General features: G+C 32.3%; 1 protein-coding gene, 1 long non-coding RNA gene and 1 other non-coding gene across 5 annotated transcripts; 1 reads left to right on the forward strand and 2 right to left on the reverse strand.

The window, feature by feature from the left end:
* Positions 1 to 10,663: 10,663 nt before the first annotated feature.
* Positions 10,664 to 12,459, reverse strand: LOC110673084 (uncharacterized). Of its 3 annotated transcripts, XR_009148435.1 has the most exons (6): positions 12,422 to 12,459; positions 12,167 to 12,332; positions 12,019 to 12,086; positions 11,460 to 11,919; positions 11,227 to 11,352; positions 10,664 to 11,022 (listed from the first exon to the last, which is right to left on the reverse strand). It is a non-coding gene; the product is annotated as an uncharacterized LOC110673084 (long non-coding RNA). The 3 variants fall into 3 exon arrangements; XR_009148433.1 differs by having other exon boundaries at positions 11,227 to 11,919; XR_009148434.1 differs by having other exon boundaries at positions 11,227 to 11,946.
* Positions 12,460 to 20,827: 8,368 nt separating this feature from the next.
* Positions 20,828 to 20,934, forward strand: LOC131179587 (small nucleolar RNA R71). Its single transcript, XR_009148477.1, has one exon. It is a non-coding gene; the product is annotated as a small nucleolar RNA R71 (small nucleolar RNA).
* Positions 20,935 to 43,455: 22,521 nt separating this feature from the next.
* Positions 43,456 to 47,473, reverse strand: LOC110645151 (alpha-copaene synthase). The gene is given in 8 exon segments (XM_058145397.1): positions 43,456 to 43,924; positions 44,030 to 44,175; positions 44,178 to 44,268; positions 44,691 to 44,829; positions 44,932 to 45,150; positions 46,395 to 46,767; positions 46,857 to 47,121; positions 47,265 to 47,473. Coding segments are annotated over 8 exon segments (1,635 nt in total). The 5' UTR covers positions 47,379 to 47,473; the 3' UTR covers positions 43,456 to 43,636.
* Positions 47,474 to 72,089: the final 24,616 nt, after the last annotated feature.

Consider the following 72,089-nt stretch of genomic DNA (forward strand, 5'->3'; position numbering starts at 1 on the left):
AAAATATATTATTGTAAAATATATCTAAAAGCTTATTTTATTATTAAAATTTTAATATCTATTATTTATTTATTTTAATTATATTAATATAATTTATTATTTGGTATGTGTCATTGCAAGTGTATGAATTATATTAAATGATATAGTGATGAGTAGAGTATCATTTTCATGGAAGAATTGTGTTAAATACTAAATTATAATTGTTTTAATTATTTAAATTAATGATAATTTATATGAGAGCAAAAGTAATTTAAATGCAATAATTTTAAATGGATGCAAATAAAATTGACAATGGGTAAGGTAAATACAGACTCAAACTAAGTAAATTTAACTAACCAGCTGTGATAATATATAAGAATAAAGATTGATTGATGTTAAAAAAATTTAATTTCAAAGTTAAAAAAATTTAATTTCAGAGTTGAAATTTATACTTTAAACTAATTGAGATTTCGCTGGATTCATCTAATTTTCAAGAAAATATATTATTTGAAAGTGGTTAATTTTAATCTCTTTTTTTTTCTCAAGTAAATCAAATAGTGTTTTAATTAAATATACCCTACTCTTGTGTCATTTAATTTAATCAAAACCCATTAAACTTTTTAATTAACCATCAAATCACTTTATTCCCTAATTTTTTCTAAATCTAAGTGATTAAATTTAAAATATTGATTTATCTATCTGTAACACCCCTAATTTTTAAATTTATTATTTTTGGGTAAATATTGATATTTTATTTTATTTGAATTTTAGGAAATTATTTGAAATTTTTCGGATTTTAAAAATCGGGTTCGATTTTTTGAAAATATAAACTTTGATGATTTTTAAAAATTAATTTAAAGACCACGTGGCAAAACTAAAAATATATTTAGAATCTAAAAATTTTTCTGATTTTTCTGGAATTTTTTTCCGAATTTTTGGTGTAACACCCCGTTTGCATAGCCTGGTAAATTTTACTGTTCCGGTGACCGGTGTCGGTCCGGACAATTAAGGGGATTAGAACCACACTTAAGACAATTAGAGAAGCCATAAACACAAATAATTAGTAACGTTCAATTAGTTAACTATAAATAAGAAAAACAGAACATAAGAAGTTAAACGAGCCGAGAGTCACAGCGATGAGTGTCCTCCTCGGGAACGACTGCGAAGTCGTTTTAAACTCAAATTTTGAACCGTAAAATGTGACACTGCGGTCCTTAGGACCATTATAAACACAGTGGAAAAGAGAAAATCACGAAAAAGAACTGTTAAGTCAGTCAAATAATTAGGTCAGGGAGCCAGAAGAAATATGGAATTAATTGCAAACCGGGATGAACCGGCGAGGGGAAATTTGGTCAATTGACCCCGAGTGCTGACTCCTGACCTAACTGTCAAATAAAATCGGAGAAAAGAAAATTTCGGAATCGAGAATTAAATTAAAGAACTAATAGAAAAAAATAAATAGAAAAAAAAAAAAGAAAGAAGATGGAAAAGTCAAAGGTGATGACATCATGAATGATGTCATAAAGAAATTAATTAAGTTACTTATTAAATTGGAATTTTTGGTCTTCTTTAAGCCAACATTAGATAAAAGAAAATAAAGAAAAAAAAAATTCATTTTAGTCTTCTCCCTTCCCAACTTGCCGCCCCACTTCCTTCCCTAAATCCCCCATGGAAGCTCTTTCTTTAAGCTTACTTTTAAGCTTAATTTGCTTCACCCAATCAACATAACTTCCCTAAAAACTTCACTAAAGCTTGTTATTACAACTTGAGAAGAAGAATTACAAGAAGAAAGAAGAGTTAAAGATAGGGTTTGAAGGTTTAAGTTAAGGTTAGTATGTTAACTCCTTATTTTTCCATTTAAATGCATAATTAGTGTTTGAAATGAGCCTAGAACTTGATTAAATGAAACAAATATGGGAAATGACCATTACTGAAATTTTGGCCTGGTTGAAGGGAGTATGAATTGCATGAATTTAAGGGTTTGAATGAGTTTAGAAACCTTCCTTAGTTGAATGATTAGTATTAAAACCATTAAGTGTGATTAATTGCAACAAAGTAGTGAAATTAGGGTTTGGAGGCCTAGGGTTAGAGGCAAATTTTGGAGAAATGCATAAATGATATCTTTGACCAATTGTGGACTGAAAAATAGTCAATAATGACCAAAGGAAATGTGTGGGAATTATTAGAATGGGAGTCAAATTCGTAGGTCAAATGGTCATGTTGCTGGCAGCATGACCAAACCTACTTTGAAGGACCAAAATGGGAATTTTACAAGCCCAGTTGATATGCCACCAATTGGGGATGAAAATAGACATAAAATGGCACAATTTTCATTAAGGAACCATGGCCAAAAACTGACTAAAACTTAGTGAACCAATTGACCAAAGTGAAATGAGAGCAGGCTGCCACTGCACCAAACTGACCAAATGAACAGTAACTGTTCATTTGGTCATAATTCGAGCTAAACAGGTCAAATTGACCTGAAATTTTTCCAGCAATTAGATGAGATATAGACCTAAAACTTTCATGAAGAACATCACCCCAAATTGTGCCATTAACCTAGTCAAATTATTGAGCAAAGTTGAGTTATTGAACCTGCAACTCTGCAGAATTGCCATTGAGCAGTAAAGTTCCAATGGCTATAACTCTTTCTAGAAAACTCCGATTTAGGCGATTCTTGAACCGATGGAAACATAAGGCATAGTAGAACATTTCATATGAAGAAAGTTAGACCAAATTATGAACTTAACTTGACCAAATTACTGAACGAAGTTGGATCAAAATCTGCCAGAACCCAAAATCTCAGCATGAACAGTGCACGTGAAGAGTAATAGTATTTTGGCCATAACTTGAGCTACAAACTCCGATTGAGGTGATCCAAAAATGAGAATACACTTAAGACAATAAGGAACATTTTCTATGAAGGAAGTTTTGTCAAATTCCAACAGTAGATCGACCAATGGAACAGTGCAACTTCGGAGCACCAAAACCGAAAATTGACAAATTTGCCAAAATGACCTAAGCTTTGAAAAAATGACCAAAACCAACAAGTTTGGTGACCAAAATGTGGTATGTGGGTGAAGTTGGAGTTCCCATACCTATTAAGCCTTAGAAAGTCAATAATTTGACTTGAATAGTGCAGTGAATAGTAACCCGAAACACAAAAACTTCGAGAACGTCGAATTTAACGCAATAGAGCTAGTTAAAATGAAGTGAAATTTATTTTTGGATTTATTTTAAGTTCTAGTACTGAAACATTGTAAAATTGCGTGTTTCAGTGGAAAAGAATACCGGGACAGAACCCGAGGAGTCGAGTCAAGGCCAACAGGCGACTCGTTTGAGGTTTGTGCACAACGTATACTTTTTAATAATCATCTTTTGTATACTGTTTTGAATAATGTGAAATATTGGATTATGGCATTCTTATGATGTTTGATCTAAATTGTTGAAATTTATTATGTATATTTGAAATGACAATGTTTTGAATAATGTGAAATATTGGATTATGGCATTCTTATGATGTTTGATCTAAATTGTTGAAATTTATTATGTATATTTGAAATGACAATGTTTAGCAAATTGTTAAGATAAGTTTTGAAACCACAGTATCATGACCATATATTTGAACACCTCACTAGCACGACTAGTAGGGGTAATTAGTTTCGAATTTTGATTCCTTCTCTGGAGAAGTGTTGAGGTGTGCCAGTAGAAGAGGATGTGAATGGATATCCATATATTTGAGCTAGCTAGCCTTGTGATGTGATTTCTCTTTAGCCTCTGGCTATTGAGATTCTATTTGTTTCGAATGGCGTGATCTAGCTGTGGGTTTTATGAAATGTGTTTTGATACTTTGAAATGAACTTAGTTTGCATTAAAACTTCATAATTCATGTTTTGTGTTTAATGCTCATGTTTAGTCAAATTTTTGAATAAATGTGATTATGTTCTGCATAAAGATTATTTTAGTATGTTGTGCACCACTGAGTCCTAGTACTCAGCGATAGCTTCTATTGCTGTCGCAGATACAGAGACTAGAGGAGCAGCAGACTGAGCTGCTGAGGTGTGAGGAGCTATCAGTTTAAAGTCTTCGGGTATAATTTATACCCTAACTGTAAATACTTCTTTTGATGTATATATTGCACATAAATGTATGGACATGTAAAAATGGGTCTTGAGCAGTTTGTATAAAATTTGTATAAAGTTGTAATATATATATTGCAGTTTGGAATTCTCTTAATGTAAATGCTGTAATGATGTATCTAAATTGTTTTGTTTCAAATGAAATATGAATGAAATGGATTGCGAGTATTTTGATAGTGGATTTGAAATTTGAAAGTTGATAAATGTGTTGAGAAATTGATTGAGATTGAGTATGAAATTGAAGCAGCTGTTGAGAAAATTTTTTGAAGTGCCTTGATTGAGTTGATTTGAGAATTATTGGTGGTTGGGAGTTGTGAAATATTTTTGGAAGTGCTTTTTACAGGTCTTTAAAGAACTGGTTTCTCAAAATACAGAGGAAACTCTGTCAAAATTTTTATAAAAATTGCGGCAAAATTTAAATGGACAAAATTTTTACTAGTATTTAAACTTTGAATAAATGGTTTTTAATTTCTACCAAAATGCTCACCACTTCCAAAATGTAAGAAAATTGTTTTAAAATCCCTTGTAGGGTACTTAATGAGTTATCGGTAGGCGAAGTTCGGTAGTTCATTAAGTATTCCATGGGATCATGTTATGCCTTACGGAGGGGTAAGGTGTTACATTTGGACCTCGTTTTTGGTTCCAAGGCAGAGTAAAAAATTTAAAATTTTGTCTCCTAAATTGAACCGGCCGAATCAAACCGGACCGGATCGGACCGGTCGAATCGGATCAGCCTTTCTTCTTCCTTTTTCTTCCTCTCCCGCGCGCATTCTCCTTCTTCTCTCTCTCCCCCGTTTTCTCTCCCCCGTCACCCCAGCCCGCAGGCGCACCTCCCCAGCCGCCCCAGTTCGCCGGCCGCCGCCTGGAGCACCGGCAATCGTCGCACAAAGCGACGCAACGCGCAAGCGCACCGCTTCATCTTCCCGACTGAAATCCGGCCGATCCAGCCACCAATCAGGCGGGGTATTGTGTCTAAACCCATCTACTCGTCGAGAGCTTTCCATAGACACCAAAAACACCGAAATTTATCGAGCGGTTTGTCCAATTTTTGCCCGGGAATTTTTAGCCAATTTTGACTTTTGGGCTAGATTTCTAGCAAACCGTGAACCCCACGAGAAAACCGAGAGTACCAAAACGCTCCACTTGTCGAGAGCTTCGCGGAAATATAAATTTTGAAATTTTCTGACACCATTTTTCGGTGGGTCCCACGAAACTTCGCAGTGTTTTTCCGAGCATTTAATGAGCTTAGAAAATTTCGTAAAATTTATGTACTAACCCTCGTATTGTGGGCTTCGTGTAGGTATTTTCAATTCGACAGTTGTCCGGATCTGTGAATTTCCGGCCAGACAGACCGGCTACCGAAAAAGTCTCCGAATTAGATCGAGGTTTTGGCTACCCCACAATTGTCAGACGTCCCGAGCGCATCCCCGAAGTCAGAATCGGCATAGGTAAACCCGAACATTACTTTTTCGTAATTTTTTAAGTGCTTAAATGAGATTAAAAATTCGTGAAATATTCGTGGTAGCTCAGAAAATTATGATTCTTTTTGCATTAGCCTAGTAATATTGCTAAGGACTGCGGGGCAAAGTTTTAGAATTTTTAGAGTTCATTTGGGTAGTTTTTGCAAAAAGAGTCAATTATAAGGACTAAATTGAAATTTTACATATTGTGATGGATGACTGTTTGGATGGGCCCAGGAGGGGCTGTGTGATGTGATTGAGTTGTGGATACATGGATTGTGAATATAGAAGTGTATTTTGAGCCCTTTTGCAGGTTGGGTAGGTCCTAGGTATAAGGGAGACTCTGCCGGATTTTCGGCACGACTTAGGACGTATTTGGTATTTTTCTTAATCGTATTGAGTCAAATTTATTAAATGATTGTAATAAAAAATTGTCAGGTGAGCCGGGACAGCCTTCTTCCTTTGCCCAGCGCCCACAGTGATTGCTGTCAAGTCTGTGAGTAAAATATTAATTTTAATTGTAATTTCACTATTATTATATGTTTAAGCATGCCCATGCATCACTTATATGTATGTATCTAAGTAGTTAAACTCTAGGCACGTTTTATGCTGCATTCATAACTGTTAAAGTGCCATGGATGTTGTTGTGGTAATTTGAAGCAGTGTTCGTGCGTTGGTATGCGTGTGATATGGTGTTGACTATGGATAAGAAGGGTAGACACTGCTTGAGATCTTCGCTGGGACTCGGTCCTTCGGGGTAGACACGGCTTGAGTTTTTCGCTGGGACCCCGATTTGGTTATTAAGTGGAAGTCAGAGCTGAGTTCTTTGCTGGCACAGGTTGGATTTAAGAGAGCTGTATAGGGGATCAGCTCCCATATATTATGATTGATATTACTGGGTGTGTGAGTGCTCCAAATTACCTTTTTGCTGTTATGATGTGAAAATATTGCTGATGTTCTATTCCACTCTACAGGGTGCATTAGTTTTAGATAGTTATAGAGATTATAGTTAAAATTGATATTTTACTCTTTGAGTCGAACGCTCACTCCTGTTCAATATTTTTCTAGGCCACAGGAGAATATTTTTGATGTTAACCTGCTTTTCTCCCTCGCAGGTCATCTATTCATATTTGTGTAATTCAATAAACTTCTAGAATTTCGCATGTGTTAGAAATATTTATTTGAATTGGGTCTGTAATATAAATTGTCAATGTGGACCTGTAAACTTATTATTTTATGCATGTGTGTTGGGATGGATGAGGGAGCTGAGCTCCCATTTATTTTATGTTGTTATGAGTTGTGGAGGGTGAGCTGAGCTCCCCAATTGATATATATTGTGTTTACAGGTTGGGTGAGTCAAAAAACTCCCCGTTGAAAGGTCCATTTTATGATCGGACTCTGTCCGGTTGAATTCTTGAAATTGAGCCCAAATGGGCCTTAGAGTTGGGTTAAGGAATAGTTAGGTTTACTACGGTCCTCGGGGGCTTTAAGCTGGCCCAGGTCCTAGTGTCGGTCCGGCCTATAGGTTGGGTCGTGACACTATCAATTATTTTCATTTCTTGACCCTTCAATTAAAGATTAAGAACAAAATATGATGGGTACCAACATTGAGTATATCAATAAAGCACACAAAGGTTGAATTAAAACTCATTTTCTACATAGTTTCCTTTTGCAAATACAACTGTGTGAGTGAATAATTTCTTTTAAATTTCAAAGTTAGGTGTAATGTTTTATATTTATTTTTGGATTTGAACTGAATTTTATCCAAATTATATATATATATATATAATTTGGATAAAATTCAGTTCAAATCCAAAAATAAATATAAAACATTACACCTAACTTTGAAATTTAAAAGAAATTATTCACTCACACAGTTGTATTTGCAAAAGGAAACTATGTAGAAAATGGCTATAAATATAAAAATAAGAATAAGAATTGAAGAACCCAAATGGAGAATTAATCTAGACACTGAAATCTAGACTGAATCCACTTGATGCAGAATAACATAGTGGTTCCATTGTTGTCGTTCTTTTTTTCTTATAAAAATTTAATTGTAAATCTAATTTTTTATTCTCTACTTACTACTAGTTGTAGGAAAAATTATGGAAGAGAAACTTACATATTGCCATTTTTCTAGCTCTAGAAGGTTAAAAAATTAGTATAAAAAGAATTTAGAAGAGTCAATTTTGTTTAGCCCATGCCAGCTATCATAGTTAATTTACACACGGGTCATGTAAATATTTACATACTGTGTAAATACATGCTTCAGTTAGTCTTCAGGTTCTGGCAAAGCATAAGGCTTATAAGTTGTGCAAAAGAGTAGTGTAGTTGCATAATGTGTCTTTACAGAAGAAAAACACCACTTATACTTTCCTTGTGTTTTGACATGGCTCCTGCAGTTCTTGCATGTAATGGAAGCACTATTCATGTAATGACAATCTCTAATTTACACGACCAAAAGCATGATCGCATAAACGTTTGTGTAATTTTTCACTTCCCCAAAAATTGAAATGTGTAAATATGAGTTCTAAATTATTATAGAAGGCATCATCATTGTAAAAAATATATATATTTTAAAATAATTATTTAATTTTAAATATAAAGTATAATTTAATTTTATTTATAAAAAAGTAATTGTTTTCCATTTAGAAAATCGTTGAAAAATAGAATTTTTATTATAAAGGTAAATTGTGAAAAATAACTTAAGTCATTTTATAAAATTTTAGTTAAATTTTAGAAAATTGACATTTAAAAAATTGACACATATAAACACGAAATTTTATTTTTCAATTTTGTTTTCAAAAATTTTTACAAGTAGATTTTGAGCCCACTTTTCCTCATATGATCCTCCTTTTCTTTATTTTTTAATAAAAGCATATGTTTACACCGAATTATAATTATAGTTAATTCTTTTAATTTTGTTTTGTAACAAAATCTTTATCACTTGCGTATGAAGCTAAATTAAATTTAGGAAAGTTAAAGATAAATTATAAAATAGTTTTTAAGGTTTTATTTGATTAATAAAATAGTTTATTAATTTAAAATTTATATTTAAAAAGAAAAAATTATTTTGATTTATTGTATATAATAAATATATTTGTTTATTATAAAATATTTTTTATATTTATTTTTAATCAAGATTTTATATCAAAAAATATTTTTATCAATTAAAATTATCTTTTGAAATAAATTAATGTACCTAAAAATAAAATATAAAAATAAATTCATACTATTTTAGAAAGCAAATTTGAAAAAATATATCATTGAAAAGAATGTATCTCATATGAATTGTGACACCTATTAAATAAAATACACATTAGTTAGAGTAAACTATATATTACATGCATGATCAATAAATTTTCAATTATAGTAATTTTTTTAATTTTAATTAGAGAACAAATTAATAGAAAAATTAAAATCTTAATAAAGCAACAAATATACTAATTAATAATAAACCATAAAATCATAAACATCCAAAAATTTATGTCGTAATTTCACTTAGATCAATTAAAAAAAAAAATTAGAAGTTATATCACAATTGTAGTAGAAACCTCTAATTTTGTGTGTTATAGTCGTTTCCTTTTATTTTTACAAACTTTTGGTTTTCTTTTTTCGTTAGCCCTAAAAATTTTTCTTTAGGATTCCCATATTATATGCATACTAGAAGTTAGCCCCCGCATTGCTTTGGATGAGATTTTTTTTTTTTTAAATTACAATAATATTTTCATATTTATTTATAAATTAAGATTGATGGTACATTTTACAAACTTCTCTTACTATTTTAGTTTTGGTTAAGAAAATTTTTGAATGTTGATATACCAAAATTTGCATAGTCTTGTAGCGCCACACTTGCTTCATAATTTTTTGTATGTCGTAATACATTAAATTATTGATGGGACATTTACAAATGGTTGAATTTACTGATTTTAGCTAATAACTTTTTCCTAAGAGTCGACTAAACCGAGAAATCAAGAGAAGGTTCCAGTTAAAATCCAATTTTAAATAGAACGTTAGTGTAAGGGTTCTTAGAAGTTATTAATTTTTACCTGTGCTTCCAGTTCATAAACAAATCATGTCTAGAAGTTGGACATTCACTGAATTAAGCATCGGAGGATATAGTTTGCCTTAAATAAAAATTATTTGGTGTTTCAACTGTTGGATATGATTTTCGTGTTTGTGCATGTAAGCAATACTTATTACAAATATCGAAGTTTTTATCTCTAATTCACGTCAAATCCTTCCCAATGACACATCAAACTAGTTAAAGGCTTCCAATATTAGTGGTCAAATTGCTCAGCTTTCAATATCTATCAATCAAGAATATAACCTCGAATCTTGCAAGAACCAAACAAAACAAGAAACAATAATCCACACGTCAAAAAGAAGGAGAAGGCGCAAGGGTCACATGTCATTCCTTCAACCATATTAAAGTTTAAACTCTTATCTACCAAAGTGCTAATCCTGTAAATTACACCAAATCCTACGGCTAAATAAAAAATATACAGGAATAAAGAATACAAAGAAATCAAATCATACCTGCTACATCACAATTTCATTCGAGCCACTAAACTTCACATTACTCTTCCTAGCGAGCGAGAAAAAAAAAATCAAGTTTTTATCACTCTATTGTTAAAAAAAAAAATTTGCAAAAAGGCAAGTCCTCAAGCTGAAGCTTACACTGATAATCGAGCAAAAGTAAAAGGCGTGGTTTATCTTTATGTTCACGGGTAAGATACGAAAAAAAATTTTATTATTGTGAAAAAAGTAAGATATAATCATTTATAAATTTTAAACTCTAATTTTAATATGTTTTTTAAATACCTCACAATTCTATTATAAAATGTATAATATTATAATATTTATACCGGTTCATACACCCGACATCCACAACGAAATCAGTGGTAGACTTTGGGTCTGGACCTATCGGCCCGTGCCTTCCATTACTACCGTACACTTCATCTTTTATCCCAATTAGATTGCAATAAGAAAATTTTTAAGTCGGGTCACAATTCGGATCCATGAAAATATATCTAAAATTTAAACCACATAAAAAAAAATAGCAAAAACCATATATGCAACATTACCGATAAACATAGATACAAGTAAATAACATCTAATCTAAGCCTAGATCTAAGTATTCCATGCTTTAATTATAGAAATAGCATCAGCTATCCGGCAAATAATGAATCCAATTAGTAACGAAAAATACAAATCCTTGCACATGTCAACACTTCAATGCCCAAAAAAAAAATGGCAACACATAGCTTCAAATTTGAGAAAATTAAAATAAATGCCCCAAAAAAGGAAATAGTGTTGAAATGCGATTACCAAAATCCTGACCAGCCAAGTAATGCCAAATGGGTCCATGCCTCCTATTGAATTCCTTCTTTATGTGCTCAGCTAAAGCCTTCTCTACAGTCTACATTGAGCTTCTCGAACACCTGAATCAAAAAATATCCAAATTTAAATAAAAAAAAAACCAAAAAATTTTGAAAAAATAATCAAGTTAAATTTTTGAAATGGAAACAAATTTAAGAAATGCATATACAACCCAACAATCAGGATTTAACAATGAGCAGGAATGAAAAGGAATAAAGTAAAAATGTAGGGCACAACAAACACAATATTTTACATTTTACACTAACCAGACATTTTATTGAGGCCGACCGGGTCACCAGCACAATCTCTTATGCCTTTTCTGGCACCGTGGGTCACTCGATTCTCAGCCAATCAGTTAGAAGTTAACAATTTAGAATTAAGAACCAAAATTGCTACAATAGAAAATAAGCTAGTTCAGAAAAAAAAAAATAATAATAATAATAATAACTTAAATGAAGAAACAAAGTCTGCATAAGAGTATTATGAAGATCATATGTACCATCAGGATCTGAAGCAGATTTCCCCTCGAAAACCAATCATTACATACCGAGGATTCAATCAAAGCAAAGCAATAAAATAAAAGAATTGATTTCGTTTTGAAATCTGTGTGCCATTTTTCCAACAACCAATTTATTGCTGTAGCCAAGTAATGATCCTCGAGAACAAAGTTGAAATCAAGTAACAGCAATGTGGAGTTTAGCCTTACAATCACTACAACCAATATGTTTTCTGCCAATAAACACGTTAGGTACAGTACTCCTTAACCCAGTCCACCCTGCTAAAGCTGATTGAATTTCAGCTCCATCACCTTTAAAAAAGAGAAATTTTGTTAAAAATGTTGAATTTTTTAGCTCAAAAAATAGTTTTAGATTAGGCAAAGAGATCTTATTCTTTTACTTTACTCCTCCAGTTCAATGAACTTGTAACTTGCTCCAAACTGTGTTAGCAGGTGCTTGACCCTATTGTAAAAACCACAACATGTTTTGCTATAAGCAAAAACACGAAGACATTAAAAAAAACTATAAAAAAAAATTAAGAGAGATTAGGAAATGAAAAACCTGAAAACAACGACTGGAGCAAAAGTGGAGATCTCCTGGGCTTTATTAAGTGCCATTTCAATTTCTCACTAAGAAAAGACAACATTTGGCTAATTATCAAATTTCAAAATAGAAAGAGAAAGGGCATTTCTGATTAGCATTAACATACCTCAGTCATGTATAAGATCAGAGATTCGACGGAGATGACTTTGATTTAATTGCAATAGAGTTGAGAAATTAACTATTCAATTTCAGATTTTGATGATTAAAACCAGGAACTAACTTTCCTAGGGAATGTGGTTTTCCATTTTCAGATTTATATTTAATACCATTATCTGCAAAAGAGATCCTAGATTCAGTAATCCATATGGAAAGAGGGGAAAAAAAAACACATTAAAAACACAAGAAAACATGATTTGCAAACCTGATTTCCCAACATGTTAGTGACCCAACTATCTGCAGTCAATGGATGTCATCTTGAGCTGACTATGCTTTAGTGAGGAACAAAAGATGGAAGTTGCAGTTGATTAGTCCGTGATGATCGATCCGAGCGTATCTTTGGCAGCGGGCCACCCCAGCGGCTATTTTATTATTTTTACAATGATTCCTAATTTTAATGGAATTCTTTATTTTAATATATTTTATTTATAGTTTATAGTTTATTTAGGATTCTAAAATATTACTTTTATTCAATTTAGGTATTTAAATATGTTTTCTATTTATACTAGGACTCTCTCATTCATTCTTACCTAGATTAGGATTTAAAATTCTATAAATATCCATTTTATTTTCATTATGAAAAAGTTTTCAGATTCATTTAATGAAATTTTCTTCTTCATTAAATTTTCTTTGTTTTATTTATACTTAGACTTTGGATATAATCTTATTTATTTTAAGATTTTAGATTAGATTTTATTTATTTTTAAGGGTTTGATTGTGTATCAATCTTTTTCTGCATTACATGCTGCGTCAAGTGGTATCAGAGTAGGGATTTCACCCTTATTAAGATGACCAATATTGGTGGTAGTGGTGATGATTAACCTCATGACGGTGATCAGGGGTTGCACGCTGTTTGTCAAGCAATCAAAGAGCAGATGAATACAATAAAGCAATTAAATATGTATATAAACCGTCAATTTCAAGAGATTTGCCGCTTATTAGGAGTTCGTAATATTGAGAAGAGAAACCATAAATTGAATCAAGCCAAGGGAGTTATCCACGATAGAATCAATTATGATTATGTTTTCTTTAATTCTTAAAAAAGGTTTATTGCTAATGATGAATATTGGAGAAATCGTGTTCAAGAATTGTGTACTTCAATAGAAGTAAAGAATGTGAAGGTGAAAATAAATCTTATTGAGACATGAAAAGTTATCGAAAATTTGGAGCAAGAACTAAAAGATCAACTTGTATTAGAAAAACAACTTGAATTTGAAGACCTTAAGCTTAAAGGATTTGAAATTGAAGAACCTAAAACTTTGATTTTATTTCCTTTTGCTATGGTGAATGACGAAGAGTTTGAAGAAAGTGTCCTAGGGAATGAAAAACAACAAACCATGGAGATTTCAATGGTAATTGAAGACAAACAATCCAAGAAGACAATGGAAATTGAAAAAACTCAAATTATGGAGTTTATGGATATTGAAGATTTGTCTAACCTTTTAATTCTTGTTGTTTTCATTAATTTTATTTCTCTAGATATTCAGATGGATACAAAGGACAACGTGAAACTATTCAATTCAATTTTCTTCAAGTAAATCTTGTTCATACCATTCAAAGAGATATGATGTGATCTTTCAATGGAGTTTTTTTATTATTTAACACCTTAAAATTTGAGGTCGAATTTTCTAAAAAATGTGGGTGAATAGCACAATGTGCAAATCCATACTAAATTTAAAATTTTGTGTTTTCCTATTTTCACAAGGATTTCTAATTCTAATAGGATTCTTTATTTTACTAAAAATATTTTATTTATATTTTATAGTTTATTTAGGACTCTAAAATATTACTTCTATTTAATTTAGATTTTTAAATATGTTTTCTATTTAGATTAGGACTTTCTAATTCATTCCCACCTAAATTAGGATTTAAAATTCTATAAATACCCATTGCATTTTTATTATGAAAAAGTTTTTATATTTATTTAATGAAGTTTTCTTCTTCGTAAAGCTGTCTTTGCTTTATTTATTCTTAGACTTTCGATTAAGTCTTTTTTTATCGTAAGATCTTGAATTAGATCTTATTTATTTTCAAGGGTTTGATAGTATGTCAATCATTTTCCATATTACACGCGGTGTTAGGTGCCACTCGATTCTCTGGAAGCTTATGAAGGAAGCGATGGTTATGGAATGGTGGCCTGATGCTCTAAGGGCAGTGTGACGATGCTAGGTCTGTTTATATTTTTCTCAAGATCTACCGAAATCTAATGATATCCATCAATATCTTTTAGAAGATTAGGGTAAGAATCTAAAGGAAAACACAATAACAGGTTCAAAAGGACAGCAGAGCTACAGGAAGAAAGGCTTTTGAACAGTGTTGTTTCAGGTAGGGGGTATGGGCAAGAAAGTCAAGAAAGCATAGGTAAAATGGTCAAACAGCAACATAGAATAAAAATAACATAGAATAAAAAGACAATGGCTAATTATTAGATGCACCAGGAGTACTAAAAAATAGGGCTCTCTCTCTCTCACAGAAAAGTGCGACCTTTCTACAATATAGAGAGTGGGTCTCACATGATTGTGAGAGATGGTGCATGTGCATCGGGTGTACCTAATAATTTCTCAAAGGGCTAATTATTAGATGCACAGGGTGTACTAAAAAATAATGCTCTCTCTTTCACAGAAAAGTGGGCCCTTCCTATAATATAGAGAATGGATCCCACATGATTGTGAGAGATGGTGCATGTGCACCAGGTGCACTTTACAATAAGCCCAAAACTTGAAAAGGCAAAGAATATGGAGCAAAGGACAGAATTATAAATGAAGTTCCTCGTAATTATTTGCAAAATCACTGTTCACGGCACTATGAATGTACAATAATAGATGTTTCACTGAAACAATAAAATGAGATCCTCTTTTAATGTGTAGTAATAGATAGATAATAGGTATATATTTTAAATTATTTTGGCTTTTTTTTTTATAATCACTAGAATTTTATTAAGATGGTGAAAATAAGAGAGGTTGTGGAAGGGTTACTGCCAATATGCAATCCCCCTTACATGCAACCTAAGGAACATCAACCACAACCAAAACAAGATAAAACACCAGAACAGTAGGAAAACACCAAAACAAAAGAGTAGAAAGAAAAAACAAAACTCCAAGACTAGAAACTACAAGAGTGCAATGAAGTCTAAGGTTCTACTAAGACGCTGTTTTGCCTATGTATCTGCACACGAATTTGCCTCTCTCAACACATGACCAAATGAGATATTTCTTAAAAGGCATAGGTGATTGGTGACAGAGTTGATAGTGGATGTTAAATGCCAGGGAACCAGGTTTGAATTTTGAGCCCAAGCAACTGCATTTTGGGAATTAGATCGATTCCACAATAACAGAGTCAATGCCAGTGAGTGGGTTTGGGAATAAAATCAACAGCTCTAAAGCTTTACTGATTGCTTTTAATTCAACATCGTTTGAATCATCGCAGCCTGCTTGACATGAGAAAATACACAAGAATTGTCCTGAGTGATCTCTGAGCACCCCTCCAATTGCACTCACCTCTTGCTTTCCCAATGCAGAACCATCAATATTCCATTTTAGACACATTGGAGGTGTTGAGGTCCAAATAGCATGTAGGCGAGTTCTCAAAGGGTTATTCCAAGATTTAATGGACTCAGGAGAAACAAGAAGGTCAATTCCAAAAAAAGGGAATCGAGGTTCAACAGCTTTCATCCATACTGAGACTCAGAATAACATCAAAATGCATAAGGAAATAGTATCAGTCACTATTTTATTAAAGATCTAATCATTCTGAGATAGCCAAAGGGACCAACAATTCCAAAAAAAAAAAAAAGTAGTACCAAACCTTTAACTGAAACTTCCTGGAACTAAGGTGTTTCCATTCAACAAAAGGAGAAGAAATTGATCATTGATGGTTATCAAATCCACCAGAAATTTAATTAACTGAAATTACCAGTTGTGAAATATTTTTCTACAATACGTGGTAAGTTCAGGTCGAACCCTAGAGACTAAATTATTAAATTTCGTGCACTTGAAAAAAGAAACAAAGGTTTCGAGGGGGGGGGGAGGTAATTCGCAATCCAAAGAAGAAATAAAAAATAAAAAATTAAGATCTAAAATTAAATAAGAAACTCTCAAATTAAACAAACTTTAGTCCAAGGTAATTCTCATTCCAATGTATTGATTCAATCATAGACAAAAGAAATATAATTATATCTTATTGAATACTTAACGTAGATTTACCAAACAGCAAGGTAAACCCCTGACTTCCCTATACTCATCAATTCGAGCCTAGCACTCTTATTGACTCTAATTATTAACTGACTTGGTATTAAGCAATCCTCATCAAATTAATAACTACTTTAAGAAAAGGAAGTAGTTAAGTTGAATAACAATTTATGAAGCATAAATCATTTAATCCACCCTATTATTTCCTTAGGTTATTATCGAAAACTTAAATCATAATCAATAAAATCTAATTGCTACTCATGTTCAATCTTACACAACAATTACGGATTATGAAGATGAACTAGCAATTGATCAAATCAAATAATTAACTAATATGCCTTTTTAGCAAATCATTCAACAGATCACAGACAAAAAAATAAAAAAATAATAGATATTAAAAAAGACATAAATTAAATTAAGAACCTGGTCTCACAAATCACATATAGGAACTTGAATCCCTTGAACTGAATTAAAAACTTAGCCACTCATGTTCATGGCCTACAGAAAAATAAAGAAAAATAAAGAAGAAATCTAAAAAGAGAATGGAGAATGAAGGTCTGAATTGGGATGCTTTTAGCAGCTGCCCAAAGACGTATTTATAGTAAAAAACCTAACCCCAAAGATAAGAATCAAACTAGGAAAAGTTTTGAAATTCCAAAGACAGATTTTCAGCCTGTATTCAAGTCTCTGAAATCAAGGCCAATTTTCAGTGACTTCCTTTCCGAATCTGCCTCTGCCCTCTTCAGGAAAGTTGTAGCCCTATTTCTTAGCTTTCCAATGGGTACTCATTTGCCCAAATCTGAGGTCTACAACCCAAGTTATGGCCCAAAAACTAGGACTGGTTCAGACAAACGGTCCAGCCTATAGTGACAACTTCATTGCTGTTTTTGACAATTAAAATGGCCTCATCTCTCGTCCAGCCCTTCATAGAAGTTGTAAAGGTGGCTTTTAAGGTTCAATTGGGCTTGGGCTTGCTTCATTTAGACATCTGAAACTCCAAATATAAAATAAATACTAAAACTGGTTGTGACACATCAAGTCTGAGCGTTTGCAATAGATCCATAGCTTATTTTGTCAATCTTGGAGACTGATTTGGGCTTTGGTCCCTCTTTATTATTTGAAGTGCTCTATCTTAGCTTTTCAATGGATTAAACAGCACTTAATTTGGAGACCCACAACTTTAGAAACACCTGAAAAATACAGCAAATGTCAAATGCTGAAAATTTCTCCATTTAACACAATTATTCCACAACTATCTAAAAATATGCCTAAATGATAAATATATTTTAACCAACTGAATCAAACATAAAAACACACTAAAAAAACTAAATATGATGAGAGTAAAATTAATAAATTATGCACTTATCAAATTCCCCCACACTTATTCCATGCTTGTCCTCAAGCATGACTTAAACTCTTAATCAACTCCACTTAAAAGTTCCTTAACTTCACCCTATCACAATATTCTCTAACAAAAGATTAAAATTTTTAAAGAAGAGGCAAGTAAGGTAATAACCATCACAACAAATTCCATCAACACCATATCAATAATTTTTCAACACAAAACAAAAGGCTTGAAATCAATTAAGCTCACACAATTAAAGTTTCATAAAATTTTTAAGTCAATACACACCAAAACACAAGGTTAATTTATCAAGGCACAACAATTATAGCTCTTTGCAAATCTTAGGGGAGATAGAAATGCCCCCCTTTTTTTTTTTTTGAAATTGCGCTTCTCTCCTGTCATAGTTATCACATTTTTTTTTTATTTCAACCGTCACCTTCAGAAAAGTACCTTGCTTATATCCTAGCTAGCTTTTGGCCTGAGAATCGACATGGGGTTCATGAAGACCCCTGGTTAGTTTGCTTAACTAAAATAGCGGAGCAATTTTCAAGTTCAACCTTTTATTTCCCCCAATTTATGCATCTACATATTATAAAGTGTCCTGATAGATTAAACAAAGTTCTGAAATATGCATGACATTAGTTTAAAGCACACATAACTAATCATTTCACCATTAAATCAAGCTTAAATGATTTATGCAGAAAATATTGCTATATGGTATGGAGAAGAGAGAAAATCCATCATTAAAGTTACTATTACCTTGCCTAAAATCTCAAAAATTCAATCTAAAATAGAAAAGTTATTTCAAGGACAAAGCACTTCTCTCCGAGAGTTAATAAAGAAGCACGAATTAAGCTTATGAGAACAAATTTTATTTTATTATTTTTATTTTATTTTATTTTATTTTACTTTTTTTTTTAACAATTAAAAAGATTGCAGCAACAAATTTCTCCTCCTCCACTCTTAAAACTCACATTGTACCCATTGTAAAGCCTAAATGCAAAAGAAAAGAAAAAAAAGGCTAGAAAATAAAATAAAGTAAGGGAAAGAAAACAAATCTAATTATGGCTAACAAGCCACCCATGGGTTGCCTTCCAAGAAGCACTTTTATTTATCGTCGTTAGCTCGACATGACAAAGCTCCTTAATCCACTGGATTCTCGTGAAACCCCTCATAAAATGGCTTAAGTTCATGACCGTTGACCTTGAACACCTTATTAGTTCCTAAACTTTGAATTTCAACCGCACCATAAGGAAACACATTCGTAACAACAAAAGGTCCAATCCAACGAGAACGCAACTTACCAATCATCAGCTTCAATCTGGAATTATACAATAAAACTTTTTGCCCAGTCACAAACTGCTTCCTTAGTTTATCATGGAATGCCTTTGTCTTTTCTTTATAGATCCTAGAATTCTCATAAGCCTTAAGGCGAATTTCCTCTAATTCATGCAATTGTGATTTTCTTTCTAACTCATCCTCAAAGACATCCTGCACAAATGTATCAACAACATTAATAGAAAAGATAGAATTATTATTAGCAGGATACTTCACAACATTAAAGATATTAAATTTGATAGTCTCTCCATCAAACTCCATAGTTAAGGTACCCTCATCTACATCAATTTTTGTCTTGGCAGTTTTTAGGAAAGGTCTTCCAAACAAAATCAAAATTGAATTTGATGAGAGAGCACTATCATCCTCCATATCCAGAATGTAAAAATCTGCAGGAAAAATCAATCCTCCAACCTGCACCAACACATCCTCAACTACTCCCAATGGGTAAGCATTAGAACGATCAACTAACTGAATAATGACACTGGTTTCTTTCAAAGGACCCAAATTTAAAGTTTGAAAAACTGAATTTGACATAACATTAATAGATGCTCCTAAATCTGCCCTTGCACTTTCAAATTTAGAATCACCTATTCTACAGGGAATAGAAAATGAACCTAGATCCTTACACTTAGGGGGTAATTTTTGCTGAATTAATGCTGACACATTTTCCCCCACATTGATCTTCTCATTATTCCTCAACTTGCACTTTGTAGTGCATAACTCCTTAAGGAATTTGGCATATCTGGGTACTTGTTTGATCGCATCCAGTAAAGGTATATTGACCTCTACCTTCCTGAAAGTCTCCAAAATTTCTTTCTCTTGTTCTTCTTTCTTCGTCTTGGCCAACCTGCAAGGGAATGGAGGAAGAACAGAATTATTAACCTTATTTAGTTTAAGTTTAGTATTTACCTTAATTTCAGGAACTTCAAACTCTTTTTCTCCTGGCTTCTTCTTTTTTATTGGCTCATGTGGAGTCTGATTATCAACTTCTTTCCCACTCCGCAACAGTATCGTACTTGCATTTTCTCTGGGGTTCATAACTGTTTGTGACGGAAGCTTTCCAAAACCTTGAGCTTCCAGCTTACTCACAGATGAGGTTAACTGACCAATCTGCCTCTCTATGTTTTGAATGCTATTTCTGGTCTCTTGTTGAAACTGTTGTGTATTGTTAGCCAAAGCCTTAACAATTTCATCAATTGACATACCTTGATTTGAGAGAGGCGGAGGTAGTTGATTCACTTGTGGTCTTTGCTGCTGGTATCGATTTTGCATCTTTTGATTCCCATAACTCAAATTGGGATGATCTCGCCATCCTGGATTATAAGTATTAGAAAAGGGATCATACCTGTGTTGTGGCTGTCCATAATTTCCTACTGTATTAACATGTTGCATTGATTCATCCTCTTGTAACGCAGGACACATGTTAATAGCATGACCCGAACCTGAACAAATTCCACATACCTTAACAGTTTGCATTTTTCCTACAGCTAATTGCCTCACCAAAGAAGTTAAATAAGAAATCTGTTTCTCAAGGTTGGATGTACTTACCTCATTAACCTTCATGGGTGTGTGATCCATTCTCATTCCAAACTGCTGAGAGTTTGCTGCCATGTTAGCAATCAGCCTCCTTGCCTCTTCTGGTGTCTTATCAACCAAAGCTCCTCCACTAGCAGCATCTATCATACTGCGGTCCATTGGTAGAAGTCTCTCATAGAAATATTGAATCAATAGCTGCTCACTTATTTGATGATGGGGACAGCTTGCACACAACTTCTTAAATCTCTCCCAATACTCATACAAACTCTCTCCATTGTACTGCCGGATGTCACAAATTTCTTTTCTTATGTTGGCAGCGTGGGAAGCAGGAAAATACTTCTCCAGAAATATCTGTTTCATTCCATTCCATGAGTTGATAGATCCAGAAGGAAGGTAATACAACCAATCCTTAGCTGTGCCCTCCAGTGAGAAAGGAAAGCTCGAAGCTTGATCTGATCCTCTGAAACTCCTTGAGGTTTCATGCTGGAACACACAACATGAAATTCCTTTAGATGCTTATGTGGATCCTCACCTGCAAGACCATGAAATTTAGGCAATAAATGGATTAGTCCAGATTTTAACTCAAAAGCAACATTTAAAGCAGGGTATTGGATACACAAAAGCTATTGGTTTAGATTAGGAGCAACCAACTCTTTTTAAGTCCTAGCAGCCATGGTCTTGTTTTCGGAACTTGACTCTGAATCCGAATCTGAACTTAGCTCCTTTGGAGATTGGACTCCTTCAGATGTACTCGAAATCTGCCTAGCTTGCTTAGCTAATTTTCTCAACCGTTTAGCTATTTTTTCTACTTCTGGATCAAAGATCAACTCACCAGATTGAGAAGTTCTTGTCATAAACAAAAACAAATCAAAGTAAAAACAGAGAAATGCCTCAAAATCCTAGAAAAAAATGGAATTTGGCCTCAAGGGGGTGGGGCCAATGAATCCAATGGATTGATTAGTCTTGATCAGCGCATCGTTTCCTTCAAAATAGGTATGGGCCGCCCTCCAAATTCAACCAAAAATTTGTCGATGAATAGTAACACCATAATTTTTTTTTCAAAAAACTGAAAATAACAACACTTCACAAATAAAATTAATAACAAAATACCCTAACACTAAAAACACGAAATCCAATGAATTTCATTCCCCGGCAACGGCGCCAAAATTCTTGATGGTTATCGAATCCACTAGAAATTTAATTAACTGAAATTACCAGTTGTGAAATATTTTTCTGCAATATGTGGTAAGTCCAGGTCAAACCCTAGAGATTGAATTATTAAATTTCGTACACTTGGAAAAAGAAACAAAGGTTGGGGGGGGGGTGTAATTCGCAATCCAAAGAAGAAATAAAAAATAAAAAATTAAGATATAAAATTAAATAAGAAACTCTCAAATTAAACAAACTTCAGTCCAAGGTAATTCTCATTACAATGCATTAATTCAATCATAGACAAAAGAAATATAATTATATCTTATTGAATACTTAACGTAGATTTACCAAACAGTGAGGTAAACCCCTAACTTCCCTATACTCATCAATTCGAGCCCAGCACTCTTATTGACTCTAATTATTAACTGAGTTGGTATTAAGCAATCCTCATCAAATTAATAACTGCTTTAAGAAAAGGAAGTAGTGAAGTTGAATAATAATTTATGAAGCATAAATCATTTAATCCACCCTATTATTTTCTTAGGTTATTATGGAAAACTTGGATCATAATCAATAAAACCTAATTGCTACTCATGTTCAATCTTACACAACAATTACGGATTATGAATATGAACTAGCAATTGATCAAATCAAATAATTAACTAATAGGCCTTTTTAGCAAATCATTCAACAGATCAAAGACAAAGAATCAGAAAATAATAGATATTCAAAAAGACATAAATTAAATTAAGAACTTGGTCTCACAAATCACATATAAGAACTTGAATCCCTTGAACTGAATTAAAAACTTAGCCACTCATGTTCATGGCCTACAGAAAAATAAAGAAAAATAAAGAAGAAATCTAAAAAGAGAGTGGAGAATGAAAGCATTCAAATGGAGAACGAAAGCATTCAAATGGAGAACGAAGGTCTGAATTGGGATGCTTTTAGCTGCTGCCCAAAGACGTATTTATAGTAAAAACCTAACCCCAGAGATAGAAACCAAAGTAGGAAAAGTTTTGAAATTCAAAAGACAGATTTTCAGCCTGCATTCACGTCTCTGAAATCAAGGCCGATTTTCAGTGACTTTCTTTTTGAATCTGCCTCTGCCCTCTTCAAGAAAGTTATAGCCCTATTTCTTAGCTTTCCAACAGGTACTCATTTGCCTAAATCCAAGTTCTACAGTCCAAGTTATGGCATAAAAACCAGGACTGGTTCAGACAAATGGTCCAGCCCATAGTGACGACTTCATTGCCGTTTTTGACAATTAAAATGGCCTCATCTCGCATCTAGCCCTTCATAGAAGTTGTAGATGTGGCTCTTAAGGTTCAATTGGGCTTGGGCTTGCTTTATTTGGAAGTCTAAAACTCCAGATACAAAATAAATACTGAAACTGGTTGTGACACATTAAGTCTGAGCTTTTGCAATAGATCCATAGCTCATTTTGTCAACCTTGGAGACTAATTTAAGCTTTGGTCCCTCTTTATCATTTGAAGTGCTCTATCTTAGCTTTTCAATGGATTAAACAACACTTAATTTGGAGACCCACAACTTTAGAAACACCTGAAAAATACAGCAAAGGTCAAATGCTAAAAATTTCTCCATTTAACACAATTATTCCACAACTATCTAAAAATATGCCTAAATGATAAATATATTTTAACCAACTAAATTAAACATAAAAACACACTAAAAACACTAAATGTGATGGGAGTAAAATTAATAAATTATGCACTTATCAATCGTGGATAGCTTATTCCCCACCATCTAAAAAACTAATTCCAAACATCCCAAGAGTGCTTGCCAAAAATGAATAAATGGGATACAGTTTCATTTGAGATAGAGCATTTGGAACAAATATCCATAGAGGCGTGAATAATGTTAATTGAGGAAAGCCAATTTCTTGTGCAAATTTGATTATGACATGCAACCAAACTGAAATTTCAACTTTCGGTGGGGCAAAACGAAGCCATACAAATGGTGGGATTTCCACATTCTGCGAGAATGCTGCCATTAGAATTTTATACATGGACTTCACTGAAAAGGAACCATTTGGGACAGGCTTCCAAATTGGCTTATCCAACCTTGATTGGCAGAGTTTAATTTGAGCAAGGATCTAAAGTAGTTAAGCTAAAAGAATGAGTTCCCATTCAAAAAGATTGCGTCTCCATTCAAACTTCAATTTCCAAAATGATCCATTCCAAGCGCCAAACTCACTAACTAGGCCATTCGGTTTCAGAGAAATATTAAAAAGCCTGGAAAAGGAGAATTTCATAGTTGTGTTTGATGCCCATTTATCATGTCAAAAGGGAATAGTGTCCCCACTGCCAACTACAAATGAGATGTAATCTAGTATAGGAATCCCATTTACGTAGTTCCCAGCAGACATTTAAATTTCATGTCAAATTGGAGAAATATTGCTTCTTTCAATCATAGGGAGGCTATTATCCATATAAAAGGAGTATTTAGATCTCAAAACTGAAACCCAAGGAGAGTGTGGTTATTGCTGCATTCTCCATAGCCATTTAAATAACAAAGCTTATTTGTGTTTGTGAATATCAAGAATCCCCAATCTGATAGAAAGAAACAAACTAGTAATGGAGGAACATAGAACAAGATTGGACAAGTTTTATTACTCACACATAATCTGAACTTACAATCACTGCTCCTTTATATAGAGCAAAGCTAACAATCAAATACATAAAAATAGGAACCACTAATGCTGCATCTAAAGACTCGGTATAAGTCATAGACTACTACTTTATTAACAAACTCCTTTAAGCTAGGACAACTGTTAACAAAATAAAGACTATTTCAAAACCACGTGTATACCAAAAATCCCCAACATTCCCTCCTTTAAACTAAAGTTCTCAAACATTTAGTTTAATTTAGATCTTCCAAAGTGCAAACACCAAGTAGCTTTCTGAGTTTCACAAATGATGCCATCTTAAGGGGTTTAGTAAATAGATCAGCAAGCTGCTTTTCACTTCTGCAATAGACAATATCAATTACTCCATCTTTTGTAAGATCCCTTAAGAAGTGAAACTTAACATCAATATGCTTGTTTCTGCCATATAGAATTGGATTTTTAGATAGCTTTATTACCGAATTACTGTCACAATAAATTGTTGTGGCTCCCTGTTGCTTGAACTTCAGATCTTTAAGGATTCGCCTTAGCCAAATAGCTTGACAAGCACATGAAGTTGCAGTTACGAATTCAGCTTCTGTGGTTGACAAAGTGACAATTTGTTGCTTTTTGGATGACCATGAAACAACTCTAGAACCTAGCATAAACACAAATCCACTTGTGCTTTTCCTATCATCTGGGTCCCCTGCAAAGACGCTATCAGAAAATCCAAATAACTCTGACTTCTCTCCTTTCTTGTAAAAAATTCCAAAATTAATGGTACCTTGCAAGTACCTGAGAATTCTTTTAGCTGCTAGCAAATGTATCTCTTTCGGATGCTCCATATATCTACTGAGCTGACAACATGCATTATGTTGGGTCTGGTGGTTGTTAAATACATTAAACTCCCTACAATCTGCTTGTATAAAGTGTTGTCCACCTTTCTTCCATCAGGTTCTTTCACGAGCTTCAAGCCCATTTCCATCGGTGTGCTTACAAAATTGCAATTCTTCATCTGAAACCTGTCTAAGATTTCTTGCGCATATTTATTTTGAGAAATAAAAATTCTAGCAGTAGATTGTTTCACTTCTATGCCAAAAAAGTAATGCATCAAACCAAGATCGGACCTATCAAATTCAACCATCATGGACTCTTTAAAATTTTCAAACATGGTATTATCATTTCCAGTGAATATTAGATCATCAACGTATAATAGAACAATAAGCATTCTCCCACCATCTCCAAATTTAAGAAAAAGTGTATGCTCATAGGGACACGTTCGAAACCCCTCTTTCAAAAAATATGCTTCAATGCGACTATACCAAGCACGCGGTGCTTGTTTTAGTCCATAAAGTGCCTTTTTTAATTTATACACTTTATGTTCATTTCTAACCATAATATATCCAAGAGGTTGTTCAATAAATGCTTGCTCCTTTAAATCTCCATGTAAGAAAGCCGATTTCACATCCAACTAGAAGATAGGCTATGAGTTTTGTGCAGCCAATGCAATAACCAACCTGATTGTGTCATGTCTAGTAGTAGGAGCAAAAACTTCTTTATAATCAACGCCGAACTCTTGGTTGTAGCCTTTAACAACCAATCGCGCCTTGTGCTTGTCAATCTCACCGTTCTCCTTCAATTTTGTCTTATATACCCATTTCACGCCAATGGTCTTTTGCCCTTTTGGAAGCTCCATCAACTCCCAGGTGTTGTTCCTCTCAATAGCATCAATTTTAACATCCATAGCCTTTCGCCATTTTGATTCTTTTACAGCTCCTTCAAAGGTTACAGGATCACAATGTAACGATCGGGCTCCAACCATTAGAGGAATTGTCCGCTTTGGCCATAAGCCTCACGGTTTTGTCTCATAGGTGGAATGGAGAACTTCTCAGGAGATCACCCATTCTAGGATTTCTCTCAAGCGAGCACGCTTAACCTTGGAGTTCTTCCAACTCTCCAGGCCATTACACCAAAAGGCGCTTCTAGTGATTAGTTCCCCCATTTTATATATCATTACTTTTTGAACCCAAGACCATCTCCGTGCTTTGCCGATATGGGATTTGCCTAAGGGACCTTTCTCCCCCCCTTTCGAGACTCAGCGTCCTCGCTGAGGTTTGCCCCACCATCGCCCAAGAGGACACGCGAGCAGCTCTGATACCAATTGTAATAATCGGGCTCCAACCACTAGAGGAATTGTCTACTTTGGCCATAAGCCTCATAGTTTTGTCCCATAGGTGGAATGGAGAACTTCCCAGGATGTCACCCATCCTAGGATTTCTCTCAAGCGAGCAAGCTTAACCCTGGAGTTCTTCCAACTCTCCAAGCCATTCCACCAAAAAGCGCCTCTAGTGATTAGTTCTCTTATTTTATATATCATTACTTTTTGAACCCAAGACCATCTCCATGCTTTGCCGATGTGGGATTTGCCTAAGGGACCTTTAATTGTAACGCCCTCACATTGGACACTCTAGTACAATCTACTGTTCCGACGCCTGATGTCTGCCCGGATAGTCAAGACGTCTGGAGCTATATCCATGACATTCAGAAAAGTCATAGATAAAAAATAAATAACAATTATAAGAAGGAAAAATATGAATAAGAAAAACAAAGCATAAAAAGTTAAATGAGCTGAGGGTCACAGCGATGGATGACCTTGCAGGGAAGTGACTGCAAGGTCAGTTTTAATCCTAATTTTGAACGAAAAATTACGACACCGCAGTCCTAAAAAGTATTACGAACCTAGTGGAAAAGAGAAAATCACATAAAAGAGTTGATAAGTAGGTTAAATAATTAGGTCAGGGCTCCGGAAGAAATACCAGATTATTTGCAAACCGGATCAGATCGGCGAGGGGCAAATTGGTCAATTCACCCCTAGAGGTGACTCACGACCTAACTGTCCAATAAAATCTGAGAAATGAAAATTTTGAAATATGAAATTAAATTAAAGAAGTATGGGAAAAACAAAAGGAAAAGAAAATAAAGGAAAATAAGATTATGACATCACCCAAATGACATCATGCATGACATTAAAAATAAATTCTATTTAATTTAATCTTTGACCAAGCCAATTATGTGGCATAAAAACAAAAATTTAAAAAGATTTTTTTTACTTTTTCTTCTTCTAATTCTGTAGCTCTCTCCCTTCCCTCTCTTCTTATTTTGTTCCACCATTAAAGCTTAGATTTAAGCTTCTTAAACTTTAGATTTCACCCCTAATCCTTGAGAATAATTATAAAAACCATTAAATTGACCCTTAAGAAGAAGATTTGGAGCAAGAAATTAAAGGAATTTGAAGATTTAAGGGAGATTGAAAAAGCTTCAATTAAGGTAAGTTCCTTCTTTTAATTTGAATTTGAATGAATTTTTAGTATGGAATTGTGGTTAAACAATATTTTAATTGCATAAAAACAAGAAAAATTTTCATGTAGAGGGACTCCATGAATTCAGCTAGAATTAAGATTGAGTATAGAATTAATGTCAATTGATTGAAGTAAATAAGTGAGCATGCTTGAATGAAGGTGTGAAGATAAATTATACACTTTGAATCTTTGAAATTAGAGAATTAGAAAATTAGGGTTCTTGAATTAGGGAAAATAGGGGAAAAATTAAAGATTTTTGAAATTGAACCAAATTGACCAAAATGAGGTTAGAAATGGTCAATTGGGACCAATTGAGATGTGTTTGAATAGATATAAGTAAATTCAAATTCGGATTGGTGAAGGGTCAATTCTGGACAGTTTGACCTAGGTCCCTTTTAGGGACCAAAACTGAAATTCTGCCACCACAATTAGTGTGAGGCCAATTGTGGATGAAAATAGACACCTAATGACACATTTTTCATGGAGAAATCATGCCCAGAAAGTGACTCTAAGTTAGTGAACATTTTGGTCAAACCCAGAATTGGTGCACTGCCACTGTACTAAAATGACCAAATGAACGGTGTTTATTCATTTGGCCATAACTTGGTCTAGGAAGGTCCAAATGACCTGATTTTTGTGAAATTGGGAAGATATGACATAGCACTATAACTTTTATGAAGAAAACAAACCCAAATTCTACCCAGAACCAAGTGAATTTTCTACCTAAATTTGGTACCGCAAAACTACCAGACCTAAAAGTTACCCAGAATTCTGGGTTAGGACTAATCTGGGCAGCCAACTTAAAATCAACATAACTTGAGCTAAAAATCTTCAAATGGAGTGATTCAAAAAGGGAATTAAAGCTAAGACAATAAGAAACAACTTTGATGAAGGACACTTAGCCAAATTCCCCCAGTAACTATACCAATGGAGTAGTAAAATACAAGGCACCAAAACTGAATTTTTGGATTTGCACCTAGAGAAATTAGAAATTGAAGTGACAATCAATGCCAACAAAATTGACACCCAAAATGTGATATATGGGTGCAATTAGAATTAATAAACCTGTTTAGTAGGAAAAAGTCAACATTTTGACTTAAATAGTACCATGAATAGTGCCATTATACACAAAAATATAAATGACCCAAATTTAAGAACTGTAATGGGTAGAATTAGTCTGCAAAGAAATTGTTGGAATTTAAGTATTATAAATGGATACTGAAGCACTTTAAATTTATGTGTTTCAGTTAAAAAGGATCTTCGAAAGAGAAACGAAAGGTAGAGTAAATTAGTCAACAAAGAGTTTTGTGTACAACTAGTTTTTAATTGATTTTGTTTTGAATATTCCATATAATTAAATGACTTTATTTCCCCTATGTATTATGTTTATCAAGTATTGAATGTATTCCAATGATTATTGAAATTGGTATAGTATGCATGAGTTTAGTTTTATGAAATAGTATTTCAATAAGTATTAAGCATTGTTGTGGATTGAATAAATTATGTTTTGAAAAATTGTGATAGAAATATATTTTGAAATGTGTTGGGCAATTTGCATGGAAAAATATAAATTTATGTTTTGAATTTTGATGAGCATAAAAAGTACTGGATATTGAAATTGACTTTGAATTAAATTGTGTTGTGATTTATGCTCACAAAAAGGATAAAGAGATTCATGATATGGTTTTATATGTCACTATAGATGCTTGACTAGGTTATTACCCGTCTCTCTCATTTGTTGAGAAGACAATGGAGTTAGCTTTGTTTTGATTACCATGGTACGTGCAAAGGCTTAGATTTTCCTCTTATTAGAGGTTGGATCTAAGTTTTTCATTGGCCCTTTCTAAAGTTTCATTATTGTGGTATGTACTGTGCACAATGATTTGACCTCCTCGACCATAGGGAGTTAGAATCCCAATTCGACCTCCCCAACCATAGAGAGTTAGAATCGCCCCGAAGATGGCCCTTTCGGATTAGTCTTGCAGAGTTAATGAGATAAAGAATAGTTTTGAATAGTAAAGAATTGTGATTTCAATTAGGATTTATGTATATTTGATTTTATTGAAATTAATATTTATTTCCATAAATTGTTGGAATTACTTTAAATGTTCAGTTGTGATTTGATAAATTGAATTTCTTGATCAAGGCCACTTTTACAAATGATTTATATTATTGGCAACGAAAATTTTGACTTTTAGAATTTTGTTAAATTTCGAGACTTCTAAATTAATTGTTATAATTTTGTCAATGTATATTATATTACATTTTAAATTATAGTTGTACACCACTAAGTTCACCACTCAGCGATAGCTTTGCATGTGTCGCAGGTGAAAAGAGCATAGAGCAGTTGAGTAAGCTTCCTTGAAGACATATTGTGACTAGCTCCAGGTATATCATAGGTATACCCTTATACATAGATTTTGATGTATGCATGTAATTATATATATGTAAATTATTTGAGCAGTTGTATAAAAACTTTTGTAATGTTATTTTAGTGTGTAATTGAAATGAAAATTATTTGTAATATTAATTTTAGTACTTTAATGAATGTACTATTTAATTTCTTCTTGAGTTTGAATTTATGTATGATTTCCTTTATGATGAGTTTGGGTTGAAAATGAATTGAGATAGAATTGTGTTGAGAAATGATTTGAAATAGAGTTATGACTGAGCAAAAATATTGGAAGTGTGTTTCTTTGCAGGTTTAGAAGAACTGTTTTCTCAAAATATAGCTAGCACTCTGTCGGAATTTTTATAAAAATTGTGAAAATTTTAATTACCGGAAAATTTGATTTGTGATTTAGTGCCAATTAAAAGTTTTAATATTAGTGAAAAATTTACCCACCGGCTTAAAAATGAACGAAAATTGTTTTAAAATCCCTTGTAGCATATTTAATGGGTTACCAGTAGGTGAAGTATGGTAATTCATTAAATACACTACGGGATCATGTTACATCTTACTGAGAGGTAGGGTGTGACATGTTTAGTGATACCAGAGCAATAGTTTTAACATAAATTTTGAACTATGATTTTGAAAAATTTTGTTGGTAAATACAACTGCTCAAATATTTAATACATATAGTATATTTACACCATAAATATGAACTAACGGAGAGAAATCTCCTTGTGTAGGTTATTTTGGGAAATAAAAATGGAAGAGGATGATAAAACAGTAGAACAACCAGTTACAGTTGAGGCACAAGGGGAGGCCTTAGCTCCTCAAAGTGTCGAAGGCTCGACTGTACCAGTTCCACCGGTACAAATTACCACACAAATGGCTCAGCAAATGACCACCTTCTTTCAATAAATGGCTGATAGTTTATCAGCCCAAGCCCATGTACAGACCCAACAACCACAAGGGCAGCATGAAATAGAGAAGAGTGAGAAACCTAGTGGTCAGAGCTTGAATAGTCAATAGGGAAAAAGAAAAGAATTTGAGGAACCCCGAACTCAGAGATATGATAGAGGTGGATCATCAGAGTAAAGGCCACCAAGGTCCAGTCGTCGAACAACTAGAAGTTCATATCCTCCTCGCATCTACAACTTTTGTGGCAAATTGCATGGGGGCGTTTGTCGTAAAGCCACTGGAGCCTGCTATAATTGTGGAAAGCTTAGACACTTTGCTAGAGATTATACTAGAGCACCTCGATCTGCTCTTTGAAGTTCACAGACAGTTGGTTAGGGCCAATCTAGAAATAGAATTGGTACTCCTCGCAATCCAAGCACAGCAAATCAATCCGAACCTAATAGCGCATCAGCTAGAGCGTCTACTATGTGCCAACGGGAAAGAGCAGAAACTTCGGATGTAGCTTCTGGTGAGTTCTTAAATTTTTGGAAGAAACAATTGGTTATTATTTGATCCCAGCACTACTTGCTTGTATGTTCGTGTTAGAATTATATGTTTTACTGTTATTCCTTTGTATGGGAATAAATTTTGATATATTAGTGACTAGTCCTTTAGAATAAAAACTACGATAATAAGTGTGATTAAAATTCATTTTGGAAGAGTTGTCAGCAAAAAGTATTTGCTAGCATATAATAATTTATAAAGCTAAGTAGTTAGCCTATTTAATGTAAAGCAAGAGGAGTTAAAAGTAAGTGACAGTAATATAATTGCTTTAAATGAGGGCAAAGATATTACTGCTAGTAATTTTCAATGGATATGGTAATTAGAGTAAGTTTTGGAGATTAGTGAATTCGAAAAGAATAAAATGTAGGAAAGTTTGATCTATTGGAATGTATCGTAGTAACTATGCCATATTCTTGATGTTCATACTATAAGCTACAAATTATAGTACTGACTTGAGATTATTGTGTAGAGCTACGTACTACCCGATAGTGCACTAAGATAAGGATGGTTACAAACGGCATCTGTTTTGGTAGAGTTCTACCAGGACAGAATGTTATTATTGGAAATGAGTTTGGAAATTCTACTTAGGGATTTAAAACTCTAAAATTAGAATATTGAAAGGTTATAGTTTTAAGATAGCTAGAGTTACTGACTCAGTTATCTAAAATGAGCTACGATACGTTAGGAATTATTATAAGACTAAAGATTTCAGTATAGTCATAAAGTAATGATAACACTTATATAGTGAAGTCATCCGGTCTCTAGTATGGGGTTGTAGTTATTTTGGTATTGTAAAGAATCTTTTGCCTAAAGTCTGTTACTTGTATAACAAAAAGACACAAAATATGATTTTGTTCCTTTGAATGAGACAGAATGCGATGGATGATAATCATAACTTGTAAAATAATGTTCTAATTAAGACAAGGATGGGATAAGGAATAATTGGCCAGGTATTTCTTAGAAAGAGCACAATTTTATTGTGCGAACTATAATGACTAGATTATGATTGGTACATAACAAAAAAAAAAGGACAGTTCTATAGACTCCCTTCTTAAGGTATTAGAGGATAGGTTATAGTTCAGTACAAGAGGAAGTAATGATTGCAAATCAGTAAGTAATAAGCTATAGAAAATCGATGGATAAAAGAGTTGTGGGAGTGAAAATTTGAATAGTTGGTTTAAATATAACAAAAGAAATGTTACGAATATTAGTAAAAGTGTTGACTAGAATGGTTAGAGGACCAAATCAAAGTAATATTGAAGTATAGCGGATTTATTATGAATAATAAGAGGTGTTAAATTTTGACTCGACAGTCGAGTCAAGGAATAGAGTCAAGAAGGAAGATAAAACTGAGGAATGAAATAATTAAAGTCAAGTTGTGGAATAGAAAAATAAGTATGAGGATGGTAAAAAGGAATGACATCAGGAAAAATATTTATTATGGTATAAAAATGCAAACTTTGGAGTAAATTAACGTAGGACAGTGTTAAGAGCCAGTCATGGAGCTCAAAATTGTGGGATAAGGATCAATCCCTATTATCTCTAATTTAAGATAAAATAAGTAGTATGGGGATAATATCCAATTAAATTATAAGAAAGGTAGAGACATTAGTTGAGGATTGCCACCAGGGCAAACAAAAACGCGTAACAATACCCCAAACTATTCTATCAAGTAAGAAATAAGCTAAACAAAAAGTAAATAAGATAGTGCAAAATAGCACATAGGCCTGGGTCATAAATGGAGATGGTAAGGTTATGGTTATGGACCTATGGCCAATAAGGAGATAAGCATTTCATATATGACCAATAAGGTCATCTTAAAAGGAATTACAAAGGAAAATAATTGCTAGAACAATAGTAAGAAAAGATTGTGATTATACAAACAAATTAAATGTTACATTAGATTGTTAGAAGTCTTACACAGACTCAAAGGAAAGAAGATTATAAGATTATGTAAAAAGGAGAATGACTAAGTTCTCATTACCTAGGATCACATGAGGTCCTAGAAGGAGTAGATCCATTAGCACACAAATTGCTTACCTCTAAAAGTAAAATGAATTCAAATTTAACTTATAACAGAAGCTCATAAGAAACTTGGCACACGAGGTGAGCAATCGATGAGTAAATATTATGAGTAAAGTGCTATGGACCCTTATTTAGACTATGAAGCTACATAGAAATGTGAGAAAACATGAGAAACAACACATATGACTATTTGAGGATTAATAGTGAGCACAATTTCGAGGACGAAATTTCTTTTAAGGAGGAGAGATTGTAACGCCCTCACAATGGACAATCCAGTACAGTCTACTGTTCCGGCGCCTGATGTCTACCCGGACAGTCGAGACATCTGAAGCTATATCTATGACATTCAAAAAAGTCATAGATAAAAAAATAAATAACAATCATAAGAAGGAAAAATATGAATAAGAAAAACAAAGCATAAAAAGTTAAATAAGCTGAGGGTCACAGCGATGGATGACCTTACCGGGAAGTGACAGCGATGTCAGTTTTAATCCTAATTTTGAACGGTAAATTATGACACCATAGTCCTAAGAAGTATTGCAAACCTAATGGAAAAGAGAAAATCACAAAAAAGAGTTGATAAGTAGGTTAAATAATTAGGTCAGAGTTCCGAAAGAAATACCAGATTATTTGCAAATCGGATCAGATCGGTAAGGGGCAAATTGGTCAATTCACCTCTAGAGGTAACTCACGACCTAACTGTCCAATAAAATCTGAGAAATGAAAATTTTGAAATATGAAATTAAATTAAAGAAGTATGGAAAAAATAAAAGGAAAAGAAAATAAAAGAAAATAGGATTATGACATCACCCAAATGACATCATGCATGACATTAAAAATAAATTCTATTTAATTTAATCTTTGACCAAGTCAATTATGTGGCATAAAAACAAAAATTTAAAAAGTTTTTTTTTACTTCTTCTTCTTCCAATTTCCGCAGCTCTCTCCTCTCCATATCTTCTTATTTTGTTCCACCATTAAAGCTTAGATTTAAGCTTCTTAAACTTTAGATTTCACCCCCAATCCTTGAGAATAATTATAGAAACCATTAAATTGAACCTCAAGAAGAAGATTTGGAGCAAGAAATTAAAGGAATTTGAAGATTTGAGGGAGATTGAAAAAGCTTCAATTAAGGTAAGTTCCCTCTTTTAATTTGAATTTGAATTGAATTTTTAGTATGGAATTGTGGTTAAACAAGATTTTAATTGCATAAAAACATGAAAAATTTTCATCTAGAGGGACTCCATGAATTCGGCTAGAATTAAGATTGAGTATAGAATTGATGTCAATTGATTGAAGTAAATAAGTGAGTATGCTTGAATGAAAGTGTGAAATTGAATTATACACTTTGAATCTTTGAAATTAGAGAATTAGAAAATTAGGGTTCTTGAATTAGGGAAAATAGGGGAAAAATTAGAGATTTTTGAAATTGAACCAAATTGACCAAATTGAGGTTAGAAATGGTCAATTGGGACTAATTGAGATGTGTTTGAATGGATAGAAGTAAATTCAAATTTGGATTGGTGAAAGGTCAATTCTAGACAGTTTGGCCTAGGTCCCTTTAGGGGACCAAAACTGAAATTCTGACACCCCAATTGGTGTGAGGCCAATTGAGGATGAAAATAGACACATAATGACACATTTTTCATGTACAAATCATGCCTAGAAAGTGACTCTAAGTTAGTGAACATTTAGGTCAAACCCAGAATTGGTGCACTGCCACTGTACCAAAATGACTAAATGAACAATATGGCCATAACTTGATATAGGAAGGTCCAAATGACCTGATTTTTGTGGAATTGGGAAGATATGACATAGCAATACAACTTTTATGAAGAACACAAACTCAAATTTTGCCCAAAACCAAGTGAATTTTCCACCTAAAGTTGGTACCACAAAACTGCCAGACCTAAAAGTTGCCTAGAATTCTGAGTTAGGACTAATCTAGGTAACCAACTTAAAATCAACATAACTTGAGCTAAAAAACTCTAAATGGAGTGATTCAAAAAGGAAATTAAAGTTAAGACAATAAGAAACAACTTTGATGAAGGATACTTAGCCAAATTCCTCCAGTAACTAGACCAGTGCAGTAGTAGAATACAGGGGACCAAAACTAAATTTTTGGATTTGCACCTAGGGAAATTAGAAATTGAAATGGCAATCAATGCTAACAAAATTGACACCTAAAATGTGGTATATGGGTGCAGTTAAAATTAATAAACCTATTTAGTAGGAAAAAGTTAACATTTTGACTTAAATAGTACCATGAATAGTGCCACTATACACAAAAATATAGAGGACCTGAATTTAAGAACCGTAATTGGTAGGATTAGTTTGCAAAGAAATTGTTGGAATTTAAATATTAGAAATGGATATTGAAGCACTTTAAATTTATGTGTTTCAGTTAAAAAGGGATCTTCGAAGGAGGAATGAAAGGTGGAGTAAATTAGTCAACAAAGAGGTTTGTGCACAACTAGTTTTTAATTGATTTTGTTTTGAATATTCCATATAATTAAATGACTTTATTTCCCCTATGTATTATGTTTATCAAGTATTGAATGTATTCCAATGATTATTGAAATTGGTATAGTATGCATGAGTTTAATTTTATGAAATGGTATTTCAACAAGTATTGAGCATTGTTGTGGATTGAATAAATTATATTTTGGAAAATTGTGATAGAAATATGTTTTGAAGTGTGATGGGCAATTTGTATGGAAAAATATAAATTTATGTTTTGAATTTTGATGAGCATAAAAAGTACTGGATATTGAAATTGACTTTGAATTAAATTGTGTTGTGATTTATGCTCACAAAAAGGATAAAGAGATTCATGATATGGTTTTATAACTCACTATAAATGCTTGATTAGGTGATTACCCATCTCTCTCATTTATTGAGGAGACAATGGAGTTAGCTTTGTTTTAATTACCATAGTATGTGCACAAGCTTAGATTTTCCTCTTATTAGAGGTTGGATCTAAGTTTTTCATTGGCCCTTTCGAAAGCTTCATTATTGTGGTGTGCACTGTGTACGATGATTCGACCTCCCCGACCATAGGGAGTTAGAATCGCCCCGGAGATGGCCCTTTCGGATTAGTCTTACAAAGTTAGTGAGATAAATAATGGTTTTAAATAGTAAAGAATTGTGATTTCAATTAGGATTTATGTATATTTGATTTTATTGAAATTAATATTTATTTCCATAAATTGCTGGAATTACTTTAAATGTTCAGTTGTGAATTGATAAATTGAACTTCTTAATCAAGGCCACTTTAACAAATGATTTATATTATTGGCAACGAAGATTTTGACTTTTGGAATTTTGTTGAATTTCGAGACTTCTAAATTAATTATTATAATTTTGTCATTGTATATTGTATTACATTTTAAATTATAGTTGTGCACTACTAAGTTCATCACTCAGCGATAGCTTTGCATGCTGTCGCAGGTGAAAAGAGCATAGAGCAGTTGAGTAAGCTTCCTTGAAGACATATTGGGACTAGCTCCAGGTATATCATAGGTATACCCTTATACATAAATTTTGATATATGCATGTAATTATATATATGTTAATTATTTGAGCATTTGTACAAAAACTTTTATAATGTTATTTTAGTGTGTAATTGAAATAAAAATTATTTGTAATAATAATTTTAGTACTTTAATGAATGTACTATTTAATTTCTTCTTGAGTTTGAATTTATGTATGGTTTCCTTTATGATGAGTTTGGGTTGAAAATGAATTGTGTTGAGAAATGATTTGAAATGGAGTTATGATTGAGCAAAACTATTGGAAGTGTGTTTTTTTGCAGGTTTTGAAGAACTGTTTTCTTAAAATATAGTCGGCACTCTGTAAGAATTTTTATAAAAATTGCGAAAATTTTAATTACCAAAAATTTGATTTGTGATTTAGTGCCAATTAAAGGTTTTAATATTAGTGAAAAATTTACCCACCAACTTAAAAATGAACGAAAATTGTTTTAAAATCCCTTGTAGTATATTTAATGGATTACCAGTAGGTGAAATACGGTAATTCATTAAATACACTACGGGATCATGTTACATCTTACTGAGGGGTAGGGTGTGACACACAATCTGTAAATAGAGCAAAATGAGATAATGATTCTTCATTGTTGTTAATTCCTTGTACCTCATAATCCTCCATCTATGCAGGTCTTCTTCTAACCCGTTGAGGCCGTTGATCATTATCAGGTTCAATAGCTGGATGAATTGGTGATTGCTCTCTCCCCATTGGTTGGGCTTTCCATAAAGGTTGCTGCCTATTGTCTCCATTTACTTCATCAAAGTCAGCCCCTATTTGTCATTTGGTATTGCTTTCATCCCATTTCCTGAACTTTTCTTCATAAAAAAATCACATCACGACTAATTACAATTTTCTTGGTGATAGGATTGTACAATTTGTATGCTTTTGAATGTTCACTAATACTAAGAAAAATGTATTTCTCTCCTTTGTCATCAAGCTTTGTTCTTTTCTGATCTGGAATACGAGCATAAGCTATGCAGCCAAAGATTCTGAAATAATCAACACTTGGTTTATGTCCATTCCAAGCTTCTTCAGGCGTCATATTTCGAACAGCTAGTGTAGGACTTCTATTCAGTACATGAGTGCTCCAATTAATTGCTTCAGGCCAAAAACTTTTTGGGATGCTCCTTCTTGCTAAAATAGTCCACACCATGTTCAAGATTGTACAATTTTTCCTCTCTGAAATGTCGTTTTGCTGTGGAGTATAGGTTGCTGTCAGCTGCTTTTGAATTCCATGCTCTTCACAAAAATTTATAAATTCTTGTGAGTTGTACTCTCCACCACGATCATTGCGAAGAATTTTTATAGGCTTGCCTACTTCCTTTTCCACTAGCAATTTGAAATTTTTGAAAACTGAAAAAGTTTCATATTTGTCCTGCAAAAAATAAACCCACGTTTTCCGACTATTATCATCAATGAACGTTATAAAATAACGTTTACCACCATTTGATGTCGGATTAATGGGCCCGCATATATCAAAGTGAACCAGCTCCAATACTTTCTTTGCTCTCCATGATCTTCCCTTTTGAAAGGGATCTCGAAGTTGTTTGCCTATTACATAATCTTCACAATTTTGAGAAGGACTTTGAATTTGTGGAAGAACTTTCACCATATTCTTTTGTTGTAGCGTTTTTAGACCACTAAAATTCAGATGTCCGAAGCGAAAGTGCCATAGCCATGCCTCTTCCTTTAATCTTGTTGAGAAACATGATTGAGTGGTATTTTTGAGGTATAGCGGAAACAATCGATTTGTCGTCATATTTACTTGAGCAATTAAGCCAAGTTTTTTTATCTTGAATGCGGCAAGTTCCATCTTTGATAATAATCTCATATCCCTTCTCTTGAAGCTGCCCAATACTTAGCAGATTCGCCTTCAAATCTGGAACAAAGAGGACATTATTGATAGTGTGAATGGAGTTACTTTTGGTAGAGACTTGTACCTTTCCTTTTCCCATGACAGACACGCTGGAATTGTCTCCAAACTTCACGGTATTGTGAAAAAATTCTTCCAATTCTGAAAAAGCTGACTTGCTTCCACACATGTGATTACTGTAGCCCGTATCAAGGTACCACATATTTGAGGAAGTTTCTTCATTAGAATGACACACCATTAAAAGTGATATCTCTTCTTCCTTTTTTTCCGCTTCTTTTATTTTTGCGAAGTTAGATCTCTCGCCATGATATTTATTTAAATTAGTTCGACATTCAGAACGATAGTGTCCATACCGATGGCATCGATAGCATTCCACACTTGATTTGTTACATCCTTTATCTTTTCTTTGAGAATCACCAACTTTATTCTTCTCATTGCGATGCTGCCCATTTTTTTCTTTCCATCTTCCTTTCTCATGACCAGCTCCTTTTGAGTTCGTTACAGCTTTTAATGCTTGCTCCTCCCTATCTTGCTGAATTATCTTCTGTTCATGAACCAACAAAGAATTTTGCAGCTCATCAATAGAGAGAGTATTAAGATCTTTGGACTCCTCAATTGAGCAAATAACAAAGTTGAACTTTGGCAACATTGATCGAAGAATCTTTTCAACAATAACAACATCCTCAAGCTTTTCCCCATGAATCCGCATCTTGTTTGCAATTGCCATTTTTCGTGAAAAGTACTCTGAAACTGTCTCACCTGACTTCATGCGTAAAGTCTCGAATTCACAGCGGAGGGTTTGAAGTTATGCCCGCTTTGCCCTTGCATTTCCTTGGTTCTTTTTCTTCATGGAGTCCCAAATCTGCTTGGAGGTATCTTTATAGAGAATTGTTTCCAAGATTGAACGATCAATGGCTTGAAATAGATAATTTTTTGCTTTCAAGTCATTCAACTTCTGTGCATCTAATTCTGTCTTCTGTGCATCTGTGAAAGTAGTTCCAACTGCTGGTTCTGCGAAACCACTATCAACAACTTGCCAGTATTCTTTTGATCTCAAGAAGTTTTCCATTAGCATGCTCCAAAGATCATAATGACCATCAAAGCGAGGGATATCTAGTTGAATAAAGTTTTCTGAAGCCATAAGTGCTGCTGCAATTTTGTTTCTCTTATTTCACTCACCAAGGGTTTTGCTCTGATACCACTGATAGAAAGAAACAAACTAGTAATGGAGGAAGATAGAACAAGATTGGACAAGTTTTATTACTCACACATAATCTAAACTTACAATCACTGCCCCTTATATAGAGCAAAGCTAACAAACAAGTACATAAAAAATAGGAACCACTAATGCTACATCTAAAGACTCGGTATAAGTCACAAACCACTACTTTATTAACAAACTCCTTTAAGCTAGGACAACCGTTAACAAAATAAAGACTATTTCAAAACCACGGTATACCAAAAATCCCCAACACAATCTGCCTTTTGTACGCAGTTGTAGTAGAACACTCCAATTAAGGAGATGTAATTTGTGTTTGTGGTACCTTTTGATAAAAAAAAATTGCCTCATAAGAGTCTAATTTTCTAACAACTTTTCGGTATTTTAAAAATCGAGAGATAATAGATTGGTAGGTTGCTTAGGCATGCTTTGATTAGAGTAAGGTGACCCACAGGAGAAAGAATCTTCCCCTTCCAGAATGCGAGTTTATCTTTAAACATTTTGATTACAGGGGCTATTTATTAGATACACCGGGAGCACTAAAAAATAATACTCTCTCTCTCACAAAAAAGTGGGCCTTTCTTATAATATGGAGGGTGGATCCCACATGATTGTGAAATATAGTGCATGTATACCGGGTACTCCTAATAATTTCTCGATTACAGGAGCCTAAGTAGAAGCTCTTTTCGCATTAGCACCTAATGGCAGTCCAAGAAAAGTACCGGGAAGGGAGCCCCATTTGCCGCTTCAACAATATTGTCTTTTAGAGACAAATACGTTGAGACAAATAAGATAATTGTTATTAATAACTATTATTTGAGGTAAAATTTTATTAATCTTTAAATATTATATTATTTAAGACAAAAATTTATTAATCTGTAATGTTATATTATTTATTTCTAATAAATAATTTTTTGAGATAAAAACTTATTAGTCTCTAATTGTATAATTATTTGTTTCTAATAATTATTTTTTCGAGGTAAAACTTATTAGTCTCAAAATATTATATTATTTATTTCTAATAATTAATTTTTTAGCAAAACTTATTAATTTCTAAATATTATATTATATGTTTCTAACATATTAAGATTAACTTAATTTATATAAGACCTTTTAACGATTTTTCTTTAATTTGTCATTAAAAAATTCCCTTTTGCATATTAAAAAAATGTTAATAACTTATATACATATATATATATATAATATGTGTTAAGTATGTATAGATTATATATACTTAAATAAAAAAGTGATGTTCAAAAATTAAATATGTAGATACAAACACATATATATTTATATTGTATTATGTTTGTATATATTAAAATAAAGAAATTATTTTTTTTCTTTTAATCTATATAATTAAAGCTTTTAATCAACATATTGTTGTTAATTATTGGGCTAACAAGTTATTAATTTCTTAAGAAAAAAACTCAAAAATTATATAAAAACACTTTTACCTTAAACTACAAATATTTGGATGATTTGAATTTATTAATTATACATATATTAATATTTTTTTAATTATTATTTTTAATTAAATTTGTAAAAATTATATAAGTACCATAATAAACATAATAAAATTTGATTATATAATATAATATGTTATTAGTTCTTTATTATATTACAATATTTATATGATAAATTGAAATTTTAAGTTCTGAATTATAAATTAAGAAAATAATAATTTGTAAAAAAAAAAGGAAACCATATCTCACATTATTTTTTCAAAGACTTGAAAGATAATGATTTTCCTATAAAAGGCAATTCTCTTTTCTTTGCATTTCAAGTAAACAGTGGAGTCTAAATACAGAGCCCACTAGTTATAGTTTATTTTTTAAAATTATATTTATTTAGTTTAAATAATATTTATTATTTCTAGTAATATAAATGAATTTCATTTAAATTATAGTGGCAAATAAATATTATATAATCAAAGACCAATAAATGCATTTATATTAATAATTAATGATATGAAGAAATTAATATATAAACTCAACTCAACTCAACTCAACCTTTATCCCAAAAATTTGAGGTCGGCTATATGGATTCATTTTCTCCACTCTGAACGATTTTGAGTTAAATCCTCAGAAATGTATAATGCTTCTAGGTCATGTTGTACTACTATAAGAAATTAATATATAATGAGAAGATAATTTATTTTTACAAATATTATTAGAGATAAATTTATTTAATTCTAAAAGTAAATTTAAAAATTTTAGTATAAACAATTAAAGTCAATTTAATTTATTTTTAAAAATAGATTTAGGGTCAAATTATATAGTTTGTTAAGATGGAAAGGGAGACAATTTTTTTTCTCTATAAGTTGTTAATATAGACAAATATATTTATTTCTGAAAATTAAATTAATATCAAATATATATTTATCTCTATATTTATCTCTAATTACTTTTAGGAATATCAGTAATGATTATTTGTCCCTAAAAATATATAGAGACAAAAAAATAGTTTTTTGGATCAAAATTTTTGTTTCAACGTAATAATTTTGGCTTAGTGAATTGATTCAGCAGCCTGACGAAGATAGGCATCATCAACATTATTTTGGCTTTTCTTGATCTCCTTGTTTCTCTTCTCCGCTCTTTTCTTTATCTCTCTCTTTTTCTCCCCAGTTTTCATTTCTTTCCTCTGATTCCATCCAGCAGCTTTTTCTTCCATATAAAGGGTATACTCAGCAAGAACTTAGTAACGTATAAAACAGGAGTCTAGGCTACTGTTCTGCTTCGTATATTCACATGGTTCGTATATGCCTATCTGATTAATTTGTTATATGTTTCTTAGCTTCATCTGATAATAGATATATGATGATGATCATCATCATGTATATCAATAAACATGATATGGCTCTTTTTTTTTTTTTTTTTTTACTATTTCTAGTGGATTGGTTTGATTTAATCCAAATCATAAAATAAAAATACCTATAACTAGTTGCTTTTTCAATCAATAAATACATAATATTCATTTTAATTTGACCAAAAGTATATTTTAATGTAAGATTTTTAACTAAAAAGTCACTCGAAATGTAACTAATTACATTCTATAACACGATTAAAGTATCAAATTAGTTTCAAACAACAATAATAACTAAGTTTTAATTTCAAATAAAAAAAAAACTAAATCTTTCTCATATTTAACCACACATATATTTGTAAGTACTGAACATATGCACCATATATAGCAATGGCCTTTATTATTCAAATTTTTTAAACACCTTCATACATTTTTTTTTTATCCAATATAATTATAGATTGCTATTTAGCAATCGCCTTTATTATCCAAATTTTTTAAACGCCTTCGTACTTTTTTTTATCCAATATAATTATAGATTGCTAGAGAAATGGTATAACGCAGTTCAGAGCACAGGGTCCTTAAGCAATGAGGCAACATAGTCCTTCAAAATGTAAGAGTTTGTGAATCCATCGCCATCCTTGTAGATGACATCCATTGCACGTGCAAGATTCATAATTCTCTCCAAAAGGGGCCTTGGAGCTGGGGTTGGTTTCAGCCACTCCTCATTGATATCTTTCCATGCATTTGCAATCTCTTCTCGAAACAATTTAACTGTCTCTTCTTCTGAAACTCCGTGCTGCTTCATGTAGCATTCAACACTTGATGGGGCATGTTCTCTGTTCTTCTCGAACTATATATAACAAAATTGAAATTATTTTTAAAATTAACACACACACATATATATATATGTAAGTATGTATGTATATCTAATTCATACAATGCATGGGTTAATTACCTCATGGGATACAATGTCGTTCATGAGCCTGCACAAGAGTGATAAAGCTCTAATAATCTTAGGGTCATTGGACACCCACTCAAAGGCATCCGTTGTTGCTACTTTCCCCATGCTGAGGAAGGATGTTGTTGTAACCATTGGATAATTAGCGATACTTGTAAATACTCCTCCATTGTTGGAACATAGCCTTCATTGCGCCACTTCGCTTCTGCTAAGTAGCTTCGCAACATTCTCTTTATCTGTCACAAAATCTAAATTATTAGAATTAGAGACAATAATTAAATAATTAAAATGAATTTAATTTTTTACAAGAAATTTCATAACTCTACTCAATTAAAGCTAATATTTACATTATTAAATTTAAATATTATATTTTAAATACCTTCATCTGATGCAAGTTAATTATAAATGTAGAATTATAACTAAAATTTTATGTATATCAACTATGAATTTGCAAATTAATTTCACAAATTTTTACTACATAAATGCTACAAAATATAAGCTGATTTTTGTACTGTATTTTTTTGAGGGTTGAGATTTTTCCCATAGGAACAAGAATGATTTTCTTTTGTGAAATATATTGATATACCAACAAGCTTTAAATTAAAAATGTGTGAATTAGGAAGGAGAAACATTAGGGATGATGGATGAGATAACTTACAGCTTCTTTTGCATAATGCACACAGTATGAGCTTCCTTCTTCAGCAATGCTCTCTTCAATTTCATTGTAGAGATCAAGCATAGAGGCATAAATCATTTTCATGTACTCTGGAAGCGTGTCAATGGCCTTAATATCCCACCTGAAAAATCAAGTAATATATATAATAAGCCACTCTTACCAACTTGAAGTTGCATATGTATCTAAGAATGCTGAATTGGACGAAAGATGTGTATATATCAACCGTTCTATAGCATCTGTAAAGAGCTCAAGTTCTTCACATGTAGCATAGTTATCATAAGTATCATCTAAAATGGTTGCCATGGACATCACTTTAGCCAGGTTCTTCCTTGCAATTGAATATTGGGGCTCAAAGTACACTCCAACACTTAAGAAAAAGCACTCCACAAGTCTGTCCCTTGCATAGGGCAGCTTTGCTGCGAAATCCAAATTCTTCCACCACCTGTTGGGGCACAAGTCTTGCTTAAATATTCTTTTCTTTTTTTTTTTTTTAATAAGCAATGAAATTTTATTAATATATCGAGGAAACATGCAAAGTCCTGGCCATTGGAACTCCCCAAAACATTCTACCTAGTACAACACATGCTAAAACAAAATACAAGCCTAAAGACTAGACTGACCAAAGCATCTGTTAGAATTATGACTCAAAATTTTAGTTGGATTTGGAAAGACCTTTTCCTAATTTGAGTGGGAGAAATATTCCTCAATAGGATAGAGGAATATTTTCTAAATAAAGTAAAACTCTTATTTTAGTGTTATTCCTAAATTGAGTGGGATTCCTAATCAGATTAGGATTGAGGGAATTAACACTATAATTAGGAGAATGGTAAAAAAGTTATTTGGCTTTCAGCTCATGGAGTGAGGCTGTTGCCCATTGTAAAGAGGGGCCTTGCCAATTGCTAAGGATTTGACTATGTCCATTGATGAGGGGCACTTGCCCATTGCAGTGGAGAGATGCTTTGGCCTAAGGTGGAGTAAGAACATATAATTCAAGAGGAAGGGATTCTTGTCCATTGGTGAGAGGGCTCTTGCTCATTTGTGGTATGGTGTTGTAATAGTAAATATATTGAGTTATGTCTAGAGGAGACTGAGAGGGATTAACTAATATATTTACTATGAGCAGTTTGATGGATGTTGTATAGATTCTTTTGGGTGTAATTGGGTTGATGGGTAGTATAGCTTTGAGTTTATAATGATAATTTATTTATTGTTGATAGTGGAAGATGGCATATAGCCCTATGTTGAGAGGGTGAATCACGTAAATATTGGTATTTTGTGTGTACAAAACAACCTAAAACAATCACAACAAAACAAAGTGCACAAAACAACCTAAAACCCAGCCTCCAAGTCAAACAGCAAGAACATTGTACAAAACAATAGCTCAGCAAACAAAGAAGAATGCAATTAAGTTTGAATATTAATAGGGGCTACATAACAATCAATATTTACTGTGGGGAACAATTTCATATATTTCCTATGTGGCAAATTATAATTAATTTATTTTAATATGAATTCATATAAGTGATTAAATTGTTTTACACGTCAAAATAATTAGCCTATTTGATATTGCAATCCGATCATTTATATTTTGCCTTTTCATTTCATATATTTCCCATGTAGGATTTCCAACAAAATTACTTGAAGGAATTAACATACGTGCTAAAAAAATTAATTATGAGAACTTACTCTGTGATGCCATTTAGTTCCTTCTGATGCACTTCCTGCAACCTGTTGAAATCTAACTTGGCAAACTCTAATAATGTTGTGTTGTATGATTTATCCCATTTGTAGGCGTCAATATAGTGCCTTGCCTCTAACCTTGGCAGACATCTGTGAATGGGGCGGTTCAGGGCATGGCTCACCTGCTGTGCAAGATGAGGGCTTAATTGAGGCAATAATGAGTAAAGGTTTGCGGTAGTGAAAGCTATGGCTTCGTCCAATATGTCCTCTCCTCGTATTCCAAGATGTGCAGCCTCATATAAACTTAGCATGCCATCCACATCTTGTTTCAAGGACTCCTTGAACTCCCCTTCACTGTCTTTGAATTTTGCGAATATATCTGCATCCCAAAATAGTAGACAATTCATGAGCTTTTACTTGATGAACAATTGAAAGCCAAGTAGTTTCCTATATTAGTTATTATCTTACCAGATGAAACTTTAATCCCTTGCTGTCTAAGAAGTCGAAACCAAAGAGCAGCAGTATACAGATCATTCCCATCACTGGAATAGTCATGGCAGATTTTTTCTAATGCATCTTCAATCTCACTCGTAAAATGGTAAGCAACGCCTAAACGTTGTATTCTATTAATCAAGTGCAATTTCTGGGAAGACTCATCACTATCATCTCTTAGCATCCTTCTTACTTCCTGTTTCAGTACTTCGAATGGCTGTTGGATTGAAGTATCTGTTGTCTGCGAAGGCACATAACAGAAGAATAAGAGAATGTAACAATATGCTTATGTTCAACAGTATTCATGAAGTTTTAATCATATGAGAAATTATTATCAACTTAAAAAATTTTACATGCACAAAGAGGAAGATACAGTTTACTTACCTTGGAGTCAGAAACAGGTGTGAGAAAATAATCTCCCCAGATTGCAGGATGGTAATTGGCAGAGTTGATGCGATTGGTAGTAGATGTGAAAAAAGCTGAATCTTGAACTGCCATTTTGTTTTTCCTTATGGAAGAAAACTGATCAGTGAAAAGATGGATGTATAAATCTTCTGTGCTTCAAGGTGCTCGATGGGGTGATTCGAAAAAGAGCTATTTTTCTTGGTATTTATAGGCAAAGTCCAAAGAATACTGTAACCAATAAATAAATAATATTAATCCAGTCTGTTTAATTTCAATAATTCATGTTATGACGTTTTTCTCCCTTCTGGTGGATTTTCTCTCTTTTTTTTTTTTTTTCCCTCTTCTCCATTAATTCATTTTCATTATGCCCCATCAATTTTGTCCCACTAATTTGGACAAGGGGCTGTTGAGTGTGAAATGTGCAAGTGGCCCCCCTGTCCACGTTAATTGATTAGTTTTAACAGGGTTGTCCTGCAGAGATTTTTACTAAAATTGTGTAAAAAAAAATAATAATAATTCTGGTTTCTGTGTGGTGAGTTTGGCTTTTACACAGTGCCTACAATATAACTATCAACATTGTGAATTGTTTTTTACCTATAAAAAATTTTTTACACAATTTTGAAAAAAATCTCTGCCTACCAGTGCGAGTGTAGCAAGGATCTCATTCTCTCGTTTGTTCGTCATTTTGATTTGACTATTTTTAATAAATTTTCTTGCTTTCTACTATATTAAATAGATAAAAATTCTTATTTTGATCTATTCACTATAAGAGTTAAGATACAAATATATGAGAAAACACTTATAATTAATTTTAAACTTTTAGATATAAACAAATATTTTATATTTTATATTATTAATAAAAAATATTTTAATAAAGTTGAAATGTATTAATTAAAATATTAAAATTATAAATAAAAAATTATAAAAGTATTAGTATTTTTAATTTTTGAGTTAAAAAAAAATAATATGGTCAAAATAAAAAATAAAATTAAATTAGCTATTAGTTGATCAGAAATAATTTTAAAAATAGAGTTGATACAAACTGCAGAGCTAATGTAAATAATATCAGTTACCCATCAGCTATCAGCTTTATTTTTTTAAACTTACAAAACACTCTAGTTTATCTATTTGAGTATCTATCAGCTATCAGCTACACCCAATAGGTAAATCGAATATTCCCTAATTTTGAAATAGATATTCGTACGAGAAGATGGCAATGTCAATTTTATTGTTGGTTGGTTATTAGTTTTATATTAATTTCCCAGCTGCCCGCTTGAAATATAATTACATATTTCAAGAACCAGTAATTGAGGTTATAATTGTAATTTCATTTTATTTTTAATGGATCACGAAAATTTGTATTTTTTTTTTATTTTTTCTCATTTTAATTAAAGATCTCAACATTTTAATAAATATGGATAAAATTAAATAAATAAATATATTTAATTGAAAGTGAAAATTTTAAAAACTGTTCACTCATCTCTAGGAGGCTCACATTTTTTTCTAAATTTGATCTTAGAGTAAAATTTTGGCAAATAACTTATTTGCCTAAAATTTATTATACAGATATATTTTTCTTCCAGCTTCAGGGAGATAGTTTACTGTCAATTCACATGGAATTTTGATTTGGATTTAGATTATAATTATAGTGTCTTGATCTATATTGATGACACTATGCTATTATAAAGAAGTGTCTCGGCCCATAAAAAACTTATGATCTAGTTCTAAGCTCTAATCAAAGAATATAGGATCACGTTATCTGAAAAAAAAAAATCACTTAACCTAAACCAACGTTGAATTTCTGAGAATGTAATTCCTATCACTAAAAAAATGATCCGACTAATGCTAGTGATGAATATTAGGGAGCTACTCTTTTTGAAGGAATGAAAGGAAAACAATATATATATCTGTGGTCACAAAATGGACAGTTCAAGGATTTTAAAAAACATTACCACACAGTCTATAAAGAAATCTTGGCCATTAAAAATTGAATTAAATAATTAAAATTTAATTAAAAAGTAAAATAAAAAGAAAATTAAATTTAGTAAAAATTTTTCTTGAGGGAAACTTATTGTTAAAATATCACTAATTTTAATAAAATTTTATTATTATAATTTTATGATCCCATATTTGTCAAAATTAGTTATATGCTTGATTGAAAACTTTTTACAGAACTTGTTATTGTTTTAATTTTTAATAAAATTTTAGTTTTCTTATTTATTTATATTTTTTTAAAATCAATTCCATTAAATATTTTTACAGATTATTTATTTTATTAAAATTATGAAATTCTTTAATTTAAATTGATAAAATATTATTTTATGAGAATAGTTAATTTTTTTAATTATTTGTTAATTAATATTAAAATTAAGAATAATTTAAATTGCAAAAGGAAAACAAATTAAAAAAAAAATTGAATGAGGGTGAAAAAGGAAACAAAGACATGCAAACTAATCTCTCCACATCTCCCCTCGCCTATTTACTCGTAAAAAAATAATTTTTTATTTTTAAAAAAATTTTAATTTTCATTTTTTATAAAAAAATAAAAAAAATTATAAAAACGTGTTCACTAATAATAATAAAAAATAATTTTTAATTAAAAAATAAATTATTATAAAATATATTTAAAAGTTTATTATATTACTTAAAATTTTAATATATGTTATTTTTTTGTTTTATAATAGTATAATTAATTTTTTATCATTTGATATGTGTCACTATAAGTGCATGTGCCATATCAAATAATAGAGTAATGAGTAAGAGTATCGTTTTTATGAGAAATTATATTTAAGTATTAAATTATAATTATTTTTATTATTTAAACTGATAAAAATTTATATGAGAGCTAAAGTAATTTAAATATAGAAATTTTTAATAGAAGCAAATAAAATTGGCAATGGGTAAAGAAAATATAGACTCAAATTAGGCAAATTTAACTAACTTGGCAATGGTAATATACAAGAACAAAAATCATTTGATGGTAAAAAAATAATTAGAGTTGAGGTTCATACTTTAAACTAATTGGGATTTGGCTAGATTCATCCAAATCAAATAAATCCTAGTCTCATAGTATTTAATTTAATCAAAACCAATTAAACTCTTTAATCAACCAATAAACCCTCTTAACCCCTAGTTTATCTTTAAATATAGGTGATTAAGCTCAAAACCTTAATTATCAATCAATAATTTTCACCTTTTAATCGAACAATCAAATATTAAGAACAAAACCTAATAGCAACCAACATTGAGCATGTCAAAAAGCATACATGGTTTGATTCAAAACTCATATATATATAGAATTTGGATAAAACCTAGTTCAAATTCAAAAATAAATTTAAAATATTACACCAAACTCTAAAATCTAAAAGAAATTTCTCACTGGTAATTCTATTTACAAAAGGAAACTATGTAGAAAATGACTATAAATATAAAAACAAGAATCGAAGAATCCAGATGGAGAATCAATCGAGATGCTGAAATCCGAATTGAATCCATTCGGTCCAGAAGAAAATGGTGATTCCCTTGTTCCTGTTCTTTTTTTCTCATAAAAGCTCAGTCTAAATTTAATTTTTTTTCATTCCCTACTTACCACTTACTACTAATTGTAGCCAAACCTATAAAAGAGAAGCTTGAAGGTCAAAAATTAGTACAAGAAGAATTTGAAAGAGTCAATGTCATGCAGCCATGCTAGCTTTTGAAGTTAATTTATATGATTCAAGTAAATATTTACATGACCATGTAAATACATGCTTCAGCTAGTCTTCAGGTTCTAGCAAAGCATAAGGCATGTAAGTTGTGCAAAAGAGTAGTGTAGTTACACTACTTATGTTTTTCCTCGTGTTTTGGCATGGCTCCTGTTGTTCTTGCATCACTAAAGATTACACCACTTGTGTAATAGAAGCACTACTCATGTTATGACAATCTCTAATTTACACGACCAAAAGCATGACTGTGTAAATGTTTGTGTAATTTTTCACTCTACCAAAACTTGAAATTCTCCCATGCACTTGAAGCTCTCTAACACCTGAATCATCGTATAGTCTATTCCATCACTGCTCTCAACACTATATATGTCTCAAATGCAAGAAAACACAATCAAGTATAGAATCATAAAAAAAGCTAAAACTAAACTTGTCACGACCCAACCTATGGGCCGGACCGGCACTAGGACCTGGGCCAGCCTAAAGCCCCCGAGGCCCGTAGTAAGCCTTAACTATTCATTTACCCAACTCTAAGGCCCATTTGGGCCCAATTTCAAGAAAACAAGCGGACAGAGTCCGGCCATAAAATGGACTTACCAACGGGGAGTTTTCGACTCACCCGACCTGTAAACACAATATATAGTCAATTGGGGAGCTCAGCTCACCCTCCACATACTCATCAACATAATAATAAATGGGAGCTCAGCTCCCTCATCCAATCCATCAAACATGCATATCATTATACGTTTACAGGTCCAACATGATAATAATATTACAGACCATAATCAAATAAATACTTCTAACACATGCGGAAATTCTAGGAGTAAATAAAATTACACAAATATTGATAAACAACCTGCGAAGGAGAAAAGCAGGTTAACCAAAAATAAAATCCTCCTGAGCTTTGAAAAAATATTTAACACGAGTGATCGGTCGACTCAGAGAGTAAAATATCAATAATAAACATCATCTATATAACAATCTAAATCTAATGAACCAAGTAGAGTGAAATGCAAAATCCACAACATTAACACAACATAACATCAAAAGGTAATTTGGAGCACTCACGCACCCTGTAACATCAATCATAATATATGGAGCCGATCCTATACGACTCTCTTAAATCCAACACGTGCCGTGAAGAACTCATTTCGGACTTCCACTTAAATACCAAATCGGGTCCCAAATGAAGAACTCAAGCCGTGTCTACCCAAGGACCGGGTCCCAGCGAAGAACTCAAGCCGTGTCTACCCGTCCTATCCATAGTCCACACCACATCACACGCACGCCAACGCACGCACACTGCTCCAAATTACCACAACAACATACATGGCACTTTAACATTTATCAATGCATCAAAAATCGTGCCTAGAGTTTAACTACATAAATATATGCATATAAGTGATGCATGGGCATGCTGAACATATAATAATATCGAAATTACAATTAAAATTAATATTCTACTCACAGACTTGACGACAATCACTGTGGCGGCTGGGCGGAGGAAGAAGGCTGTCCCGGCTCACCTGACAATCATATTACATTTATTTAATACAATCTGACTCAATACAAACAAAGAAAAGACCCAATACGTCCTAAGTCATGCCGGAAATCCGGCAGAGTCTCCCCTATACCTAGGACCTACCCAACCTGTAAAAGGACAAAAAAATGCACTTCTATATTCACAATCCATATATCAACAGTTCAATCATATCACACAGCCCCTCCTGGGCCCATCAAATCAATCATCCATCACAATACGCAAAATTTCAATTTAGTCCTTATTATTGATCATTTTTGCAAAAACTGCCCAAACAAGCTCTAAAAATTATAAAACTTTTCCCATCGGTCATTAGTAATATTAATAAGATATTTAAAAAAGAATCTTAATTTTCTAAGCTACCACGATTATTTTTTGGATTTTTAATCATATTTAAGCACTATAAAATTACGAAAAAGCAAGGTTCGGTTTTACCTTTGCCGTTTCCGACTTCGTGAACGCGCTCGACGTCGACAATGGGGCTAGCCAAAACCTCGGTCCAATTCGAGACTTTTCCAGAACGTCCGTTCGCCCGAATTTTGCGATCTTGGCCAATCAGCCGAATTTCCGCGAATCGAGGATACCTACACGAAGCCCATAACACGGGGGTTAGTACATAAATTTTTTCAGAATTTTCTAAGCTCATTAAATGCTCGAAAAAACACTGCGAAGTTCCGTGGGACCCATCAAAAAACGGTGTCGGAAAATTTCGAAATTTATGTCGTTGCGAAGCTCTCGACGAATGGAGCGTGCTGGTGGCCTCGGTTTTCTAGTGGGATTCACGGTTTTCGAGAAATCTAGCCCAAAAGTCGAAATGGGCTAAAATCTTCCCGAGCAAAAATCGGACAATCCGCTCGATGGATTTTGGCGTTCTTGGTGTCTATAGAAAGCTCTCGCTGAGTAGATGATTTTAGACACAAGACCCGGTCCAATTGGTGGCCGGATCGGCCAGATTTGGCCGGAGAAGCGGAAACGGCGCGCGCGCTCTGCGCGTCCCTTCCAAGGCCATTTTCGGGCGTTCCAGGCGGCGGCCGGCCGTGGGGAAGGGCCGAGGTGGGGCGCCGGCGAGGTGGGGACGCAGAGGAGGCGGCGGCGCGGCAAGGGGAGGAGGGAGGAGAGAGAAAAGAGAGAGAGAAGGGGAGAGGGTCGTCGCGCGCGGGAGGGAGGAGAAAAAGAGAAGAAGACCGGTCCGATTCGACCGGTCCGATCTGATCCGGTTCGATTCGGCCGGTTCGATTCGAAATACAAAATTTTAAATTTTTACTCTGCCTCGGGACCGAAAACGAGGTCCAAAAATTCCGAAAAAAATTCCAGAAAACTCAGAAAAATACGTAGACTCCAAATATATTTTTAGTTTTGTCACGTGGTCTTTAAATTAATTTTTAAAAATCATCAAAGTTTATATTTTCGGAAAATCGAACCCGATTTTTAAAATCTGAAAAATCTAAAAAAAAATTCCTAAAATTTAAATAAAATTAAAATACCAAAAATGCTCATAAAATTTAAAATTTTGGGGTGTTACAAAACTAAAATGACACTTAAAAATATATTACAGGACTCCGTATAAGAGCAAAATATGCACAAATATGTGTCTTAAATGCCTATAAAAAGAGAATACATCATCATAGTAAAAAAAAAAAAAAAAAAAACTAATTTTCTAAATAATTATTTAATTTTGAATATAAAATTATAGTTTAATAAAGTCAGTGTTTTCCATTTGAAAATTGTTAAAAAACAAAATTTTTATTATAAAAAAAAATTAAAAAACAATTTAAACAATTTTCCAAAATCTTAAATTAAATTTTAGAAAATTATCATTTGAAAAACTGGCATATATGAACACCAAACTTTATTTTTCAAGTTTCTTAGAAAATATTTTCACAAAACTGACTCAGTTTCATCTTTCCACTTGTGATTTTGGGTCCACGTTTCCTCCTGTGATATGGTCCTCCTTTCTTTCTGTCGACACCATATTTTGGCCGATCCCCAAAATCAACAAGACTTTGAAACCGATCCCCAGCACTAGGTCTCCCTGGGCCAGCCAATGACATTTCCGACTTCTCTTCATTTTTCTTTACCAGATGACCTTATTTCCGAACTCTCCTTAAAAGGAATTGAATCAATGCTAAGTCCTAACATTCGTTAAAGCCCTGCCGATCTCTCAAATCATTTACCGATCTCTCAAACCCGCTGTCGAATTTCCGGACCCGTCGGGTATATCCCTGATCTCTATTGATAAATGAAGTGAACTAGCACTAGATCTTTTCTTACCAGTTTTATGGCCGACCTCCTTTTCGGAAGATCAAGAGCTAAGGCTTTGGTTCGGTTTAACGAGGGTTCCGATCTTAAGTTTTCAAGTTAAATTTTCAATTTTAATCAAGTCCCGTTCAGCATTTCTCCCCCACCGATCTAATGCTTATTGTGCTTTCCGATCTCTTATACTTAGATTAATAATTGCATTTTTGTCTTGCTGTGCTCATACAATCAAATACTCAGACAAACAATGGTTTAAAATTTTCCGATCACAACCCTTCATTGAACAAAGAGGCATTCCATTTCATTTCATAATTTGTACAAGTTCCTGATTTACATTCTGCTCACTCTCTCTCTCACCCTCGGCTTCCTCCCCACTGTCCTCATCGTCGCCCTCAGGAGCCAGGTCGGCCATCCAGGAGAAGTCCTCTTCAGGGTAGCGCTTCTGGAGTTCGGCCAAGAGGTCCTTGTGAGCATTCACATAGGCTCCGGCTATCCCTGTCACCATCTCTTCATCCTTCTCTTTAAGCTCCTCATCCTTCGCCTTAAGCTCCTCGTCTTTCTCCTTAAGCTCCTCGATGAGTTGGGCGACCTGAGCAGCTTCGTTGGCGTAAAGCGCCTGGACTTCCCCAAGAGCACGGTCCCTCTCAGCCAAAATATGATTCTGTTCGGCCAGCCTGTCTTCATGGAACTTTGCCCGTCCCTCGACTTGAGATATATAATCCCGAGCGGATGAGAGTTGGGATCGGAGGAAGCCGATTCCTCATTCTTCTTCCCGATCTCCTTACCTGCACGCTGAATCTTTTCTCAACCATGGTCCGGTTCACGGACACTCTACGCTTAGGCTCATGGATCGAGTCAAGATATCATCGAGACCATTCCGGATAGCTGTCCGATCCTCCCGAAGAAGATGGTAGACCCTGTGACTTTGGCAAAATCTGGGTTCTCTCTAATGATCGGTTATTCTTCAAGGAGTCGATCAAGATTTGAGCGCCACGAGAAGAGGTCCTCCTAAGCTTGAGTAGGCCCCCTTCTCGTGCTTGGAACAATTGGGAGAGGTGGAGGCCGCTCTTCCGTTCTAGGAGGAGATCGGACAGCCTCCGAGGTCGGCGGACACGAAGGTTGAGGCGGTCTCTTTGTATCTCCCTGTGCTCATGACCGGTGTTTGAAGTCGCTCAACGCTTCATCTCCTTTATCTTCCAGGAGATCTCTCTTTCCTTCTTCCGCTTCCTAGAACCCTCACCACCCGCCATACCTGCACAAAGAAAAGGTTAGTGAGATCGCTAAGGTCGTGAGAACTGAGATATAGAAAATACCAATGCCGAGGTCAGAGAGCGGAAGTTCGCGGTCTTGGCCGGTGAGCAATTGAATAGTCCAATGGTGCAGCTCGGCAGTCACCGCATCCAAACAAGAATACTTTTGAGTGGCGGCCTGACTCTTCAGATCCATCACTATTAAACTTTCCTCCTGACTCAGGGTAATGTGCCTCGGAAGCAAGGGCCCCTGGTACCACCAGCTACGAGGGAAGTCCTCAAAGCAGCTCGGATCTTTGCTCCTCAGAATGAAGAAACGGTTCTTCCAATTCTTAAGGGATGAGGGCAGATCGGAAAAGAGCCCACAATGAGGCTTCGCCTGAAAGAACCAGTGTTCGTCATCCTTTCGGCGAGTTAGTCTGTGCAGCTCGGCGAACACCTTAGCCGTAGGTCTGATTCCCTTAGCTCGGCATAGACCTCGGAAGGCTACCAAGATCCGCCACGAGTTGGGGTGAATTTGAACAATGCATGCTCGGTAAAGTTTTAGGACCTCCTTATAGAAATCGTCTAGAGGGAACCTCAGACCGGCCTTTAACTGTTCCTCGTACACCATAACCATGTCATTCTCTTCAAAGGAGTGATCGACACGAAGATCGCCGTGGCACTTGATTAGCTCGTACGAATCAGGCCGAATATTATATTCTTGGCTAAATGATTGTAGATCGGATTCTCGAAGAACCGACGGTAGCTCGTCTATAGGGAGAGTCTCTCTCCCTGAAGAAGGTGCGAGCCTTGATGGTATGACCCGCCCCCGAGTTGGGGCGGAGGCCCTGGGAGGTTCTTGTTGAACGCTTGGCCCGACTGCCTCTTCTTCATCAGACGATGACCACGAGAACTGAATCGAAGGAGGGCTCGCCGCTCTCTGACCTTCGGCACCGTTCATTTTCAAAAGAAACAAAGAATTTAAATTAAAAAGAGGATCAAAGCCCTTACCGGAGTCTGATCGGCGTCGGAAGAACTTGAGAAAACGAGAGAACTTCGAAGTTGTGAGCAGGGGATTGAAAATGGAATGAGAGAACAACTGGCTAACCCTCCCACCCCTATTTATACTAGTCCGAGCATTTAATGCTCGCGAGGTTCTAGGCAGCGCATCGATTGGTGGGACTCGACAGCTGTTCTGACACTTCTCTCAAATATCCGAATGTTCAGAGATGGGTTAATTGGAGATCGGCATAATAAGTTAAATATTTTGAATAAAGGATCAGTTAAGTGTCATTCAGGTAAAGAACCAGATCGGATAATCACATTAGAGATCGGAAAATAATCAATGCAAAAATAATAAGATGATAACCGACAAAATAAAGTCTTTATTTTCAAAAGATCGGATTACATCATTTGGGCGATCTCTAGGGATCGGATTACACTAAAATTGGATCACATCATTTCTGTGATCTCTAGAGATCGGATTGCATTGAAAATAAAATACATCATTTGGGCGATCTCTAGGGATCGGACTACAATAAAGGTCTAACTACATCATTTGGGCGATCTCTAGAGATCTGATTACATTTTAGGATTACATCATTTGGGCGATCTCTAGAGACCGGTGGAACATCCTATCTAAAGGACCTATGTCAAAGCCTAGTCTCGTGGCTGAATCAAAAGAGGTGTTCGATCAGGAGACCGGCTATTGACATCGGATAGATGTACAGCTCAGATGGGGTGACTATGACTCCCATGAAGATGAGAGACATCGTCACCGATGTTACCACTCGAAACCGACCCGCTGTCGGAACACCCAATGTGGAGGAAAGACGCCGCCGAACACCCAATGCGATGAGAAGCCGAATGAACTCAGTTGAGCGACTCGAGATCGGTACAACCGAGGTCCGCAATACAGATCGGTCAAATCCAGTTCTCTCACCATCGTCAGTTAAGGTCATTCGATCACCGGGATCGTAATTTTCAGTCGGTGAGTAAAGAAGTTCATTGGAAAAAGATCAAAGCCACAGTTATAGCCAGAACTTCCACCGGAGCAGCTAGAACAGGGAAAGTAAGAAAAGAAGAGAGGAAAATCAGATGAAAGAAATGTCTCTGTCGACAGGAGTATATATAGGGGAAAATGAGCATTTATTGCTGAACAGAAAACGAAGCGAACGCTTCGGGAATCGAGGGACAATTAATACTTTGACCAAGACCGGACCTGAAGAAGGGAAAAGATCGGAATAGTAGATCGGAAGGTGGGAGACCAGCATGAAAGGTCGGAAAGAACATGTGAAAAGATCGGAAAGAGGAGAGATCGGTAGGCAAAAAGAATAAGACAAATTCCAATAACCGTCGTCAGAATCAGAGCCGAGGTAGTTAAGGCGTTGCAGACGAGATCTCACCGCACGCCTAAGAATCGCCCGCAATGCTGACAGGTGCCAGGGTATGTCATGACAGTCCTGTACATCCCAATCTCCACCGTTGATCCCACTTGTAAGGACAAACCCGGAACCCTTAGATCAAGAGAGAAGACGACAATACCAGCGTCTTTCGCTCTTAACCCTCGGATCGTTCCGGACAAGGAAATTTGGGACCGTCAGATGGAAAGAAGAAAAGGACAAATATTATGAAGAGTGATCTCAACCATTCATTTTGATTCCCTTTAATTCCTGAACCTCCGATCATGTCCTTCGAAATCTCGACCCTCCATCTCCCTCAAATAAATCCTGACCCTTCACGAAGAGCACCCGATTCCTATAAATACCTGCACAAAAAAACTGTTCAAGGGACGGGCAAGAAAAAATAGACAAGAGGCTGTTATTATAGCAGAGGAACTCTGAAATTTCATTTAGTTTACTACTCTGCTACTTAGAAGTGTCAATCAAAAAGACTTTTGAAACAAGTTTTCTGAAGTGTTTTTCTTGAAAAGATTCTGAATACTGGAACTCTATATTTCCAGTTTGTTCATTATCTGGTCACACTCTCACTTTCTGCCTTTTATCATTTCTGTCCAAGCTCAACTTCATTCTATTCGGTTCTTTTTATCTTGATCTGATCGCATTTTAGCTAATCACCCTCCAGTTCACGAGGAACACCACCCCTCAGGCCAATCAATCCTTGCCTTATCACTATTTGGCACCCCATAGTTATTTTAGTAGCTTTGGCTCCTTACAGGTAAGAGCTCATACTACTGTTTTATTAAGTGCTTACATTTACTTTCTGCATTTTCCTTGTTCTTCTCACATCTGTGACTTCCTACTTTTGTACAAACGATCCCCAAAGAATGTTACTGTAAGAGCTCATATCACTGTTTTATCGAGTGTCTACATTTACTTTCCGCATTTTCCTGTGTTCTTCTTACATCTGCAACTTTCTTCAAGACTATTTTTGCACAAACGATCCCCAAAGAATGACACTCTCAAATCATCTATTTAGTGATCAGTTCATTTTTATTAATCTTCATTTTTTTTGAAAGCAAGTTTTCTAACTCCTAGTAGTATGTAAGTGGTTGGGTAAACGTAGGTAACTGCAACTTAGGGGTCTCTTTTAAAAGAGAGAACATGAATAACACGTCAGGAAGATAGCCAAACTATTAGGCCGACGTAAACAGCAATTCGACAAAGATGTCATAAAGTGGAATAAGACCAAAGTAAACGAAACAGAGTAGATCGGTCATTAATAGATATTGGTAAAATGAACGCATGGAAGGTCGGTAAATTAAGCCTAGTTTTCCCTATCTAGTCAAAAGGTATCGAGAAGCCTTATTCCCAGCATCTTAGAACGCCAGAATCTTTAGCTTTAGGTTCTTATGTCATGTAGTTGAAATTAAAAATCCGGGAGATCAGAGAAATCCCTTCCAGGCTCCTGTCAATCTGAAAGAGATCGGAAGAGAGTTCTTATCTGGTCTCAATCCAAAATTTTAATAAACGTAAAAAGAGATCGGAGGAGAGTTCTTATCCGGTCTCCCTTCAAAATTTTAATAAACATTAAATAGGGATCGGAGGAGAGTTCTTATCCGGTCTCAACTCAAAACATTAATAAATAACTTAAAAGAGATCGGAGGAGGGTTCTTATCCGGTCCCCCCTCAAAATTTTAATAAATAACTTAAAAGAGATCGGAGGAGGGTTCTTATCCGGTCTCCCCTCAAAATTTTAATAAACAACTTAAAAGAGATCGGAGGAGGGTTCTTATCCGGTCTCCCCTCAAAATTTTAATAAACATCTTAAAAGAGATCGGAGGAGAGTTCTTATCCGATTCTCACACCCGTACACTAAGGTTGTCTCATTTACTTATGTATCTGGGTGATCCAAATTTAGTGAAAAATCAAATATTCCTTTTACCAAAAGGATTAACATTGCCGTCTAAGCCCTCCTAACTAATTTATAAAGGACGCAAAATTAAATCTACTTACCCTTATTAAGGGACGAGGTGGGGTGCCTAACACCTTCCCCACCCGTTTACGGACCCCGAACTTAGAATCTCTGTTTTGAAGTGGTTTCATTTTTAATTTAACTTCTCAAATGGTTTTCTTTAGTTTCCCTCAAAACTAAGGTGGCGACTCCTCACTTTTTCCCACTTCGGTGAGTGATCGACCAGGCGACCGCAAAATCTATTGCTACACTTTCTTTTTTATTTTTTATTTGTAATCAGTAATTAATTAAAAATATTTAATCCCATTTTCTCCCCATTTTATACAATATAATTTAAAATTTGGTCTAAGAGATAAAAAGCATATGTTTACGCTATATTATAGCTATAAACAATTATTTTTTTTAACTTTTTTTTTTTGTATTATAGTAAAATCTTTATCACTTTCATAAGAAATTAAATTGAGTTTAAAAAAAATTAATGATAAATTGTAAAACAATCTTAAAGTTTTATTTATTAATAAAATAATTTATTGATTTTGAAATTTATATTTAAAAAGAAAATATGTATTTTGATTTATTATATATAATAAATAAATTTATTTATAATAAAAATATATTTTATATTTATTTTTAATTTAAATTTTATATTAAAAATATTTTTATTAATTAAAATTAATAAAATTATCTTTTGAATTAAGCAAAATAAATTAATTTACCCAAAAGTAAAATACAAAAATAAATTCGTATCATTTTAAAAATTATATAATTGAAAAAATATATCCAACGTAAATTAAGATATGTATTAAATAAAATACACATATTAATTAGAGTAAACTATATATTAGAAGCATGATTAATAAATCTTCAATTATAACAAACTTTTGTTTTAATTTTAATTAAAGAACAAATTAGTGGTAAAACTAAAATCTCAATTTGGTTAGTGTTTTTTGGGGCTCATTATCTGATTTGTTACATAAAAAAAAATTCAAAATTTTAAAGGTACTATCATACTTATGGCAAAAATTTTTAATTTTATGTATTATAGCTGATTCTTTTAATTTTTATAAACTTTTGCTTTTTTTATTAGCCTAAAATTTTTCTTATTTACGATTATATATATATATATATATATATATATATATATATATATATATATATATATATAATTATTTTGGCTTTCCTAGATCTCCTTCTTTCTCTTCTCTTCTCTTTTCTTTCTCTCCCCAGTTTTCCTTTCTTTCCTCCGATTACATCCAGCAGCTTCTTCTGATATAAAGGGTATACTCATCCGTAAGAACTTCGTACTTGTAGTTGCAGTTGTTGATCGGTTTTTATTAATTGAATAAAAATCAGATTGAATCTATAACTGGTTGAAATGTTGCTTCCCTAACTCTAGATAGGGAAACTTCTCATCCATATTTGGATTAACAAATGAAAACATCAAGAGAGTCAAGCTAAACATAAGAAAAAAGGACTAGAAGAACCAATAAATTTGGAGCTTGAACTTGTGGAACTTGGCTGAAAAATCGGCAAAACTTCAAGCTTTTCTCCCTTTTGAATCTCTTGTTCTCCCTTGCAGTTTCCGCCTTTCAAGATATCTTGTGTGGTTCCTTTTAATAGATCAAAAGAACTCCTATTTGATGCAAAGACCTCCCCTTTATTCTTATTTTGGCTCTCTTTGAAACCCTAGACGTCTCTCTTTTAAAACATAAAGGCTGCTGAATTTTTATCATCACCATAACAGGGGCGTGGTGCCAAGGGGGGGAGGGGGGGTGAAATCTTTTCCGTGTAATTTTATTTCTTCAAAATTTGACCACACGATGGCTGTGGCATGCTTCTGGGGCCATATGACAGGGTTGTGGTTTCTCCTGTAGCTTTCATGGCTTGTAACTTTGACCTTGGCCTTCCTGTGATATGATGGCCTTCACCACACCTCAGCCACAGACTCTTCTGTCCAAACTTGAAGTGTACTATTCTTCTACCGTAGCCTAGTTGTGGCTAGGGTTGAGTAGTTTAAACTGAATAAATCGAACAGAATTGTCTTAATTCAGTAATTTAGTTCGATTTTTAAGATAATTCGACTTGGTTTTGTATTTTAAGAATTTCGTTTATTTCGGTTTGGTTTAATTTTAGAGAGAAAAATTTATTTGAATCTAACCGAATAGAATTATTTTATTTATTTTTATGGGAAATTTATGAATTATATGTAATTATATATATACAAATTGTTAAATTTCATTGATTAATGGTTATTAGGTTTAAACCAATATCAAAATCAAACCAAATAACTTGAAAATCAAATCTAAATTAAAAAATCATTAAAACAAAAAAATCGATCAGTTTAAACTAAACCGAAATAGAACAGTTCGGTTTGATTCAATTTTTTATTTATTTTAATTTAGTTCGATTTTTAAAATATGATAATTCAATTTTAATAATTCAGTTCGATTCGATTTGAATTAAATGCTCAGCCCTAGTTGTGGCAAAGCTCTCATCACCACACTCGAGGTGTGGATTTATCTGTGAAATCTAGGTCTTTTTCTTCATTTCATAATAATCAAAGCATAGTACCTTTGTTCTTGCCACAACTTGGATAGTTGGATGTGGTATTCACGGCCAAGGGAATCACTTCTTATTTGTATTTTTCTATTTGTATTGCCAAGCTAAGTGACTTACACATAACAAGTAATAATTTTTTAAATTTATGATATATGACAATTTTTTAAGTTTATACTAAGTACCTTAATATTGTAAGCCAATTTTTTAAGGCTTGTTTAATAACATTATTTTTTTTTTGTTTTTTATTTTTAGAAAACTAACCACTGTTTTAGATTATGGTTATTTTTCTCGACACAAATTTTGTTTGTTATATTGAAAAATTAAAACTATCATTCTTCTTATCTCCTTAAACAAACTCATTAAAAACACCTTAACATTTATAAAAATAAAAATTCATATAAAATGAACAGGGCCTAAAAAAATCATCATTTTAAAAAATAAATTCATAAATTCATAAAAGTTGTATAATCTCCCTCTGATTTTCTCCAAAAAAAAATCCATTTTACCAATCAATTTTGTGCAACTCTTTTACTTTCACACGAAATTTCAATTCAAAATTCATGAAAATCATATACAATCAGATATGAAAGTTACATTTATTGGGCGTGATGAACAATGATTCGAGCGGAAGAAGTAAAGATGCCAGTGAGGAAGGGATGGGAAAATGAAAAAGAAGGAAATAAATGATGTAAAGAGAATAAATAGAGAAAAATGGAATCCTCGGGAAGCATAAGCTAAAAAATAAAACAAAATTAAAATATTGATTGAAAATATTTAGCTTTTATATATATTTAATTTAAAATTAAAATTAAATTAATACCTTTTAAAAATGGTTTTATAGAAATTGATTTTGAATTGAAATAAAAACTATGCAGTTCAATTTACTTTAAAATTGAAATTTTTTATTTATTTTTTTAAAATTAATTATCAAATTTAATTAAAAGTGAAATCAGACGGAAACCAAATCAATCTTACTGTGCTCTGGTTTTAGTTCCACTCCCCAAACTAAATCAATGATTAGAGCATGGGTTCCGACTTGAAAAGGGTATGTAGCTAACCTTAGGTATGGACAGCTATTTAATGTTTCAATCAATTATTTATCGATTATGAACTATATCTAATAGATAAATTAAATACTTCTAATTTTGAAATAGACATTTGGACGAGAAGATGTCAATGCCAATTTTATTATTGGTTGGTTATTAGTTTTATATTAATTTCCTAGCTGCCCGCTTGAAATCTAATTACATATTTCAAGAACCAGTAATTGAGGTTATAATTGTAATTTCATTTTATTTTTAATGCATCACGAAAAATTTGTATTTTTTTTTTATTTTTACTCATTTTGATTAAAAGATCTCAACATTTTAATAAATATGAATAAAATTAAATAAATAAATAAATATATTTAATTGAAAGTGAAAATTTTAAAAACTATAAATTAACTCCCTGTTCATTCATCTCTATGATTAGAGCGTGGATTCCGACTTGAAAAAGGGTACGTGGCCGACCCTAGGACGGGCAGCTGTTTCATGTTCCAATCAACTCCTAATTTTGAAATAGACATATTTGTACGAGAAGATGGCAATGACAATTTTATTGTTGGTTGGTTATTAGTTTTATATTACTTTCCTAGCTGCCCGCTTGAAATCTAATTACATATTTCAAGAATCAGTAATTGATGTTATAATTGTAATTTCATTTTATTTTTAATGCATTTTGTATTGTTTTTTATTTTTTCTCATTTTAATTAAATATCTCAACATTTTAATAAATATAAATAAAATTAAATAAATATATATATTTAATTAAAAGTGAAAATTTTAAAAATTATAAATTAACTTCCTATTCACTCACCTCTACAAAACTCAAATTTTTTCTAAATTTGATATAAAATTTTAGCAAATAATTTATTTAATTAAAATTTATTTTCTTTCAATTTTAGAGAGATAGTTTGATGTGAATTCGCATAAAATTTTAATTTAAATTTAGACTATAATTATAGTGCTTTGACCTATATATCATGACATCACGCTATTCCACTCCCCAAACTAAATCAATGCTTAGAGCGTGGATTCCGACTTGAAAAGGGTACGTGGCCAACCCTAGGGACAGGCAGCTGTTTCATGTTCCAATCAACTGTAATTTTGAGATAAACATTCGTACAATAAGTTGGTAATGTCAAATTTATTATTGGTTGATTATTAATTTTATATTAATTTCTCAACAGCCCGCTCGAAATCTAATTACATATTTCAAGAACTAGTACTTGAGGTTATAATTGTAATTTCATTTTATTTTTAATGCATCACGAAAAATTTGCATTTTTTTTTTATTTTTACTCATTTTAATTAATATGAATAAAATTAAATAAATAAATATATTTAATTGAAAGTGAAAATTTTAAAAACTATAAATTAACTCCATGTTCACTCGTCTCTACGAGGTTCAAATTTTTTCTAAATTTGATCTTAAAATAGAATTTTAGTAAATAATTTATCTTACTAAAATTTATTATACAAATATATTTTTCTTCTAACTTCAGGAAAATAGTTTACTGTCAATTCACATTGAATTTGGATTTAGATTTAGATTATAATTATAGTGGCTTTATCAATATTGATGACATCACGTTATTCTCAAGAAGTGTCTCGACCCAAAAAAAACTTCTATTTTAGTTCTAAGCTAACGTTAAGGAATATGAGATCATGTTATCTGAAAAAAAGAATTACTTAGTGCAAACCAACATTAAATTTCTGGGAATGTAATTTCTATCACTAAAAAAAGAATCATATAGGCTAATGCTAGTGATGAATATTAGGGAGCTGCTCTTCTCGAAGAAATAAAAGGAAAACAACATATATGTGGTCACACAAGTGGACAGTTCAAGGATTCTGAAAAACATCACCACACAGTTTATAAAGAAATCCTGGCCATCAAAAATAGAATCAAATAATTAAAATTTAATTAAAAAGTAAAAATAAAAAGAAATTAAATTTAGTAAAAATTTTTCTTGAAGGAAACTTATTTTTAAAATATCACTAATTTTAATAAAATTTTATTATTATAATTTTATGATCCCATATTTGTCCAAATTAGTTATATGCTTGATTGAAAACTTTTTACAGAATTTGTTATTTTTTTAATTTTTAATAAAATTTTAGTTTTTTTCATTTATTTATATTTTTTTAAAATCAATTCCATTAAATATTTTCACAGATTATTTATTTTATTAAAATTATGAAATTCTTTAATTGAAATTGATAAAATATTATTTTATGAGAATAGTTAATTTTTTTAATTAATTGTTAATTAATATTAAAATTAAGAATAATTTAAATTGCAAAAGGAAAAAAAAATTAAAAAAAAATTGAATGAGGGTGAAAAAGGAAACAAAAACATGCAAACTAATCTCTCCACATCTCCTCTCGCCTATTTACTCGTGAAAAAATAATTTTTTTATTTTTTAAAAATTTTAATTTTCATTTTTTATAAAAAAATAAAAAAATTATAAAAACGTGTTCACTAATAATAATAATAAATAATTTTTTAATTAAAAAAATAAAATTATTATAAAATTTATTTAAAAGTTTATTATATTATTAAAAATTTTAATATATGTTATTTATTTGTTTTATAATAGTATAATTAAATTTTTATCATTTTGATATGTGTCACTATAAGTGCATGTGTCATATCAAATAATAAAACAATAAGTAAGAGTATCGTTCTGATGAGAAATTATATTTAAACATTAAATTATGATTATTTTTATTATTTAAATTGATAAAAATTTACATGAGAGTTAAAATAATTTAAAAGTAGAAATTTTTAATAGAAGCAAATGAAATTGGCAATGGGTAAAGAAAATATAGACTCAAATTAGGCAAATTTAACTAGCTTGGCAATGGTAATATACAAGAACAAAGATCAATTGATGGTAAAAAAATAATTAGAGTTGACCATCATACTTTAAACGAATTGGGATTTGGCTAATTCATACTTACGTTCAACAGTATTCACGAAGATGAAGTTTTACTTATATGAGAAATTATTATCAACTTAAAAAATTTATATAGATAAAGAGGAAGATACTGCGACAGGTACTGCGAGAAAATGATCTTCCCAGATTGCGGGATGGTAATTGGCAGAGTTGATGCGATTGGTAGTAGATGTGAAAAAAGCTGAATCTTGAAATGCCATTTTGTTTTTCCTTGTGGAAGAAAACTGATCAGTGAAAAGATGGATGTATAAATCTTCTGTGGTTCAAGGTGCTCGATGGGGTGATTCGAAAAAGAGCTATTGTTCTTGGTATTTATAGGCAAACTCCAAAGAATATTCTAACCAATAAATAAATATAAATCCAGTCTGTTTAATTTCTATAATTCATGTTGTAACTTTTTTCTCCCTTCTAGTAGGGTTTTTTTTTTTCAATTCATTATTTTTATCACAATTAACTACTACAATAAAATCATTATATATATCCATTGAGTTGTGCATGTGCATGTGCATGTGCATGTGGATGTGGATGTGGATGTGGCCTCTTGTCCACATTAATTCATTATTTCAATTGGATTGTCCTACTAGACATTTTTACTAAAGTTGTGTTAAAACAATAATAATTATCGTTTCTGTGTGTTGAGTTTGGTTTTTACTGATATTATGAATAGCAATACACAATGCCTATAATATAACTATCAACATTGTGAACTGTTTTTCGCCTACATGGCTAAATACATCCTGATTGAGAAATTATTTTCCAAATTGCACACAAATGATATTTTTTTTACTCAATTTTGGAAAAAAAGCTCTGCCTGCTAGCACGAGTGTGGCAAGGATCTCATTCCCCCTTTTCGTTCTTCATTTTGATTTGACTATTTTTAATAAATTTTCTTTTTTTTATTATATTAAATAGATGAAAATTTTTGCCAGACTTTGTTCATCATAAGACTCAAAATATAAATATGTAAAACTCATATATTTAATGGATCAATCTTATCTTATATTAAACAGAATTAAAAAAAGAATACTTAAATAGATTTGAGCTCTTAAAAATGTTATAATAACAAATGTGAGTATACAAATCTTCAACAATTAGAGAAATGCAGTATCATAAGAACTTATTATGGTAAAAACAATGTCATAATTTTACAGTTGAGATAACTAGTCATTATTAACGGTGTAAAAATAATTTTGTTATAATATTTTAGATTTAAGAAATCATTTAATTAATCGTAAATACCATATGTCTATTCTTATATAAAAATCAATGTTTTCATATAAACAAGTTCTTTCATACTTAAGCGTGGGTATTTGTAACGCACTTACAGTAATCATTATATATATATAGCAGAAAAATCAGCATATATTGCATTAATGAGAAACAGAACCAACATCATGAGAACCTATAAGAGAAAGATGGCCAGGTAGCTCCTCCAGCCAAAAGCCTGCCTCCTTTTTTACCTCTAAACCGTATTTGATAGCCTGCACCTCTTCCTAATTTGTAATGATCAACTTCCCCTGCAGCAAGCACAATCTCACCCTTATCATTATGCAGGACCACACCATACTCAACTCTCCCATTGCCAGGAAACGCAGCATCAATACTAAGTTTGCAAGTCCCCAAAGGAGAAACAGTCCAACAGCTTACATTTGTTTGAATCTGTAGTTTTTGGACCTAAACAAAAACTTTCTTATTATTATAGTCACTATATAGTGTGCTCATTAAATTTATAATCTAAAGATTAAAATTAATATCAAAGTTTGAAGTTTAAATTAATAAAATTATATATATATAATTGAAAAAGTGTAAAGATTTTTTTTATTATTATTTTGAAAAAAATGAAATGATTTTTTTTACCTGATAAAGATTTGTCCTACTTTGAAAATGAATTTCTTTGTCATATCTTTTTCTTTTTTTCCTCCTTTGACAATTGGACAAATTGAAATTTTCTTAACACAGTAAATTACGGATATACACACCAAATAATTTTTTTTTTCAAAAAATGTAAGAGTGAATTTTACTTTTATTCCATAATAATTTCCTTCGTTTCCTTAATCTTTGCTTTATTTTTCCATAATATTTTTTTTCTTAATCTTATTCTTTTTCTCCTAGCTACAAAGCAAGCGAGAACAGAGAGATCTTTAACATCATAATCAATAGGGGTACTGTACAAAGAAAATGCTAAATCCACAAGTCCGATCAACTCCAAGTAATCCAAATCAAATTAATGATTTTACATATTTAAATATTACTTATAATTTAGAAAAATTATAAATTAAATTTTGATTTTGATTTCAGACGATGAAAGTTTAATTCAAATCAAATCCAAACTAATTGTGTGTGCATATATATGCATTAAAGCAATACATGAATAATTTTTTTTATTGAATAATATATTTTGATCATTTAATATTTGTTGTTCAATTAATGCATGATAGTATGTATATGCAAAATTTTAATGATAGTTGAATTATAAAAATGTGATTTTGTAGAAAAAATGTAAAAATCGAACCTAATAAAATATATATGATTTTGTAATTTAATTTATAAGTCTCGATTTGAATATTGACAAAATCAACTTTAATGATTTGATTTGATGAAATACAGTAAACCCCCCATATTGAGCCATATACAACCCTAATAATCTACTCAGCCAAATCAATAAAACAATCCAGGATTTATAAGTTGTGCACAATTTAGTTAATTTAAACTGCTAACTTTAAACGAAATGAAATTAATTTTAATAATTTAATTTGATTTGTTTTTCAAATAGCTCAGCTTAATTTCATATATGAATTTAATTTGGGTTTTAATTTTTAAAAAATCAAACTAATTCAATTGTAAACTGAATAATATATAAACATCACACAACTTTTTGTCCGTGGTACATAAATTATTTCATATATATTTCATATTTTAAATATAAATTTATATCTTTTAAATATATGTTTTTATATGCAAATAATTTTGATAATATTTTTTAATTTTATCAAATTATTATATATATTGCAAATAATTGATGTTATTAGCTCTTTAATTAATTTAATCAAAATAAAAATTAAATTCCAAAGGTATTAAAAATAAACCAAATTTAATTTAAGTTTAGAGATAAATAATTTGATGGGGTTAAAAAAAATAACAAACTATAATTTTCAATTTATTTTAAAAATTACCCCTACACACACTTAATAATAATCCACAAAAAATGACCTATAATTTTCATTTATATAAAATAAAATTCCCTGTTAAATTTTATAAGAATTCAATCGAATTGATTTTTCTTTTTATTCTCTTATGTTTGACATAAAATAATTTAATTATTTTTAAATAAAAAAATTCATTTCAAAAAATTCATTTCCATTCCATAAAATAATAATAATAATAATAATGCAATTAAAAAAAACCTATGAGATATGGCACACTAGCATTCATCAATTATTCCATTGTACACTGTCATATCCCAGACTTCAGTAGTGTAATAATTTAGTTTACTATTATTAGGAAATCTAGTTGTATTTTTGTGTGTTTTAATGCTTTGATGTTTAAAACATTTATTGTATGATTTCTATATGACATGGGTTAATCGTGATCAATCGTTGGTGATTCATATTTTTTGTTTTATTCATATAATCATGTGCTTTAAATTAAAAAAAAATAAAAATTAATATCATCTACATTATACAATAATTTAATTTTGAATTTTATTGAATAAAATGTTCAATTTTAAAAAGTTATTTTGATAATGTGCCTTTACATTTTCAATTGATATAAAATTTGATATTTGTGATTAACGTGATTAAATTAATACATTTAATGTTCAATTTAAAAATTACAAAAAATTATAGAAAAAATGATGAAAAGAAATGTTTAAGTATCTTTAAAAATAAGATGCAAGTTCGGCTACTTTCAAATAAATAAATAAATAAAAGCAAGTTTGGCCTGCTATGCTTTGACTATCTAGAAGGGGCCAACGCAGAATGGGACTTTAGGGAGAAAGGCTAAATATTCAAATATTTTTTTAATAGTTAATAAAAATTTATATATTATATTTCATATTAACTAATATTGTAGAACCTATTATTAAAGTAAATCTAAAATGCGTCCTATCATTTATAATATATAAAATAGGTAAATTGTGATGACAGCATTGGGAGGGTTGAATGATTTTTTTTTATGTCATGTTCATTTCATGTAATCCTGTATAAACATTAAATTCAATGATATTTTCTCTTTGCATAAGGTTGTCTTTATTGTTGTTTTGGACCGATGATACTGAAGAAAAATTTGTAGCAGTCACATCCACTTTGTTATTCAATCCGCATGTTCTTTATATTTGATCAATTGGTCTTTACGTTACTCTCTTGCCGTTGATTCAAAATTTAGAACTCCATGAAGAGTTATATTTTCCTCTTCTTTTCACCAACAGGTTTATGGAGTCCGTTGTGGTAATTAATCCTTCTTTGTTTTGTAGCCAGCCGGGATATAAATTAAACACTGACAATGCTGGAGCAGAATCAGAAAAAAAAAAAAAAAAGAAAAATCTTGAAATTTCCTGGAAATTGCAAAGTTCTGAAACCGGAAATTTAACCCATTTTGACTACACATATCATAGAAATCCGAAAAGTCATTGCATCATTCTCATCTAATTTCTTGATTAATGAAAAGCCTGTCAAGAAAATCGATGGGATTATAATAACTATACCGCCTTAGTAGTACCCGTGTGTATTGATTTACTGAAAGAAAAAGGCAAAAAATCGAGTAACGATATGTATTGGGACTTTGGGTGAGGTGATATGTGGAGTGATCTTTTGGAATCTCATATGAAATATTAAGAATGTGTGTATGGATTATATGAGAATAAAGACCCTATTAAAAATATTATAGTTAAAAATGCTATAGTTTTATTTTGTTTATTTATTTTCTATAATTTTTAATTATTTAGACTCTTAATTGTTATATGTTGACCCCGTGTAGCTCAAAATGAGCATTGATTTTGATGATAACAAAACTCAAAGGGAATCTATCTAACCCAACTTTAAAGTGATGTGTAGATTCTTTGTTTTATTGCTAAAGAACTTTTGAAATTACATCTAAAGAGAAAGGATACTCAAAGGCATATCAAGACAAATCCAAATGAGA

This window comes from Hevea brasiliensis, chromosome 4 (assembly GCF_030052815.1).
Source record: "Hevea brasiliensis isolate MT/VB/25A 57/8 chromosome 4, ASM3005281v1, whole genome shotgun sequence".
NCBI lineage: Eukaryota > Viridiplantae > Streptophyta > Magnoliopsida > Malpighiales > Euphorbiaceae > Hevea > Hevea brasiliensis.